Source organism: Actinia tenebrosa, unplaced genomic scaffold (genome assembly GCF_029948245.1).
Source record: "Actinia tenebrosa isolate PJP-AT-01 unplaced genomic scaffold, QUT_ActTen_1.0 PGA_scaffold9__36_contigs__length_13948895, whole genome shotgun sequence".
NCBI lineage: Eukaryota > Metazoa > Cnidaria > Anthozoa > Actiniaria > Actiniidae > Actinia > Actinia tenebrosa.
Window position 1 is genome coordinate 6,355,537 of NW_028292586.1, and position 60,095 is coordinate 6,415,631.

Here is a 60,095-nt window from a genome sequence, read left to right on the forward strand (position 1 = left end):
AATTTGATGTTTCTGTCATTTAATCGACACTTAGTTTTATTATTGCCATAAAACGACTAGAAGGGTAGAAAATGCAGTAGAATTTCATTTCCAGAAACGATAATTTAGTGAGTTCTATTTGATGATTTTCATTTACATTTCAACTTTTCAAAGCTCTTCAATGGGGCGGGGCAAATTAAATTAAAACTGACGAATGTGTCTAGCCTCCTCTAGTCACAAGAATGTCTGCTACACAGTCAGAACTATAGAGCTCAAAGATTTTCGTTAAAAATAATAAAAGGAAGCTAGTGAGCATGACGCATGAAACATAATTTGAGCCACGAGACCCACAACCCGCTTGAAAAAAACCTTCCAAACTTTTATGAGGACCATACACGTATGGAACTTCAAAGGGGCAAGTCTTTAAATTTAAAGTGCTACTGGGAAATATATTAAATTTAAAGAATTCCTCGATACGTAATGCGAAAGTATTTTTTATTGCTTTGAAAACGTCAAGATCAATGGTCATGTACGGAAAATTCAAAGGGGCAAGAAAAACCCGAAGCTACCTCGTGACCATATCTATAGGATTAAATACTTGGTTCGTTTATGAAGGGACACAGCAAAAGTTTGGCGTAGTGGCGAGAGTTCTCGCCTCTCAGCCGCAATGTTCCAGGGATCAATCCAGGACAAGGCCCCGTTCAGTGGAGCTAACTGTGTTTATTCTCTCCTTCGAAGGTTTTTCCGGTTTTCCTCCGCAAAAATTCAACCATTATTTCATGTGGGAATAAAAATTTAAATAAAATGAAAATTCGTGAGAAGCATTATCTGGTTAGAGGGTGAAGTCAACTGATGCCCATCAAGCAAACATCTATCCCGTACCCATAGAAACATTTAGAAATATGAGCCCTCGCTAATATTTTCACTACGGGTGTGCTGGTGGTTCCCGTTCATTCACATCTGTAAGTATGACGGGAGGTGCCGTCAACCCCTTACCACACACACAATCATTTCTTCTTTCTTTCTTTATTTCTTCCCGCCCTTCCTTTCTTCTTTCTATATTCTTTCTATTCATTCATTCACTATTTTTTATCTTTATTTTTCGTTCTTTCTTTCTTTCTTTCTTCTTTCTTTCCTTTAGTTCTTTGCTTGTTTGTTTCCCATCTCCATTCATCATTCTTTTTTATTTAGTATTTCTTCATCGGTCACTCTTCTTGCTTCAGGTCTGTCTTTCTTTTTTCTTTCGTTCTTTTTTCTTATCCTCCCCCCTTCTTCTTCCTTTCATTTTTCTTTATTTACATGTTTCTTCCGTTATATTTATCATTCGAACTTTTTAAACTGATTTGATTCAGAATCAAGTCTAGCACTGGGAATTTAAGCCAGTCTCCCTGTAAATATTTCATACATAATGAAAGAACTTCAGAAGAAAAGACACTAAAAACCTTTCAGATCGGGTCAAGAGGAAACGGAGAACATACTTAACCACCTGAGAATCGGAGGACACTACTGGAGCGCAAACTAACTACCATTTTTAATAATCTAAACTGACTGTGACGATATTAAACTTAGATTTTTTTGGTTGAATTATATTACATATTAGTTGTATGTATTCATGAAGGTGAATTTGTTTTCGTCTTCATCAATGATGCCCTTCATTCCTTCAAACTCGCCCGGCACCGATTTTACTTGCTTTGCCATCTAATTGACGCTTTATCTTTGGTTTTCCACATTGATTATTGGTAATGCCTAAACGAAGATCATCTTCTTTTCGTGCTACACATATTGATGTACTATCAAACTATCTACAGGCTACTAGCTTCTTCAAAAACCATTAATGCCATCTTTGAAATGAGAAATGCTCAAGTACATGGACAATTAGTTAACGAGGACTGCTTATCGATAACGCGATTAAAAGATTGGAGTTGAAAAAATTACCAACCATGCTGGGAGGAGGGGGCATGACCCCATTGCCCGGCCACGCCCTTTTTTGTTGTTGTTTTAATCAATCAGTTTTTAGCCTTTTTTCACGTGACGTTATTTCATTATTCGATATCATTCATTTTTCTCTCTGTTTCATTCTTTGCAATTTTTAAATAGATATTTGTTCATTCATATATTTTTTTCTTCCTTCTTCTCCTCCTTCCCTTTTTTCTTTCCTTATACTTGTGAATCTGAAAGCAATTACCATTAAGCTGAAGTATTGTCTAATGTAGTCTTAGAAAGTAAGCTAAGCATTAAGCCTCAGGGTAAATCAATCGAGGAAAGAAAAGATCAGTTTATATTTTCAGTTAGAAAATCAACTGTCTAAAAACTACATCAGTCATGAACTAATGTATCGACAGGTAGACAAGAGGGAAAACAGAACGACATAAAATGACAATCAATATCAATAGGATTACTAACAAAAAATTACTAAATAGGTCGGACGCCTCCAATTGCGATTGATCATACAGAAACCTTGGGATGATTATGATATATATAGATCCGCCTACAAAAAACAAAAGAATACAGGAACAACAAGGAATTGAAGAATGAGATGGGGTTGGTAGGCAGTTGTGAGGGGGGAGAAAATGTGTGGGGAATTTTCAACATTTTACCATTTACTTTCAAGGTAACGAGATCGGGAGGTAGAGAGGATCTTTTAATTTTGCACTAATTCGTTTTTATATAGAAAGGACCCATTCTAAAATTTCATTGATTTTGGGAATTAAAGAAAAAACCTGCCAAAAAACACAACGATACGAAACAACAATAGGAAAAGGTATGTGTGAAGAAAGAAAATGAAAAGGAACAAAGAAAAAGAAAAAGATTAACTTATTGTAAGAAATGAAAATTTTGGTGGGACTTTTTCCTATCGCGAATAATATACATCGACAAAATTCAACGCATTTACTGAACTGCAAGCACTTTCACTTTAAAATTTCCTTTTTCGTATATGTAAACAATGTATAAAAAAATGGTTTTTAAAAATTCTTAGCTTACCTTTTTCATATTTTCCTTGTTTGTTCTCAAACCACATCTTCACTATGACGAATTTCATATGATTCGTAGCTGTTTTAGGAGAGAGAGGCGTCTGAGACAAAAAATCGTTTGTGTTTTTAATTTCACCGACTTCAGGATGACGTTATTTGTCATCTAAATTGCTTTTTACGGAAGAAGAAATTTGTTTTTTCCTCTCGTTATCAGAATCAACTCAATGCCTTGTCGTTGAAATATCCTCATTATCGCCTTATTGAGCCGTAAATTTGTTCTGGTTCGAGTCTGGACTTCAATCATTCGCCCTAACTTTGCTTAAAACCTTTTATACTGATGAGATTAGCAGGTATCAACCCAGAGAGAGAATTATACAGCAAAAAGCATTAAAAGATAAATTCTTTGATGTAGGCTAAAATCGCGACTGATAACACTTATCGTAGAAGTGTGGATTGTTTGTGCTAAGCTAAAATGGGATTTAAAAAAATAAGGGATTAAAAAATAAGGGATTAAAAATCCGATTCAAAAACGTTTTTAAGGCTGTATATTTTTCAACCAATGAAAAAAAAATGCCTTGTTGTCTCCACTTAATGCCAATAGCTCGTGTAATGGCTTTCATTTTCTCTTATATATAAATGATGCATACAACACTTGATTTACATGCACTCAATATTGATCCTTTACCGCTTGTGTTCCTTGATTACAGACTAATTCCCCCCCAGCAGGGTTAGCCTTAATTTAATGTCTTGATATTCACAAATACCAACGGGAAGGCGAAGATGATGCACAGCTTCAACAACAAGACCCTGTTGGCAGGGTACACTGTTATACCTGGAGGATCTGGAGGACCTGGTTTTCAACATGCATGGAGGATTTAGTTGGTTGAGCTTCCAAAAATACTGATAAAGTATTTCGCGGTGACGTCTCGAATTAATGATAAACTAGACCTTGGTTGGGACGGTTTACTAGTATTATAGTCTCTGAGAATCTAAAGGAGAAGTAAAATTAAGTTGCAAAATTTCGAACGACAGTGTTGAAAGCCGTTTGTAGGCAGAGCGTTTATGCCATACTCATCAAACCCATCGAATAACTCAATCTGGAACTCCAATTCCAGTTCCGGGATCCTGATTTTGGAATACGCAATTAGCTTGCTGTGCAACCTGCTTTAAAATCAAAATGCTTCATTTAAAACGTAAATACAGGCTAATATTTGCTCAAAGCCTCTCTCATAATTGCTTTAAATTTTATAATTTATCGATATTTTTTAATGAATCGCCTTTTTTTTGAAGAAAAAATTAAGGAGATCATAACGCTTCGAATTATTTATAGAATCTTAAAATGAATATTGCTATGTACCTCATGTTCCTTGTGAGAAGACTTTGAAGCCAAAAACAGTTCATATATATAAATACATGAATATAGGCTATAAGACTATATATTTTCAAGTTTTATAATATGTTTACATTTTATAGTTTCTTAATCTTCATTATAATCGTAATCTTTCTTTTTTTCTTTTCTACCAGAGATTTCACTGTTATTAGTTAGTGGGGGCTGCCGTATATGAGGATTCAGTTCTTCCCTGACAGCACCCTTTTTGCAACTTTTTTTTCTATTAATTATTATTTGTTGGCAAATAAATAAATAAATAAATTAATTAATTAATAAAGTTCTCCTCATCGATCTTCGCCTGTTCGTGCCGAAAATCATGCACTGCCGGTTCGAGTAGATGAATCATGAATAGTCAACCAAAACAAGCTTTAGCCCATGAAGTTCATTGATATTCATTCATTTGCTTCGAAGTCATTGATATCTTCTCGGCTTGAAATCCTTGTTTACGAAATTGATAGATTAATATTTCTAGTTCGGCTGTCTTGAATTACGGCGGTCAACGAAATAGAGCATGCGTAGACATAAACCTGTGCCACGTGGTCTGCTAGCTCCGCCCTCTCATGATCACTTGACAACATAGTGACATTGATTGACATCTGGTATATGATAATTGATTGGACTTTAGACGGGATCTATATAGCAGATACCCGCAAAGGTCTCTTGGGTAAGTTCCTGAAGACCCCTGGGTACTATTGCTCAACTTTGTCATTTTGTCGAGGAGAAAAAAAAAAACAATAGCATTTTACGACTGTGATACCACAGGTATCCCAGTAATAAAAACACTTTGAAATTCCACGAACCTTGACTGGAAACATAAGTATTCTGCAAATAATAAAAAAATAGAGGCTAACCCTGAGCAACAGATACCTCGAAACTGGAGTTTTGCAAAATTATTGTCGGGTTCAAAATATAGAAACTGCACTGAGACCCAAATGATACATGGGAAGTACGTTTATTAGGTATATCTAGTGATACAACTAGAGGAGTGTTCTTAAACCGTTGCCGTGGCAGAAAGCATGTTTCAGTATCGACTGTCAAATCTTATTTCCCAGCCCCCATTTTGACCAAATCCTATAATCCCAGCCTATGTTTTGTTCAAACACCAATCGAATCCTAATTTCTATTCTTTTTATTTGTAACTCCCATTCCCAGTACATAAAATCCCATTTTCCCAGCCCCCCACCCCGCCCTCCCATCACCACCCCCCCGCCTTCCCATTCCCCCTCCCTCCTGCCCTCCCAATCCACCGCCCTCCCATTTTACCCCTTCATTCTCCTCGAAGGTTCGAGTTATAGGGATTCTACTGTAGATAGATCAAATCATAAATCGGTTATAAAAATTCTACATTTGGCATGAGTGAGACCGAAGTACATGTATTATATAAAACAATAATATCTAAATGACTATATTGTAATGATATGATTTAAAATCACAATATAATAATCTAAAATCCCAATCTAAAATATAAGTTAAAGTGCAAGTGTATTTATATATGTAATATATATGTATTTAAATATATAATATCTATAATAAACTATACGTTAATAGTGAATCTAATGTCTCCTGTCTTCTCTTTCGCAAACTAGTGCGTCGCGATGCAAGGCTTGGACGTTAGTTAACTTTAGTCTAAATAAATGTACAGAATGTTCCGACATAAAAGCCTTGACAGCTTATCGCATGGATATAGAAGATTTCCTGGATCAGTTTTGCTTTTCTTTCGGTAACAAGTAGACTTTTTTCTGCCATCGATTGTAAGCCCATGAAGCACGACGCGATATGGTAAGAGGTTTCAAAGTTTAGACTTTTTGATGTATTGGAATAGCTAGTAAAATATTTAGATGGTTATTGAAAGGAGACAAAAACCCTGGTCAGATATTGACAAAACCTGTAGAACAGGTGTGTGTATTGAAACATCAAGTGTTTTTTATAAAAGATCGAGAATTCTTGGACCACGCCATGAAGTTGTACTAAACTAGAAGATTTGACCTCCTCTTGTACATCAGCATGAAAGAACTCATTCTGTTAGTGATTGTTTGCTGTGCCGTTGGCCACGCACATGCACAAGGTTAGTATGAGAGAATACAAAAATTCTTTATTTATTTCTAAAAACGACTACGATATCTCTTTATTTATTGTATAGAAACATACTTAATAGAGGGGAATGTTTAGGAAACTCTTTTGTTATAGGTCTTTGTTCACTTTTTTCAAGCGTGACCGTGCACAATCCTTTGTTTTACCATTGTTGGCAATGGCTGAGTGAACAGACCAAAATCTTTCTTTTGGCTGCTAGTTCAAAATACTTACAACAATCCCATAGAGAAAATTTATGTTTACTTATTTTGCAATTTCGGATGAGCATAAATCAAACATTGCATGGTCAAGACCGGTTCAACATCACAAGCGAACAAAGACCTGATAACAATAGATTTCATAACCATTCCCCTCTATTAACTATGATAGAAACGAGAAAAAGGGCAGAGAATGAAATCACACGGAATTGTGGCGCCAACATATTAAGCCCGTTGCACTAATAACTCCCAACCTGGGTTGATAAAACAATAAAAAAAACTTTCAGAAAACATCAGAAATATTTCAATCCTCATGCAAGATTTTTCATCATGCCCATACTAATAATAATTGGGGGGAAAACTAAGAATCAATTGCTTACTATCAATCACGTGACTTTTTGGAGTTGACTGGGGGGCAAACAAGCGGTTGACTGGGGGGCAAACAAGCGGTTGACTGGGGGGCAACTAGCGGATGCTAAGTCAAAACATATCAAAATAAGTCCTCAAACTATTGTATTTGACTATTTTCACGACATCAAACCAGAAAACAAGAGATCAAAACAACCTCCAGGATTCTACGAGCCATCAAAAAAGAGCTATTACCGGAAGTGACGTCTATTGATAGCAACCTATAATTCCATTTTAGCTTCTTGTGGAAGAAGACCGTCAGGAGCCCGCGTAGTCGGTGGAGAGGAAGCAGTGCCTCATTCGTGGCCATGGCAACTGTCATTACGTAAATATGGAAGACATACTTGTGGAGCTTCACTCATTACCCCTGGATGGGCTCTTACCGCTGGTCACTGTGTTCGAAGGAGTTTGAACGCTAAGATGTATTCTGTTGTGGCAGGTAAATATATAAAATAGATGTTGACTGACTGACTGACTGACTGACTGACTGACTGACTGACTGCTGACTGACTGACTGACTGACTGACTGACTGACTGACTGAAGGAAGGAAGGAAGGAAGGAAGGAAGGAAGGAAGGAAGGAAGGAAGGAAGGAAGGAAACACTTTCATTGCTCAACAATACATAATTAATTGCCTAATATAATATAGGTTACAGACGAATTTTCAGTGTTCACACGCTCACTCGTTTGCACTTGATTTTGCCAATAGATCTAAACTGACGACAAGATATTGTCCTATTGTTTGCAGGTGCTCATCAACGTGTAGGCGATGGGACGGAATACCACATATCCAAGATTATTTTGCACAAAGATTATTCACATGTTTTCCATGATGTTGCTTTGCTCAAACTGGCAAAGGCTGTGATTCTCAATAAAAATGTTGGGACAATTTGTCTACCGAAGCAGAACGATCGGCTCCCGACTGGGAAAAAATGTTACATGACAGGTACATGTTATTCTTTTGCTTTTGAATGTGATAATCACATATTATTATATAATTACCAATGAAATATCCATTTTTCTCTATTTCGAAAAATTGATATCTTCACACGTGAAAATAACATGTTATTTTCACGTGTGAAAATAACACCATTGCGATGGCTATTCAAAAATACACGGAAAGAATTGCCTGAAAAAGCCAAAACATACTTCTTGATAATTATGTAATAAACAGAATATTACATGGGCGCTTGAAGATACGCAATTTATCTTCTCGTGTTGAAAATCTCACTCGTTCGCTACGCTCACTCGTGAGAGATCTTTTCAACACTCGAAGATAAATTTCGTATCTCCGCGCGCCCATGTAATATCCTCTATATAATTATGCTAGATGTAAAAAAGAATTTAATGCAAGTTAGATAAGGTTGAAAACTCAAAGCTCTACGAGAAAGTGGGATGAATCTTATTGAATTATTGAATCTTGTCGAATCTTATTGACATCCTGAAACAACCTCTGGGCTGATCTAGGTCAAGTCTCTCGGCTAACTCACAGATCGAACCCTCAAACAACCTCCATGGGCAAATCTAAGTCAGGGCACGGCTAACTCACAGATTGAACCCTCGAACAACCCCTGTTGCACATGAGAAAATACACATGAATATGGATACAACTCAAACAAAGAATCTTATTCTCAGAAGAATGACACGTGGTCTGAAATGGGAAAACATTACGCCCGAGCCGAAGAGCGGTCTGTTCTAGTCTAACTTGTAAATCGTTGATTAACAGGGTGGGGTCGATATTCTGGCTCACATAACGCTGGATCACCAAAGCTAAAACAAACATTTGTCCCCATCGCCGAACACCAGAAATGCAGAACCGTGAACGGGGCTTCAGTGAAGGAAGACATGATGGTCTGCGCTGGAGGGACTGGGACTAGCGTGTGCAATGGTGACAGCGGTGGGCCGTTATCCTGTGAAGAGAATGGAAGATGGGTTTTGAGAGGCGCAGCATCATGGGTCACTGATCGTAGTTGTCCCGGTGACACATACTCTGTTTACGCTCGGGTGAGCAGTTATATTGATTGGATTAACAAAAATATGAAAGGTATGTCAAGCTATGATCCGGCTTCTTTCCCATTCAATGCATACAGCTGATACAGCTGTGTTTTATGACCCCAGACTCATTTTTTCAATGTTTAGTCTCGTTGAAGGTGCGAATAGGTGGCAACCAAATAGCGCAACGTTGTTGCATTGCAAGTGGCAGAGCAATTGTTGCTCGTATTAGAAACTAGTTAGCACAAAATAGCACCAATGACAATTGAAAACTAAAGAAATAGATGTGTTTAGTGCTATTTAGTTTTTGTGCTATTTCAATGGATATATGGTTTGCACTCGACCACTCAATGCAACAAATTTGCTTCGTTGCTTGTAGAGAGAGTTTTTACTTCATGGAACAATGAAGTAGAAATTTGTGGAGTGGTAGTACGAGCAACATTTCCTCTGCATAATGCGATGCAACAACGTTGCGCGAAATGTCGCCTCACTCGCTTAACTTCGAGATATTCCGCGTTATAAATTCAAGTTTCTCCACCAATTTCTCCACTTTTTTGCCACATTTTTATCTATAGTTTCCTTTTATTATGATTTTTTTTCCCCCTAATTTTTTTTTTTTCCCACTTTATTTCATTTCGATTTTACCCTTTTACATTTATAATATAGATTCCTGTTTAATTTGGCTGTGAAGTTTGGCGGCGTCGTGTTCATGGGGCGGCGTTTCGACGTTGCTGAAGTATATTATTTACGTTCAGCTGCGTCGCTGCGTCGTCCGCGTGAGCGTGGTGTCGCTGAGCTTCACAGTTAAATTTATATATAGTTCATTTTAATCTTGATGTATTGTTTTATTATACTATAGTTAATTTTTCTTATAAGTTCTTGTTGATAGTTGTTATTACATATATTTTATATTTTTAAATTTGTAAATATTAGTAGTTTTATGTTGAGGGCCACAAGTTTATTAGTGTAGTACACTATTTAGTGCCACCCTCATTAAATAAAGTTGTTAATTTCTGTGTCCCCATCCCACCACCAAGCAGCATAATTTATCGTGTACAAGTTAAGTCATTGGCAAGTGAGCGATACGTACGGAATCGTTCTCTACCATGAAGCTACTTACTAAATATTAACTCATTGATAAACCTTATTTCATACATTACCAAGTGTGCCAAAATATTGGCACCATTCATTCTCTGATATGTCAGCCAAAACACAGCTGGTTACTTCACAGCTAGCTTGCTTAAAGATTTAAATCTGTCCATATGCATTTCCCCCAGATAATGGTGGCAGTGGTAGTGGTGGAAATGGCGGCAATGGCGGGAACGGTGGTACTGGAGGGAACGGCGGCAATGGTGGCAACGGTGGTGGAAGCACAAGTAAGATCACTAGCCCATGATTATTACAATAACTTGCTACATAAATTTAAGCGGGAATTGCCTCACCATGCTAAAGTGCTAAATACAGTCAACCGTCATTTCAGCGGAAATCCTCAGGACCGTCATTTTGCGTCCGTAGTTAATTACGGTCTTTTCTTCATATGTTTTTTTTTCATCGACAGGGATTTTGCTCCTGTCCGCAATAGTGAGATGTCCGTTATATCAGGGTTTCACGAGGCGAGTGTTGACTATACAACAGTATAAGAATATCTTATGATTTCAAAATTAATCTTCAAATTAATAGAATAATCTCCAAATTACTAATAATATCTTTAAAAAAACCTAATTATTGGATAAAGAGCAGAGATGTATCGATTTTAAAGGGTTTGGCGGATTTTCCTTAAACTGTTTTTTCTTTCTTCTAGCATGCAAAGATAATCATCCCAACTGCAAGTCTTTTGTGAGATTCTGTAGCTACAGTCCCAATGTCAAACGACTTTGCCGTAAAACATGTCGACTTTGTTCTTGTAAGTATGTCTATAACACTGTTTTCACTGATTGCTATGCACAACAGTTGCAACATGCAAATCGGGTAATAGACTACAATGGTCTACTATTAATCAATACATTGTTCGGCACTTTTACATCCACTACCTTCCATACATCGTAGTCAAATACAAGAGTCATTCAACCGAGGCTACAAGGTTCAAATTTGAATAATCCTTTGAAACTACCTCGAAGCTCGCCTCAGTGCTTTGTGTTTGACCAATGAAAACAGCTGTGGCAACGTAATATGTGATAGATCCGCGTCCAGAAGCGCTTGAATGCGAGGCCACACGCAGGAAATCTATTGCTTTCAGTCAACATTGCTGCCATGAATGCATAAGAAAAAAGTTATTATCACTATGAAAACCTCATCTTACGACCGTACGTACAATACCGAGCAAAAGAGGCGTGCAAAACTCCAACTTTTCGTTCAAAAAAAGCTGCAGACTCGTGTATATTTACCACAATATTCCGTGTTGCGCTATATCAGGAGCCCATGACCCGTAGCGTACAACTAGTGTGTCTTTCTTAGGAATTATCGTTTTCACATCTATATTTAGAACGGCTTTCATTCCCTCGAGAAATACAGAACAAAGGATTGACACAATTATTTCATTTCTTGCAGAGTTTTCATGAAGAAATCAAGCACGAAACGTCAATGTAATGTAACTTTGCAGATTGTCACATGCAATGCTTATATGCCATCAATAATATAACCAACAATAAAAGTCACGTTATATTTCCTTGAGTAACTTCTCATTTTCTTTGCCTCATGATTTAATGATGGTTTTCAACCATTCCCAAGAGAATTAAATAACAAAAGACACGGTGGCCATGTTAGAGGATATAACAAAAGAATTCATTGACAATTCTTTTGTTAAGTTCCTCCAACATGGCCGCCGTGAAAACCATCAATACAAACTGTCGCTGGTATTTAAAGAAAGAAAGAAAAGGAAGAGTAAAGGAAGAGAGAGAGAGAGAGAGAGATAAAACAAGTAACAACCAGGTGATCTCAGTTCTATCAGGCAGAACGAATTGGTAAATCAGCCAACGCTTTGTTCGTAGTTCAAGATTTCCTATTTCCAAGTTTTCGGTTCGAAAAAAAACCGTCTTAACTCGAAAATAAAGAAAATAAAGCACATCCATGGAAAAATTTACGGAATAACTTTTAAAAGTAGCATATTTTGTTGTCGTTGGTGGAAAATATTTCGTTTTATCAGGAGAACATTTACAATTCCAGCATGCAAGACCAACAGATTTAAGAACACTTTCATAATTGCAGGAGCAAGTAATCACGATAACCTTGATTAATTCCCCCTTTTTTAAAATATTAATATTAATATTAGTATAACAGTATATATGGTTTTTGGATTTTCTTTCTTTCTTTCTTTTTTTTAAATATATAATTCCTTTATTGTATTACTTACTTAATTCAGCCTTTGGCTGCATATGTACTTTACTTAATAAACGATCTAAGTGACTTCAGGAAATCTAAGAGATAATAGAAAACACTTGGAACTCTGTGAAGAACCATGTATTGCGTGCCTATGTTTCAAATCACCTGGAAGTAAATCACTCATAATATATCAAGAGCGAGAATAGCTACAACTACAACAGAACCCTTATTCACCCAGCACTTTCTTCTGACACCCATCTTGTAACAACTTGTTCTTTATATGGTTTGCATTAAATATATACACTCTCCTAAGCATGTCTTTTTTCTTCTAGTTATTTCCATCTCACTTCTTTTCTTTTTGTTTCATTTCACATATTTCCCCCTCTTTTTATTTTACTTTTATTTTTTATTCCTTCTATTTTATTCTTTTATTCTCCCCTATATAAGGTTGAAACACTGAACAATTGTTTGTAAACTAACCATATTCTTTTTGGGCGTTTTTAGTGATGTAGTTTATTGCAACAGATGTATCACGACTGAATAAACATTTAGAAAATAACTGAGTTCTATCATCGCGCGTTCTGATTGGTCTAAATACCGTCGTGCAACATGCGGGGTGCGTGCAGAGCGAACACTCGAGAAGCTGGAAACCACTTTGTGTATTTCTTAATTAATGTGCTAAAGAAAGCAAGAAAATAACAAATACCTAAAGAAAAATGCTAGAATATGGGAAAACAAACATTGAAAAGAAACATGGAACAAGAATTTTAGACCATTTCCGTATCTCTTCGTAAAAGGTTTTAGTCGTTCATATTACTTTCGTAAAATTCATTGGCTTAAAGAGTTAAAAAAGTGAAAAATGAGGATAGAATAGAGAAAAAAGGAATAGAAAAAGAAATTTAAAAAAGGAAAAAGAAAATAGGGACTGCAAGATATCAAAACAAAGCAAAACAACCAACCAAATGTATAGTATTGTTGGATTTCAATCATTCCCAATAAAGTGAAACAACAAAGACACGGCGGCCATGTTGGATGATATAACAAAAACGTTCATTGACAATTCATTGACAGTTCATTGTGAAATTCAATCAAGATGGCGGCCATGATGTCATGTGCAAATGTAGCATTGTTGCATAAGCTGATTCAACTTGAACGTATTTGTTTGTAGGATGTTTTAGTCAATGTTTCAAGCTTCCCAAACACGCGATCCTTCCTGTTTACCAAACCTGTCCTCATAGGAACACAGCTGAACATGTCTGTACACATTCGTAGTATAAAGGTCAGGGTATTAGTTTATTGCTTGCTTTGCTCTGCCTTTTTTATAATAGCTAGCAGTCAATTCAAGTATGAAGTCTTTGCTACTTCCATTACTTTGTCTCTTAGTTCCTGCTTTAGTGAAAGGTATGTTATGGTTATGATTGCATTGCTGCTTAGCATAGCATTTTTTTCTTCTTTTTTTTCATTTTTTTTTCATTTTTTTTTTCTTTTCATTTTCTTTATGTTTTATGTTTAATGTTTTATTTTGTTTTTAATTTTATCTCTTTGAAATGATATAAATGTTAATGACTGATATTACAGTGCAAGAGGCGATATAAGAGTAGTGTCATACACTGTACATGTATGTATTAAATTGTTTTTGGTTCTTATCCGGGGGAAAATATGTAACGACATGGTTGTCGTTACATATTTTCACTTGTTAAGATATCTATAAAACAATCAAATAATAATACATATAATGCATGGTCTTTCATGGTCCACACGAAATTATCACAATATTTATAAATATTCATATACGCGGTGCCGTTGTTAAGTGTGCAGCTGCTGTGGGCTTGTCACACGTAGCCACTTTTAGCATGCAACAAAAAGCCGGGCACATATAACAGATAAGAGGCTAGGATTCTGGCTTGAAAGACAATCGCGTTTCATTGGCTGGAAACAGCTAGCATTCCATTATTGACGTATTCGTACGATGCAAAAGAAGACACACAATTGCTATTCTTAGTGTGTACCCTAGGCTTTAATTTGCAAAATAAAATATATAATTGGGATCAAGAAAAAAATAAAAAATAGAAAAAAATAAAGATAAAAAATAAAAAAAGCAAGGAAATCTGAGAGATCGATTTTAGCTTTTTTTCCTGTTTCAGCTACTTGTGGGAGAAGACCTGCAGGAACTCGCATAGTAGGTGGCGAAGTTGCTGTACCCAACTCATGGCCATGGCAACTGTCGTTAAGGCGCTATGCGAGTCATGTATGTGGTGCTTCACTTATTTCACCTGAATGGGCAGTCACCGCTGGACACTGTGTAAGCAGGACCCAAGACCCAAAGCAATACTCCATCATTGCAGGTACATTGGAAAAAATTGCCCATACATTTGGAATATTTGCTCTTTTCGGTCCTTTTCCCCTCTTTCCAAAGCAAAAGGTTGTTCTTAAAAGTAAAGTTATATAGTACTAGTAAACTGCGTGACACAACATCCTAAATGACCTGTAAATCTTCGGTTCTTTCGCTAACTACCGTAGTTAGCGTGTTTTCGAGGTTACGAAACCTAAGAAACTGCCATAAGAGACAAATGCCTAGATAGTCATTATTTTGAGAAAAGATCCAAAAACCGTGTTTTTGAGACATAATTTGTATGGGATCACATGAGGGGGCGTGAGCTTGAAATCGTAGCTGACCAAATGTTAACAGATTTTTTCTGATGAAAACGACTACTCCCTGGCTGGGAAGGCACAAGTGAAAAACGTCTGCCCATGCTCTGAAACCGTATGCAAATTACTCAAAACATATGTAAATTTGACTTTCAAACATGCTTGATAAATTGGACTTCACATAATGCCAAAACTTAGTGCCCATGCTTGAAATTTAAGGCTAATTCTTTCATATTGTGTTTGGTAATACAGTATCTTGGTCTGACAAAAGTATACGCTCAAACTTTTTTGTATACTTGGAGAAAACTAACATTTATTTTCTCACTCAAACTCTTCAAAATTTTTAGAAAACGTGTGTAAACGTTTTTCTCTAGTGTCGCCTGGGTATTCTTGTGGTGCATGTTATAGCCGCCATGCCTTGATTGTTTCTTATATCTCAAGGGATTTTTCGGTCACATGGTCGCACTCCAAGAATAGGGTATATTTGTTTGGCGATTTTATGGTTTTTTTATTGACATAACAAGGAAAACATTTTCTCAACATTTTTTGTCCAATGTCACCGGTATTTTTGTAGCTCGATATTTTTTGAATATTTTCGTATATATTGTTTTGTGTTTAATGATACTGGGTTTCTGTCGAATCTATCCAAACGTTATGATATTCAAGACCTCCACGTTTCAAAAAAAAAAAAAGAAAAACTTCGGAAATGCTGAAAGGTTTTTGAATTGAAACATTACAATGATATTGATTCTTTCACTTGTATTCAGCAACTATAATATTCTTAAAATGTTTTCGGTGTTAAGGTGTCGGACGTCAGTGTTTTTTGCACGTATTTAGGAAATTTAGGAAGTTTATTGTCAGTCATAACGGCGTGACTTTCAAGACGAAATATCCGTACTTATTTTGCGCGATAATTACAACCTACCAAGTAACTTCAAATAGAATATTGCTAAGTTAACAGATCAAACTTAAAAGAAAAAAAAAAAAAAAAAAAAAAAAAAAAAAAGTAAAATGTCCAGGTCTCAAGACATTTGCTTAAAGAAATGATAATATTATTTTTTGATAACACAATCAACCGCTTTTGTTGATATCTCATAAAGTTTCACATTTTATGTTTGATTATTTATTCAAAAGATGTTGAGGATGAACAAACTTCAGTTAATCCAATAATCAAATAGTCTTTTAATTTTATCAAATCTTCAAGTGTTATCTATACTCTAAAACGATTACTGGGTTGATGTAAGTCAGGGCACGGCTAACTCTGCCGCTAATAAAAGTCGTTTACTACAACTACGTAACAAAATTCTTGCTACTTTCATTTTTTTCAGTTAATTAGCACCAACTATATATATCTTATACGATTTTCATAAGGCGATGAGCATTTGAATAAGAAAGAACATTCTGGCATCATTGGTACTTAAAATGTGGCCATTATATATTTCTGGGTCGCAAGCATTCCCAAGAGATACAAAAGATAAAAACATGGCGGCCATCTTGGTGCGATTAATAATGGATGCTGATGAGAAATCGTTTGTTAAATTGTCACCAACATGGTCGCGACGACGCAGTTAAAGAATAAATTGAATGGTCTATTCAGATACAGTCACCAAAACCGCGGTATTAATTTATCTATAATCATTTCAGGAGCTCATCACCGAGAAACAAGTGGAAAAATCTACCGAATTTCCAAGATTATCCTTCACGAAGACTACTCTCATGTACAGAATGATGTGGCTCTTTTAAGGCTTGCTGTGAAAGCGACATTGGATGACAAAGTGGGAACAATTTGTCTGCCAAAGCAAGGTGATAGAATTCCAAATGGAAAAAATTGCTTCATGACAGGTAAGTTGACTGTTTGCTTCCTCTTGCCGGGAGCCAATAGTTTTATTTTTTTAATGTCATTTTCGTTTCTAATCAGTAAGACAAGACATAATTGAAGTAAAGGGGAACAAAGAAATGGAATGGAAAACTATTTAGAGCTCAGCTCGATATTCATATCTTTGGATAAGCACTGAGTACGTCTCATTTACTTAACCCGTGAAATAGATATTAGACTAATAAACATTAGTAGATCCTGATTTCATTTGTCTTAGTCTTTTGTTTCTATCTGACTAGAGTGATTTTATTTATTTCGCGAAAGAAAAATAACTATTTAGTCAGTACGTATATTAGTTAATAAAAGACAAAAGAAAACAATGGGTTCAGAGTCTACCTATAACTGTAATGCGTACTTTTTTTTCACACGGGTCAAAGAAAATCACTCTGTTACATGTTAACAATGGGTAGTATTTTTCATTTCAAGGGTTAAATGCTTTCACTCTACTAGCTCACTTTGTACTAGTTAACTAGACCCATACACCGTACAAAATAATAACATATACTCTCGTTAAACAATAATTCAATTTACAGGTTGGGGCCGTTTCTCTGGCAGTCACCCTGCTGGATCTAAACTCCTCAAACAAACCAACGCCCCAATAGCTGATTACCAAACGTGCAGGAAAGTCAATGGCGGGTCGGTGACGGACAAAACCATGGTGTGTGCAGGAGGAAAAGGCAGTAGTGTTTGCATGGGAGACAGTGGAGGACCACTGTCCTGTGAAGAAAATGGAAGATGGGTGCTACGTGGGGCAGCATCCTGGGTGACTGACGTCCAATGCCCTGTCAATACATACTCAGTCTATGCCCGTATAAGTAATTTCGTGGATTGGATCAATAACAAAATAGCAGGTGAGTGTTTCAATTGTATAGAGCGTTTCAGGTGACGTCACAGCGGCCACGTTGATGTACCAAAGCGATACAGTTTCTATTTTCCGGGAATTGAATTCTATATTTATGCAAATTGATGGTTTTCACAGCCGCCATGATGGATTCGTCATTAGTCTCTTTTGTTATATCATCCAACATGGCCGCCGTGTCTTTTGTTATTTTATTTTCTTGGGAATGATTGAGAACTATCAGTACAGCGCAGAAAGTTTCTATTGTTTGCTACACCAATATGGCTCACGTGAGTGAAAACGCTCTATTGCCAACTAAAGTCAATGCTTCTGCATCGAGGGCTTCAGTTTTCTCCGGGTCTCCAGTTTTCCTCCCTTCGCAAAAATCAACTCCTAAATTCCAATTCTATCACGGAATGAGGGCCACAGGTTTGTTAGCCACTGGCTATTAAGTGCTACCCTCGTAAAATAAGGACGGTCAATAATAAGAGAAATGCAAATTTAAGAAAATTTCGAGAAAAGAACGACGTTCTGTCTCAAAAAATAAACGATCGAAAAATTAGTGTTTTTTTTATTTCTTTCGTAATTTTATATTTAAAATGTTATTTGTTTATTAATTATTCGTTATTTAAGAGTGTTCGTGAATTGAGTATAATTTTCTTTGTACTTCATCTATATCCTTTTCTATTTTTCTCCTTCATCTATATCCTTTTCTATTCCTATCCCTTTCACTTCATCGTTTTCCTCCCATTTTCTTTCAACTTCCGGCTCATATTTATTCCATGTTCAGTACTTCAGCTTTGTGTTTTAACAAATCTTCTTAATAATTTATAGACTGATTCCATAAGTCGTAGTTTTCGCTCCTTCAGTGGGTTGTGATCGCTCATCTAGCGTGTGTGAGCAATATCCAGAATCGACAGAAGAGCGAAAACACCGAATTATGGAATCAGTCTAAATAATCTATTTTAGGTGAAGGCGGAAGTGGTAGTGGCGGCAATGGTGGCAACGGTGGAAATAGTAAGTAATATTTACCAACTGTCAACATTTATTTACTTTCTTTTATAACGGGCCAAGAATGAATGATACCAGTAAAATATATTTTTGACAACGAAGGATTTACAGCAGTAAGTAAGAGGGTTTGAAACAGTAGAAAGTGCAGGAAACTGATAGGTAAAGTTAACCTGTAAACAACACGTTAATTTATATGTGTATGCTACACATTAATTGTTAACGGTTGGAGTGTCTTCACTGAATATTTTTCAACAACTTTCTTCAGCTAACAAATTAATGATCGTTGGCAATCAGCATTGAAGTTTGCCTTTTTTCTTGTTTTCGATAACTTAAGAGTGACTGGTTTCTCATGATATGGCCTTTGTTTAGCAAATATTTACATTTGAGTTGAATCAAATTTAATTGAAATTTTAACACACGACACCAAAAATGTCACTTTTTACTTGAGCTGATTCTAATTCTTGTTCCAAGTATTGAAGTATTGAAAAATTAATTAATATAAGTCATGATTGCTAACCAATTCTTAATAATTTAGGTTGCAAGCCTAAGTTTCCATAATCATTATCCATTGATAATACCTTTTCGCATATCACATTTTCAGTACAACTAGTTTTCACAGTAGATTTAAATCCTTGTCCCACAAACTACTACATAGTACCTGTTTCAAAGAGTACATAGCGAGGCTATTTTATTTTATTTTCACAGGACCAAAAAACAACAAAAACAATTTATAATCAATTTTCTTGAGTCTTGAACTCTGAGATGTTCTAACTAATTTGATGAGCTTGAGTGGGACATAGCAACGGCAACTAAGGGGATTCGGAACTACAAATAAAACACTTATTCAAGTTATTCTTGTGTTTTTCAGCGTGTCAAGATAACAATGAAAACTGCAAGCTGTTTTCTTTCCAATGCAAATTCAATCCAAGGATTAAACGAATCTGCCCCAAAACCTGCAAACTCTGCAAATCAACTTGAGCTGAAGGTGGGTATTGTGACACTAGTTTTCACTGGAAATTATATCCATTTATTCAGATCTTTTCATTCTAAACATTTAGTAGATTTAACTTAGCTTTTGTATTAAGAAAATAGAAAAAAATTAGAAATAAAAAATAATAAAGAGAAAGAGAGAGAGAGAAGAAAAAAAGAAAAGAAAAATGCCTAACATTTATCTATTTTTATTTTATTTGCAATGATATTCATCATTATCAGGTGCTTCTTCACTATAAGTGATTTTCAAGAACTGTCCTGTAAAAACGGATGTAAAAGAAATTGATCTTTAAATATTGTTTCATTCTTTAATGGCTTCATATGATAGCCTGTCTTTTTCCCCAATTCGTTTTTTAACTTTGGGCAAATAAAACTCACTCATCCCATGTCTCGCTTTTTCTTTGAAACATTCTCATTTAGTTTGGTCAACCTCTCGACTTATAGTGTTCAAGTAGCTTTCACTTTCCTTGCACCAATCCCAAAGGCAACGAATACGCCTAATTATCCAACCATAGCGCTCCATTTTGACGATGAAAAGAGAGCGAAACAAGCTATACGTATTTCCGATCGCCACGTATTATAGTATTTCTATACAAAGCATTTTTATCTTTTCTACAGAAAAATTCTCTCCTAGTGGATAGACTGAATTTGCATTGATTGCACTATTTTTTTACACCAGAATTCGTATAATAAGAGCAGGTCGAATCAATGACATTTTTTGAGTTCACAACCATTGAATAAAAACATAACTAAACCGGAGCTAGACATATATAGATTGGTTTAATAACGTTTACGTAGTCTTTTATCTATATTATAAAAGTTTCGTTATTTTAACTTTTACTGAAGAAGGCTAAAAAAGTAGTCCAATATATATGATGATTTTCAATTTTAATTCAGAGACGAAATATTTAGTAAAATATGGCTCAATGGGTCCTGCTGTTATGGGATGGACCGCTCTCGGTAGAGCTACGGAATCTTTATTCTACTTTCTCTTCACTCTGACTAAAACTAATTACATGAGCTCTATTTATAATAACTTCATGACAGGTGTCATTCTACAATCAATATGATATTATCGCTGAGTCTTGATTGGCTAATGGAAATAGTAAATTCCTAAGTGTGATATCTTATTTAAGAGTAATACGAGTGAAAATCTTAGAACTAAACATAACTTAAACTAAAGATAATATGTGAATATATGGTAAATGTATAGAAAGGTCTACGAGGAATATATATATCATAAGATTTAAAAGAATAGTGCTAAAATAACTAAGCAAAGGGGTAAAGAGTGTTTAGGGTGTAACCATAGGTGTACATGCTAATGGGAGGAGCTAAGTGGTTTACTTGTAAATTCAAAGCATACCATTATCTAAACTTGTGCGTGATGGCAGCCTTACTGAAATCTTATATCGATATTTTCAATAACTAATTGATCGTTCTTTATCTTGTTTTCATACGATAAGAAATAGTAATTAGAAAACTGATGTCTAGCTTAGTCTGTAAAAGCATTAATTTTCTCTCTCATAACACTGCTGCAAACTATCAATTTTCGAATGCATTGTTAACCCTTTCTCTGGGAATATCTTAAACAGAATCTTTAAAACAAGTGCATTGTTCATGGCTTTTTAAAATCCCGTCTGGTTTTTGAGTACTCTGTTTAACTAAACTAAATTATTAAAGAAGAGGTAACTAGCTAAAAACCTGTGAGCTGCGTCGGTGTTTCTAATGAAACAGTAATAAAAGGATAAATTATACACCGTGAAAAGATGAAAAAACTTTCTGACGTTTCGGACTCTAGTCCTACTTTTACTCCGAAGAAGGACTAGCGTCCGAAACGTAAGAAAGTTTTTTCATCTTTTCACGGTGTAAAATTTACCCTCTTCTCATTACTGTTAAATTATTAAAGAACTTTTCTTCCCTTTTTCTCTCAACAGAAATGAAAAGCCGGACTCTTCGTTGAAGCCAAATAAAGAAACCATAATCATTCCTAGTCTTATTTTCTTGCTTCTGAATTTATTCATTGCTTTTCACTGCAACTCTCTATATAGCTGAGTTTTTATCATTTAAAGCATAGTTAATGGAGCGGAGTGTTTGAGAAACCTATTATTCTAGGTTTTTGTTCGACTTTATCCATTGTTATCATGAAGTTGACAGTGCACAGAGAAGGGAAATTTGCCCCATTTGTTCACAGTATTCGGGAATATAGAAGTTTTTCCCCCCTAAAAATTCGTTATTTTTTGTTGATTATTATAGTTATTCTTTGTTAAGTAATCCTATGTCATTAATTGTTTTTCTTATATATCATCTAGTAACTTAACTGTATCTGCGCGGAAATATTTATCCGCATGGTTTTTGGTCATCGAATAATATAAAAGTTTTCGCTTTCAAAATGTTCATACATGAAAATAATAAGGAAATGAGTATTTTCAGCCATACTTGCTTTGGTTTGTGCACGGTCAGTATCACGTGATGGTACGATTCAACCTCAAACGTAAAACAATAGCTTTGTATCAACCCATTCCGCCATCTTTGTTTTTCCATTTCAGTGTTGAAATAAAGCAGGTGACAGCTAATGAACGTTCTTGACACATCTTTAGACACATCTTGATTAATGCAATATTTTTCTGTTTACGATTTCTTTTTTAAAGTCATTTTTTAAAAGCTTTTCTGGTATTTTCTCTCCTCAAATTAAATTCACGGTTTAAAATTAATTTGTCATACCCTGCCGAACCTCATATCACACACAGGTTGTAATTTCAACTTTAAAACATATTAGAAAACAGGTATCAAATTCGGCGTTTTCTTGATAGGAAAAATTATCTAAGGCAATATATCTTAGTGGGAATAACCTTTCATCACAAGGAAACAGTTTGATTACAAACCGGCAAGGATAACTTTCTGCTAAATCAAGTAAACAATAAAGAAAATCTGTTTGCTCATAACATAAATATACCTTTTTTCTATAAGCCGACGGAGCCGCGAAGCCGCCCTAATAATTCAAAAGCAATATGCAGAGTACTTTAAATAGTTCAGCATTTTCCCCCCAAGAACTTTTTTATATATTATTTCGTAAGCGGAAGGTTAAAGTAAGTCTAGCAGCATTTAGCACCACTTGAAAACATTTCAAAGTCTTCGACAGTTAAATGAAATGCCACATCACCGGCCCATTTAATGAATTTTTACTCAAAAGAGAAAATGAGGATTTGTTATTTATCCAAGCTATGTAGAAGATGAGTGAGTTGACAAAGTTTGACAACATTTGATGTAGTCGTTGACTTGTACCGGCCGTGTTGTTTAAAAGTACCGTTTAAAAGTACCGACGATCCAACTAGTCAAATACTGTAAAACAATATTACACATTTTCTGCCATGTATATTGTAGTCATACATTTTATTGAATATTATTTTCCTTGGCAGAGTGAAAAATACTCGAATTTTAACTGTATTCAACAGAGTGATTTGTAATTCCCTAGCAGCGCCTTGGCCAGGCAGTAATCGTTTATTTTTTTGAGGGGGGTTTCAGTTGAATGAGTTATGTTTTATAGTGATCGATGGAAATTGAATGAAATTAATCTAAAAAATTCACAAAGGCGTCAAAGGTTTGTCTTATAAACTAACAGCTGGATATTTCATAATTAACAATAATCATTCCAAAATATAAATGCTGAAATAACTTTGGGCTGAAAGTAAAACGAAAAATAATTTAAATGGATATTTTTCCTTGTTAACTCTATATTTTTTCTTCAGCTTGTTTTTGACTTTAATTTTTCTAAAAATAACGCTATTCATTTAATCCATTTGATTGGAATTTCTCGTTTAGTTGTCAAAAAAATGTAATGAAAATATTGCCACAATGTTACCTTTTTTTTGTCAACTAATGACTAGTCCAATTACAAATGCCGTATATACAAGCTAACTTACACATATACAAAGAACATTGTACTTAACGCTCAGACTCTTCGATTCTTAAGCCATAGATGGACTTAAGGTCGGGTAATCAGCTTGAGACGATAAATTGGCCTGAAGGTTGTCTAACAGTTTCCAGTTGAATGAAGCTCTTTAAGTAGCACATGAGACCATAGCGGAAGCTTAGTGGATTCTGAGTCCTTTCTAATTTCGCTGCTTCTGTTAAGTGGACACTTATATTTGGTGTTTGGCAAAGAGATAAGAACAACTGAATATGACAGCCACCACACCACTGGGAATAACTCTTAGCATCACCAACTCTATCTTGGCTGTTTTTGGATCAGCCGTCAATCTTCTAGTGTGCATTGTGATATACAAAAACGAGGAACTCCAAAATGGGCTAGACCTTCTTATAGCCAATCTGTGTTTTGCGGACTTATCGGTGTGTTTCATCGCTCAGCCGATGTATGTAGCCTATCTGAATGGAAAACTTAGTGCAGAAACTGAGAACGCTTTTTCTTATATCAGCTTGATCGCCTTACATGCCGTGGCTCTAAATCTCCTAGCGATTGCAGTGAATCGGATGATCGCCATAGCTCACCCATTTACAAACACGTTCATGTTCTCCAAGTTCAAAGTCCTGATGGTGATATGTGCAATTTGGGTTTCAGCAATTGTTGCTGCTGTATTTTTGTTTACAAAACCGGGAAAACTGTTCTCTCCTTATTCTCATATCATGATTATCCTAACGTTCCTATGCTGTTATGCGAGGATTTTTTTTATCGCAAGGAAACAACGTAGGCAAATTAATATACAGATGCAATCAGTCAGTCACAACCATCAAACCGTACGACTTCAAAAAGCAAACAGAGCGAACATAACATCGGCTCTTATTGTCCTATCTCTAATGGCCTGCTTTTTTCCTGATACAGTCTATGACTTTCTACCGATAGAAATCATGGAAGTCAGAAAAAAATGGCTTTTTACTCTGCTTTTTCTAAGTTGTTCAGTCAATCCTTGTATTTACATGTGGAGAACCGAGGTTTTCAAAGTTGCTATGAAAAGAACTCTACGAATCTCGCAATAAAACTCAAATTAAGCATAAACATTCATTCCTAAATGGTGGTAATATTTCGGTATAAAAAAGGCTCCGGACATAAAGTGTCATTCTTTGTTGATATTTTAAATGGAGTTAGAATCAAGGAAACCTGCATGGACATTCGTCTCTTAAATTCGTAGGATAAACGTTCAAGTGACAATGCTCTAGCTCTGGATTAAGAGAGAAATAATTAGAAGAAGAAAAAGAATACTGATGTATGAAAAGAAAAGTCAACAAGAGAAATAAGAACCGATGCAACATGTAGCAGGTTCAATTTAATTTTTCACTGTGAAAATAAAGATTGAAGAATTTTAAAGTCCATAGGCAAATTCTTTATTTACCTTTCTTTTATTAAAATCTTAGATCCACTAAGCATTTTGATATTTATCTTCACTTTACCTCAAACAGGAATTAACTCGTATAACAGCTGAGTTTTGAATCCAACAAGCGAACCATTTTTTATTTATTTCTTATTTTCTATTTTATTTAATTGTTTATATATTTTTTGTAACTTAGTAATTCGGTTGTCATACATAATGCTGTCAAGAGATCCATTGGTTGAATGGAGAAGTTATACTGTAATCAAAGAAGTTCGTTTAGTTTTTAAACTGAACTCAGCAAAACTTTTAATCATTAAGTTAGGTAGAATAATACAAAAAGTCCAGGACGGAAATAGAAATTAGGCCATTGTTTACAAACAACATCAGAGCCGAATTGAAATGAATATGCTATGAGATTATTCCATAAAGCAACTGTGTAAACAAGGAACAATATTGGAAACACGACTGCTTGGATATCATGAAAATAAACAAATACAGCTGAACTGCACTTGATTGAACAATCCCTTGAATTGTACTGTTCTTCAGTTATTTCTGTTAAGAATTTTTTTCTTGCAACCCATTTTTTTCACTGAATTGAACACTGAATAGTGGATGTGATATGTAGCAAGTAAATGGTTTTGACTGAAAACTCAGTGATATGCATGTGAACTGCTTCCTTTTCGTTGAGCTGTATTTGAATCGTATTTTATTATTGAAAATCTGTTAAGCCAAAGACTTCAGTCTCATCTTCAGATGCGTGGTTATATCGGCTTGCTGTACCAAAAAGATTTACGAACATGAATGTCTATTTTATCTTCCGGGAGATCTTTTCGCAAAGTTGGACTTTGAAAAAAAGGGGTGACAACGGAAGGTGAAAACATCGGGGTCAGATTGCCGAAGAACGTCCAACCAGAATACGTACGATCAAACATTGAGTGTCGTATTTCGATCCGGTGTCGATCTTTAAGAAAAAGGAATAGGGAAGAGCTTTGCAGCCATTTGACGAGAACCTCTTTTTCTCTTTCCTCCAAAACTTCCTCGATTTTCCAAAGTTTTTCTTTTTTTACTTGTCTTTTTTTATTTTATTTTTTTCTTCAAAAATGTTTATGTCGAATTCGCAGTTTTAAAACGACGGCCTTTTTGTTTGCCGCTTTTCCGCCACAATCCAAATATGGAATCGATCATACCATATATGGAGTGAGCTTTCTCTACTCCAACTTCGACGCTAACATATAGAGTAAAGCTGGATATGCAAATTAAACAGATATGTCATTCCCAACGAATAATTCTAAAGTCAATATAATGACTAAACTTGCTCTTTCTTCATGAAACCTGCTAACTTCGTTGTAGTAATGAAATAAGGAGAGTTTTTAGATTCGCCTCGTATTTCCGAGTTGAGGACTGGGCCTGAAATGCGATCGCAAAGCATGTATGGATTGTTTTGATCGGACTGGGCGGCCATTGTGAAACCACAAGTACCCACTTGAAAAATGCCTTGAGATATACATAATAATGAAACAGCCGCCATCTTGGTTGATCTAACAAGAGAAGTTCAATCAGGAATGCTTTGTATAGTTAACCAGCATGGCGGCTATGACGTAACATGCTCTAATACTAGGTTTAGTAGCCACTCTTGGTTTCTTTCTACCCAAACAATCTATCGGCATGCGTATACATTGCTTTATTGCATTGCCATTTTTCGAGCCGCTTCCTCTGTTCGGCGTTTTTTACCTTCGGCGAAGTTAGAAACTTGAATTTTTGATACAATCTATTGTAGCTCTTCTGTTTTGGATCAATGCATGAGGATTCAGTTCTTTTCTACTGACTTCTCTACCCATTTTGTAAATTTTGACTCCGCCCGGCATATATCAAAAACTTTATCCAGTCTTTCTGTGTGGCCATCAAATCTATATCCATATCTAGCGAGCTTACCTTAACCGGAAGTGAACACAGATTTCTTTCTGGTGATTTGTTTTGCCATTTAAAGCTTTAAAATGTCAAAATATTAACCAAACTTGCAGATATTCTAGCGAAGAAACATCTGGATTTGTCTTCCATCTTGAATTTAACTTAGAAACCTGGCCTTTAACAAAGTATTCTGTTTAATTAAAACCACAGGGATCCCACACAAACAACAAAATAAGTCCCACGTGACAAACGAAGTATCTAAAAGTATCTAAAAGAGAGGCTAAAAGAGGCCTCGGTCTTGATAATTTACGATATTGTGCGATAACCGAATTCAATAATTGCTTTATTATACATTTTGTAAACTGGAAAAAAATTAACATGAACTTTAAATTATAGAGACAAGAATTATGAACGCCATGATGTTGCGTGAAAAATGCAAAATTCTCAATTCAGAAATATTTCGAGAATTCTACATAAAATATATGAAAATAAGTTATGTTTACGTGACCAGAACGAGTCAAAACGTCCCCATATAGCCCCCGTCGGTGCAAAGTTTTTACCATCACAAGAGTGATCGCGGGCTCACGCTTTCATACACACCGCCATTTTGAAAATCTTTGTTAAAAACGATCACCAAAATTACACCATAAAAAATAATTGTTTTTAAGACCTTGGAAGCTCAAGCCTACCAGACATTAAATGTGATGGAATGATAAGCCCTTAAGGGGGTTATAGAGGATTTTGTATGGAATACTGAGCTTAAAAACCAAAATGAATGAACGGAAGATCGAGGAAGAAGATCGCCATTGAACGATACGACGTCAAAACCTCACAACTTGAATTTCATTTGAGGGGTCAGATTTCTTTAACAGGTGCTATAGTGGATAGTTTGACCGTGGGCCTCGTACAGATAGATCCATTCTCCCTCCACTTGGGGGATCTTTCTTTTTGTTGGATTTTTTTTTGGTTGAATCAAAGCAGGAAGCTGATATGTCTTGTCCTCATCAAGTTTTTATGAAAAAGATTAATCCAGCAGACTTGAAGATGATGAGAACACAGGTCAGTTAATAATTCCCTGTTGGTAATAATTCCCCTGTTAAGAAAAAGCGTAAGAATTATCCTGTCTCTAGAATTAATTAAGCTTATGGTATTCTATAATTATTGTAAATGTAATAATAGATCCATAAACAACCCTACAGTTGTTAGAAATTATAAGCTAAATTATATCGTTAAGCCTAGACAAGTTGTTTTGTGATCTTGAATCAATCCAATACACGTTTTAAGATCAATATTAAACTGTACTGTGAATTTCTAAAATATATACTTTTTTTAACTAAACAATGCATGTAAAACATTTATTTAGCTTTATCATTAAAATTAAGCAAAGTTAGGATTTATGTTTAAATGAAATTAATATACTGTAAGTAATATATTTGTTGAAAATGTAAAATGTTTAGATATAACTTGACATCTGATTGGTTGGCTAGCATGTCTCTGTTAGTGGTCAGAGAGCTGCATTGGCAAAAAATACTCACATTTTAAAAATAAAAGCAAATATGATGTATGATAAAAGTTCTGCAGGTAGTTGTAGAGCATTCAGAACCAAGGCATTGTCCCCTCTCATGCTCTACAGGTTGACCCCTGCATATTTATTCCACAAAGTATAAGGATCAAGTGTGTGCACAATAAAGCACACACCCCAGCCAATCAGATATTAGTAAGTTTCATATCAGTTATTCTATCTATATTTTGTTTGTCTCATTTTATGATCTGTACTTTTTAGGGATCTTGTAATAAATGTGACAAAAAAGGAAATGATCTGTGGGCATGTCTACAGGTAAGAGGGAAGGACTTGAGCTCCAGGGCCCAGCTCTCGTACGAAGCCTGGATAGCAGATAAATACTTATCCAGTGAATAGAGTAAGTCGATGCTGTTTTCCAATACATTTATCTGCTGGATAAGATTTATCGTTGGATAGCACTATCCAGGCTTCGTACAACCAGGCCTAGATAAGTCAATATTACTATAACAATGTTGCACTGTGTGTCCGTAGCTTTACTGTATTAATTTAAAAAAAACTTACCCTGAATATCCCAGGACCTGATTACAGTCTCTTATAAATTTATAAATTTAATTCAACCATTGCAATGTTTATGATGAAGCACCAGGAAGTTACTGTACATGTAGGTGTCATGGTTTGAAAATGTGTTTAATCAAGAGAGTAATAGGATTTAAGAATTATGAGTAACTGTTTGATTTTGCAGGACTGTTGTTTATATATTGGATGTGGGAAGTGTAACAGAAATCATATAGAGCTTCATAATCAGGTAGATTTTATATTATCATATGATTAAAAGGAAGAAAGGAGGAAAAGAAGAAAGAAAGAAAGAATGAAAAGAAAAAAGAAAGGAAAAAGAAAAAAGGAAAGAAAGAAAAAATATTAAGAAAGAAAGGAAGTAAGAAAGAAAGAAAGGATGAATTAATGAATAAAGAAAGAAAGAAAGATGTCTCTATTCATCAATCGATATCCAACTATCATAAAACTAGCATAAGAATAAGGAGATGTGTGTGGTTGCTGGAATACATATTTAAAATATAAAGTTTTGAGCCAGTAACCTGACACTATGATATATGTATTGTAATAAGGGACGGACCATTAGATTATTGAGGGAGGGGGGGGGGGTTGGGCAATTTATTTTGTGCAGGATTTTTTTACGCCTTGTGGCTGTGCAGGAATTTTATTTTTTTGGACATACTACGGATTTCATCGAAGTGTGGCATGCATTAAAAAATTCGTCTGCGGATTTGCCTATGAGACGCTGTGACTCCGCCCACTTGGAGGTGTGATTTTGTCTGCATTCCTTTCTCGCGAAATGCACAATAAACATAAGCGAACTTGGTTGTGTTTACAGTAGGGGAAAGAGCATAAGTAGTGATTTGAGATCTCTCGTTATATATGAGATTGTTGAAAGTGGTGGGGATATCATAACAGGATTTTCTCCTGGAAAATTTGTAGAAATTGATCGAAAAATGTCCCCCGCCTCCATACTCAACTTTGAACTTGTACCTTCTACTCGCCGCCATAATTTTGAATTGAACGTTGCACGGGAATAGCCGAGAAAGGAATGCAGACAAAATCACACCTCCAAGTGGGAGAAGTCACAAGCATCTTGTAGGCAAATTCGCAGACAAATTTTTTAATGCGTGCCACACTTCGATGAAATCCGTAGTAATTTGGAAATTTTTTCTGGCACTTTTCTTATGCATGAATTTTTTTTCACTCTTTAAAGCTGTGCTTCATTTTTTTTGGGTTTTTGCCCAAGCACCCATCAAAGATCTAATGGTCCGTCCCTAAATAACTTGTTTTCAGGAAACTGACCATCATCTGTGCATAAATCTGGATGATTACAAAGTCTGGTGTTTTAGTTGTCAATCCAGTGTAGATTCCAGTAGTTCGGGCAGTGGCACACCCAGTCCCGAGGAAATGGAAGTAGCAGATGGAAGAGAAAAGACAACCAATTACAAACACAGGGTGAGGACTTGAAAGTTTTACTACATAAAAAAATTTCCCCAAGAAAATTCCCCCCGAAAAATGACATATATTATTGCTATTTTCAAACGAAAGCTCATTGAATAAAGAAAATGAGTCGGTCATATACTGTTAAAGGTTCCTACACTAGTCAAAGTGGCGCTAGACCAAGAGGAACGATGAGTAATGATGACATGTTGTAGCAAGAAAGGGCAGAATTTTCTGGTGACCAACAAGAAGAGTCTACTCATGAAGCACAAGCAAATCCACCAGCAAATGAAAGATATCACTATCAGATAGAGAAATTCTTATCCAGTCAATAAAGTGATGCTGTTATCCAATGAATACTGGATAAGATTTATCCGTCTGATAGAACTATCCTCTTTTCGTACAACCAGGTCCTTTTAGTCCTGTCTAGTTTAATTCCATAGGGATTTCATTAGAAGCGAACAACTTCTGCAACTACTTTCCATATATGAGTTCTTTACTTTTGTATTTCACATCCCAGTTTTATGAACTTCATTGATACCACCTCCTAATTAAGTTAACCATCATGTACAGTACTTAAATTAACAAATAGACATCAGTTTTTTATGTGTCTGTCCTCTTATTGATGATAAATTGTTTCATCACATTGTCAAAGTAGTGTGGATCCACAAGGCGTAGCCGAAAACTGATGTCTATTTGTTTTTTATGATAGAGTACAAACACTATAAGCGTGCAACATAAATACCACTAAATACTGCTAAATTATGCTAATTCTATTGCTTATTCTATTCTATTAATTAGCACTATTTACTACTTCTTTGCTTGCTATATTGGCACCCTTCCTTCTAGATGTACATTTGTATGTGCTTATATAATGATGTTAAAGCATTCAAAACCATTTAGGACTGACTTAAAGAAATGGATCTTTAATTCTCTTTGCACAGAATCATGATATTCTTGATGATGATGATTTTTTGGACTTAGAGCAAGGCCTTAAGCCAAGAGGTGAGGTTGGCATGACTGTTTACACTGTAGATGTATTAGTGTGATCATAATGCCTTATGCCATAATAGTTAGAGTAATGTTCAGGGCTTAAAACAATGGCCTGTTATCTGACAATATTCTGCCAGAATTGGAACTTGTCTGGTCAAATCTTTTTGTCTTGCTGGTTATTTTGACCAGTAGCTTTTAACCAGAAACAAGGTATATATGACTGGTGACTGATTGGCCATTATTTTAAGTGCTGAATTAAACTTGTCTCACAAAAAAAAAAAAAAAATGTAGTACTTAGTAGACACATTTCATTGTTTGCTTTTGCTTTTGACTATTGCTCACTTATTGTACTCTACGATTTTGTTTCACCACAGGTAACCCAAGCTAGTTTTTTTTCACTGGCAAAGTAAAATCTCTATAGTAACATTTCTGTTTGATCTCTAGGATTATGTGGGCTAATGAATATTGGCAATACTTGCTACATGAATGCTGCTCTTCAAGCATTATCCAATTGGTATGTACATGTAATATACATGTGTGTTTTCCCCCAGTTTTACCTAGTACTTATTGATTTGCTTGATTTTCTCTTTCTGGGCTTGCTCGATAAAAATCAAAAAATCATGTTTAAAAAATAAATAAGATAATATTCATAATAATAATGATAATGATAATAATAATATATTTTTTGACATCCTAATATGGAGAGTTGTTGCTGAGTCTTCATCACTCATTACGCTCATTACTCATGATCAGTACTATCTCTACGTCTAATATTATAAGCACGCAACTTGGAACTTACCTGTTGATTTTTATAGATCAAGGATGGGAAACTGTACCCAGAGAAAAAACAAACTTTCAAACAAACCTTTTTTCTTGTGGTATAGGTTTTTATATTTTTCTTTTCAGTTGAAAAAAATTGGGATAGCTTTGGTCGAAATTTCTGTGACTGCCAAGATATTTTTCAACCAAAATTTCCTCTTAGAGTACACCCATATGACAGTCACTGTATGTATTATTCTTTTATCTTACATTTCAGCCCGCCACTGACCCAGTTTTTTTTGGAGTGCAATGGTATGATCAATGAAAACATTAAACATCCAGGTTTATCAAGAAACTTCTACAGTTTAATAAATGAATTGTGGTCTAGAAAGAGGTACTGACAATGCATGAATTAGAGCATGGCGGATGTAGAGGTCATTTAACTATTAATATATCAATAAATATATTTTCCTATTTATTTATGTGTTCATCCATCTATTCATTTGTTTCATCATTATTTTTTTTACATTTTGCATTTCTCCCATTTCTCATTTGTCTTTTTTCTTTCCAGACCCAAATATATCGTCCCATCACAGTTTCTTCGCAGTGTACGGATAGTTAACTCCCAGTTCAGGGGGTATGGACAACAGGTAAGCCATTCACTTTTTTGTTACAAAGAACAAGTATTTTCTATGTGTGGAATGGTGTTAATTATAAGGCCACGCTCTCCCCCAGTTAATTGACAACTACTATACGACAACATTTTTTAACATAAGCATTTTTTAAATCTTTCATTAAGGATGCACAAGAATTCCTGCGATGTATTATGGATCGATTACATGAGGAACTCAAGCAGCCAATCATGAGCTATTCTAGGGTGTCATGTGACACATCTGATGAAAGTGATGAGCCAAACCACCAGGCTAAACGACTGTTGGGCGGGACTTCTGTTCTGGCATGCCGCAGACATGGTAAGCGCTATGGGTTACCTGTGGTTTTTCACAGATTCTTACGTATGGGTTAGGTTGTGGGATAGAAGGGATCTACAAGAGAGTTAGAGAGAGCGATCTGTAACACATATTTTCTCTCTTCTCATTAACCAAGAGGATGTCACATGTCAACATCACATTTATTTACTGGTGAATAACAAAACCGGAAGTATTTCACCGGAAATGTACGCTTTCCTATGTTTTTAGAAAATCTGCAAATAATCAAAAAATAAAATTATGTTTTGTGTTCTTTGATAACTTGTTACATTGTATATACCAGAAAACCTATTGACTGTAACCACTAGAAAGCAGTGTGTTTGTGGTCCCTCGACTAAGATGTTCGCACTGTTTCCCTCGGTCCCAGTAAATACGTTTTAAGTGTTCCATAACCTTAAAATTGTAGGTCAAGACATTGAAATGTTATGCGAAAGCAGTGACGATGGCGACGACTCCAGAGACAAGGACTCCGAAATGCCTCTAGACAAACGAAGGTCAAGTGCTGTTCTGGACACCTCTGATGTCCAAATAGACATTGAAATGGAAGAAGAACAGACAGAAACAGAAAAATCGAAGCACTCAGAAAAATTAATAGCTAATTCATACAGCAATGGAAAATGTGTTCAGGGTACGAAACTTGCAGAGGAAGAGGTCAATAATAAGCCGAGTTTTAGCGATAAGAAACCAGAAAGTGCTGCACTTACGTCTGAAGGCCAAAAAACCAAAGAGAATAAACACATTTATCATGAGGATCATTCAGCAGGTATAGTATCACGTGGCTGGTTTGAAGCTTTGAGAAAAAAGCTACAATCTCCTGCACAATAGAATGTACCACCTAGTATTCTGGAGGACCATCCCCCCTCTCCCCTCTCCCCTCTCCCCCCGTAACAATGTCGTCTTGCATGCATTTTACCATCCAATGGCTTCACAGGCTAGAAAACACCTTAGACCAACATTGCTAGAGGGGAAAGGGGGAAAGTTGCACATTATTTATGCAGAAGATTGTAGGCTTTCTTTTTTGCAATCGGAGACGCGATCACGGTTAACTGCACATCAATCGCGGCCCGATCGCGGTCATGTGACGTGACGTGATACTTTATATTGTGTTGTTGTTTGTACCTGAGCTAGACCAAAATGCACCTTGTTTCATGAAATCAACCTGCTAACAAGAAATGAAATAGCTAACATTTATTTCCTGGTTTTTTTTAACATGTCTTTCAGAAGTCATAAAGAAGACTTCAACATATCGCAGTATCATAATAGACTTGTTCGATGGCAAAGTCCAAAGTTCTGTACAGTGTTTGACTTGTAACAGGGTATGTGTATTCTTGTCCTTTGTATCCCTTTTCATAAAAAAAAGGTCCGCCATGTTGGTTGACATGTCATCCAATATGGCGGTACTGACGTCACACGCAACCCAAGACTCACTTTCCTGTATATTTTTCTACCACGCGCACAGAGGATACAGGATGAAATGCTGCATATTAATCTTCGAAAAAATTATTTGATCATGTGAACAACGTTAATTTTTTAAATTCAAATTTGTTTCAATTCACTTTTAGATTTCTTCGAAAATCGAGACATTCCAAGACCTTTCATTGCCCATTCCAGGTACGTAGATATTGATAGCTCTTTTTACTGTGAAATGCCTTTTTACTGATACGGCCGAGGAGGCAAACACGTAGAAAATTTATAAAACATAATGTGGCGAAGTTATGTTTTCGAATAAATATATTCGCATATTGTTCCATTTACCAGCAAATTCAATTGCTTTTTAGATGTGCTTCCCATCGAGAAGCGTAAAGTTATATAAAAAGACACGCTGACAGCTGTGCAGTCTATACCTTTTCCAATAGTTACCCCCTCGGTATCCCATAATGTTTTGATTAAAACGATAGAATTCAAGATGGCGGCCTTATCCGGGTAAGGAGGCCTATTTGTCGGGGTATGTTTGATTGTTTGCTGGAAGGCATCAAGTAATCGTACGAGCAGTCTTGGGAGTAGCGATTATGCGATTCATTTTAAACGTTTTAATATGAATTCAATATCAATATGAAAACCTTTTTCGGAAAGAAGGACTAAGGAAATCTTTTAATTTTTAAAATTTTCTTTGTTTTTTCTTTTTTTTTTTTTGGTCTTGTTTGTTGTCTCATGATTGAAAAATGGAATTCTATCATCTCGTAGTAGTTCGCATTCTGATAATATTTTGTTGAATGTTAGGCAAAGATGAATTGAATGTGATCCATGCTGCACAATGTTCACCGCTTGCATCTTGTGCGAGAAGAGATGATCTATCTAATGACGAGAAGAGTTGGATGATGTCGATTCTGGATTGGGTTAAACGGTACGAAATATTTCGTAGATACTATAGTAAATTTTTAAGGTATACAAAGATATATATAGATAAAAAGATGAAGGAAGGAAGGAAGGAAGGAAGGAAGGAAGGAAGGAAGGAAGGAAGGAAGGAAGGAATAACTTGCCATTTTTTGTGTCTCTTCAGATGGTTTTATGGCCCACAAGTCACGTTACAGGATTGCCTCTCAGCTTTCTTCTCGGCCGATGAACTTAAAGGTTAGTCAGGTTGTGTGTCATCTTTACCTCTATCTCTATCTTTACCAACACCTCTGCAAGGGCTATCACTATACTCAGGTTGTGTGTCATCTTTACCTCTATCTCTATCTTTACCAACACCTCTGCAAGGGCTATCACTATACTCAGGTTGTGTGTCATCTTTACCTCTATCTCTGTCTTTACCAACACCTCTGCAAGGGCTATCACTATACTCAGGTTGTGTGTCATCTCTACCTCTATCTCTGTCTTTACCAACACCTCTGCAAGGGCTATCTCTATACTCAGGTTGTGTGTCATCTCTACCTCTATCTCTGTCTTTACCAACACCTCTGCAAGGGCTATCACTATACTCAGGTTGTGTGTCATCTTTACCTCTATCTCTGTCTTTACCAACACCTCTGCAAGGGCTATCTCTATACTCAGGTTGTGTGTCATCTCTACCTCTATCTCTATCTTTACCAACACCTCTGCAAGGGCTATCACTATACTCAGGTTGTGTGTCATCTCTACCTCTATCTCTGTCTTTACCAACACCTCTGCAAGGGCTATCTCTATACTCAGGTTGTGTGTCATCTCTACCTCTATCTCTGTCTTTACCAACACCTCTGCAAGGGCTATCTCTATACTAAACTGATGCTTTTGAATTGATTGAGTTTCTTAACATTAAAGTGCTTGTGTGATGCTTTGTTTTATTGCAGGCGATAACATGTACAGTTGTGAAAAATGTAAAAAGTAAGTAATCGTTGTACGAGACATCTTTGCAATGCTCTATCTCGCTGTGAACAAAACCGCGGAATAAGTAAAAGAGACTAAGGAAGGGTCTAGAGGAAATCTGCTTGCGAAATATAAAGAGCAAGGAATGATAAAGGGTTCAATAAAGAGTGGATTAGAATGACAGAAAATATAAAGAAATAGAACAAATGGGAAGACAGGATAAGGGAAATCGAGTGACTTTAACCAGTGGGAGTAAAAGGGAAAAGGGAATATGAGTGGGAAGAGGTACCAGGAAGAATAGACTACAGAGCAGCAAGAAATATTGTGGACGCATTTTAACTAGGAGAGATGCAAGTGATGCAAGTAGATGAAGGCAAATAATGACAGGAGGAAAGAAGCTGAATTTTATGCAGTTTTTCTCATTAGTTGTTGTATCTCAATCAAGGCGTTTCCATGCACCTTCAAAAGTCTTTCTTTTTCTCTTATTATTTTTAATGACATGTTGAGAAATGGTATCAAACTTCCCAAAGTTCTTAAACTTCCCGTTGCCATTCGCATTCAAAAGTCTTTCTTTTTCTTTCTTTTTCTCTCTTTTATTTTTAATAATAGGTTGAGAAATGGTATCAAACTTTGCAAAGTTCTTAAACTTCCCGAGGTAAGTACTGCTATTCACAGATGGTGCTAAATATTTTTTAGGGAAAGATGAGAAGATTGCGTTTCCTAGATTCGAGTCCGTTCAGCTTGTGTGAACAAAAGACTTCAAATTGGAACTGGTACCCAACACCCTCTGGAAGTGAAATCCTTAATTTAGTCCTCAAATATCTTCAAGACTTAGATTCAAATGTCCTGTCTATTTGCATGTACAACTATTTCACATTCCCAGACCACGCGTCATTCATTTCCTAGGGTATAGAGGCTTTGCACCATCATGTCATGGCAGCCAGCCATGACAAGAGTCAGGAAAAATTGAACCGATGAAAGTGATTTACAGGGGAAAGAAATCAGTTTCCCAGGGGAAAAAGTCTAGTATCGTGCCTCCTGTCATGGCTGCCATCACGTGATGGTGCAAAGCCTCTCTATTGGGTAACATTCCTTTTTTTAACGGCTATACATGAAAAGACACATGAATATGGATACCACTCAAATAAAAAATCTTATTCTCAAGAAAATGACACATGATCTGGAATGGGAAAACATTTCTCCCAAGGCAAATTGATGTGTTATTTGCTAATATGCAATCATTTCCCCGTAGATTCTCTGCGTACACCTCAAGAGATTCAAACACGAAATGTACTTCTCATCCAAGATCAGCCATTTTATTTCATTTCCAACGACATCTCTCGACATGAAACATTTTCTCGCCAAAGGTTAGTGTCTGTAAAAATGTACGGTCCACAATCCATAAACACAACGACATCTCTCGACAACGACATCTCTCGACATGAAACATTTTCTCGCCAAAGGTTAGTGCCTGTAAAACATATACGGTCCATAATCCATAGGCACAACGACACATCTCGACAACGACATCTCTCGACATGAAACATTTTCTCGCCAAAGTTTAGTGGCTGTAAAAAATGTACGGTCCACAATCCATAGACACAACGACATCTCTCGACAACGATATCTCTCGACATGAAACATTTTCTCGCCAAAGGTTAGTGCCTGTAAAAATGTACGGTCCACAATCCATAAACACAACGACACATCTCGACAACGACATCTCTCGACATGAAACATTTTCTCGCCAAAGTTTAGTGGCTGTAAAAAATGTACGGTCCACAATCCATAGACACAACGACATCTCTCGACAACGATATCTCTCGACATGAAACATTTTCTCGCCAAAGGTTAGTGCCTGTAAAAATGTACGGTCCACAATCCATAAACACAACGACACATCTCGACAACGACATCTCTCGACATGAAACATTTTCTCGCCAAAGGTTAGTGCCTGTAAAACATATACGGTCCACAATCCATAGACACGACGACACATCTCGACAACGACATCTCTCGACATGAAACATTTTCTCGCCAAAGGTTAGTGCCTGTAAAAATGTACGGTCCACAATCCATAAACACAACGACACATCTCGACAACGACATCTCTCGACATGAAACATTTTCTCGCCAAAGGTTAGTGCCTGTAAAACATATACGGTCCACAATCCATAGACACAACGACATCTCTCGACAACGACATCTCTCGACATGAAACATTTTCTCGCCAAAGTTTAGTGCCTGTAAAAATGTGCGGTCCACAATGCATAAACAAGCTTGTTCTTATTTTTGTAAAAGGCTTAAATTCGGGGACGGGGGCTTACTTTCAGAGGTTCGGAGGTGTAAGGTATTTTTTTCTAAGTATGACAGACGAAACCAAGCAAATAAATAACTTCCCCTTGGAACCACTGATGGATTGTCGGTTCGCATTTATCAGTAACTTATTTCTATTTATTACTATTTACGCCATGTTTAGACTACAGATCCAGTATGTCTCATAAACCTTCCACTACATACGACTTAGTCGCTGTCATATCACACCATGGTAGCGTTGGAGGTAAGGCCTTGTAATAGAGTTCGTATGTGCTTGTAAGAAAAAACAGCTTGGAGAAAGTAGAAGAGGCCTTTTGCAACAACAGGTCATGTGACCCTATCGCCCGTAAAAGGAGACGTTGTGTCAAAATGAACACCAGAAATGGAAACAGCACCTCAATATTAGTAAGAATCCAAAGTTTTAGCTTTTAATGTTGACTATGGGAGAAATGGCATTGAATATAAATCGCATATTTTATAAGGATTGCATGGGAAAATGTGCTCGATGGTAAAGCTTGCTATCCAACACATTTCCCCGATACAAATCCTTATTATTAAAATATTCCATTTTGTATTTAAATGTTACATGTTATGACCTAAGACTTTGCCTTCTTACTAATGTCGAGATGCTTTTTCCATTTCTGGTGTACATTTTGACACAACGTTTCTTTTTATGGGGATTAGGGCCACGTGACCTGTTGTTGCAATAGACCTATTAGTTAGGTCTCTCTTTTCATTCGAGTGTTTTTCTCCGGGTTCTGAGTTTCAACACGCTATATAATTCTAAATCTGTGATTTAGCAGTGCATTGCCTTATATCAGCCCAAAGGCTGCTTCAGAGTTCAAGAAAATGAATGATATATGTAAGGCTTAGGTCAGCTCGAACTTCACTAGAGCTGAACCTAATTGAAACAATGGATGACAAGGTGGTCTTCTTTGATGTCATTAGGTTCGGCTCATGTAAATGATATGTGTAATGCTCAGGTCAAACGTCGAACTTCACAAGAGCAGAACCTAATTGAAACAATGGATGACAAGGCGGTCTTCTTTGATGTCATTAGATTCGGCTCATGTTAATGATATATGTAAGGCTCAGGTCAAACGTTGAACTTCACAAGAGCTGAACCTAATTGAAACAATGGATGAGAAGGTGGTCTTCTTTGATATCATTAGGTTCGGCTCGTGAAGTTCGACGTTTTATAAGCTTAGTCTAAGAGAATATTGAAGTTAGGTTATTATAATAGAAATCAATTTATTTTAGCCGGTCATTATATCGCGTTTGCCAAGAACTACATCAGTAACAAATGGTACGAGTTCAATGACTCCTGGGTCAGTGAAGGTGAGATATGATTTAACTTTCTAAAACTCATAAATATTTGATGAGGAGAAAACGAAGCAAATCACTACTGTGCCGGTGGTTTGGAAATGTGTTCTTAATTTGCATTGAATTTCGTAAACTTTTTATTTTATTTTCTCCGAAAAATATTCATGAGTTTAAGAAGTAATTTGAAACACTTGAGAGAATTCTTCCTCCGATTTCCAAACACCTCAAGGTCAGTTAAAAAAACTCGGCTGCGCCTCGTTTTTTCAAATCACGTTTCGGTGTTTGGAAATCGGAGAACTCTCTCGGCTGTTTGAAATATTACTTATCAGTAGCTTTTACTGGTCGTCACCAATGCCTTCTTGTGGTTCTTCTACGTGCGTCTTACAGGGATATAAAAGGGACTTTAAGATTAGCAAATTCTACGACTGCTATGTAAACTGAAAGTATAAATAACTTCACTTTAAGGTCTGGCGTCTTTAAAGGCTGTCTTTCCTGTCGATGAGTTGGCTTTACTGACAATGTTTTGAATGAAATCTTCAATGAAAACTCTATAGAAAAGTTACTTACACTTCCGGTTGACGTCACCATCGTAGATTTTGCAAATCTTAAAGTCCCTAGTAAAGACGGACGGGGCCTACGGTCTTAAGTCATTGTTCAAGAGGACTTCAAGGTCTAACAATTAGTAGATGTACCTTGTCATTTATTTTAAGGGCCGCTATGTAAGCTACTTTCTGCCCTACCTTTTGTACTGACATTTTCGTTTATCTGTCTGTTCCATATGAATGTTCCTTGTGACTGACGTCTTTGTATCTTGTTTATCACATACAGTGTCTGAATCCTATGTATCGGAAGTGGAGGCTTACGTCCTGTTTTACAGGTATGATAATACACCTCCTCGGCTTGGGCGTAATGTTTTCCCATTTCAGACCATGTGTCATAGTCCATTGAATAGTTTATTTATTATTATTTTTTTGGTAGGCTTGATGGGGCAGGAAAATTGATGGGGTAGTTGGCTGATTGATTGATTGATATCCATTCATGATTGATTGAATAATTGATCCATCATTTATAGGAAAACAAGTGAGATGGCATCCAAAGAAAGGCAGTGGTTATTTAATATGATAAGAAACCCTCAAGTAAGCCTTAGACAAATCTTCATAGACCACTCGTTCTGTTTACGCTTGATTGCTTCCTTGCTTCCTTCTCTTCCCTCCCTTCCTTTCATTCTTTTCCTCTGTCTGTTTAATATTCTTTTATTTGTTTATCTGTATGTTTGTTTGTTCGGTTTTGCAACTGCACATTATTCAGCCTTCTTGGGTGACTTCTTGGCTTCGCTTCGGGGAACGTCGCCGTCTCGGGACCACAAAACACACTTTCCTTTGAATTTAATTCACGTTTTCAAGGGCACTTGAAAAGCTCTTGAATTTTATGATTTTAGCGAAACTCCTTGAAAACTCCTTGAATTTTTGCTTTGATAATTACTTGCATTGTTCTAAAATAGATCTAGTCAGAAAGATCGGAAAATCTGAAAGTCGGTCTTGTGCAACCACCGTGTAAAACCTTGGCATAGTTAGCTGAACATACTTCCATAAATTTCATTTTTGGTTCTTGTATACTTGAATAGTCCTTGAATTTTAAGTGGTTACCTCAGCACGAACCCTGATAACAACTGTCAAAGAACACAAATCAATTGTTTAATCATTTGATTGCCCGTTGAGAGCCGCTGAGAGGCGGGAACATCGAAACTTGTTAACGTTTACGTGATACCCTCTCGCCCACTCAGAGTACCAGAAAAATTGACTTTGACAGCTGGTATAAATAACAATTATTTTACTGGTTGATATTACGCATTTTCAATTACTTGATTATTAATGAAATTATTATTTCCTTCCTTCCTTCATTTAGTCGAGCGTGCAGTGCTTTTATGTATCTAAGTTCTGGTTTACAAAGTTCCAGACATGCGCAGAACCAGGTAAACCAATAGCAGACTTGCAGACCGACTGAGCGGAAGTCAATCTGACTTGAAGCCCATGTTGGGATAGACTCGGTAGTTTTAGTATAAACAAACTAGTTCAAAATCTTAGCAGAACTCGGCAACAATGAATACAAGCCAGAAATAATTTTGAGTTTGTGTCCTTTTAGAAGATGAACATCTGTTCTAATGCGAATAAAAGGACAAAAGACGTAGCCGCCATGTTGGTTGACATCGCAAAAGACACCAAGACCAAATTTCTTTGTCAAACAAAATCAAACAAAATGGCGGCTATGACGTCACATGCACCCGAAGATTGGGTTGTCACTGGTGGACCTATCTTAGCGTAGACCTCTTTACCTTGGCCGTAATGTTTTCTCATTTAAGACCACGTGTCGCTCTCCTTAGAATAAGACTCTCTGTTTGAGTTTTATGCATATTATGATTCTTCTAATGCACAAGCTTTAAATAAAGAAATCATACTTTAGGGAATGACACGTGTTCTAAAATGGGAAAACATGATAAAGAGGTATGTTACAAACTAGCGTTTATGATGACAACTGGTCACGAGCCTCACTTTCAAGCACTTCGAGATGAGTTTGTACCCGCAGAAACAAAGACTGTAATAGACCAGTTTCGAGTTTCAAATTACCGCTGTGTTTCTTGATTACAGACTCATTTACGCAGGTTTAGCCTCGATTTTGTGCAGAATATTCACGTGTTCCAGTCAAGGTCCGTCGAGTTTCAAAGTGTTAATATTGTTGAAGTCCTGCATTCTTTACTTTGCCGTTTATATTTATGAATATTTAAACACTGATACGAGGCTAATCCTTTTTAAATCTGTCTGTAATCAAGGAACACAGCGGTAATTTGGGATTCAAAACTGGTCTTTTCTAGTGAGCATAAACATGGCCGCTGTGTTACAAAAGTCATTTGTCTGATTCGTGCGACATTAGTTACCATACCCTTGCGCACTGCCTCTTGTGTCTCTTATGATTGAGGGAATCCAAAACTATTTTCTTGTTCGTGGAATTTTTTCTATGGGCTGAAACAAGAGAGTATAAATAAGAGAGGGAAACTTCTTAATATCGTGCGCGCAAGACTTGGTTTTAGTGATCAAAATAACAAACGGAGGGAATGCGCGTGCGCAAGTTGATGACGGTTGTAGGGTAAGGCGGAATTTAAACTGCATCCAGTTACTAAGAATAGCCCAACCGGGTATTAACATGGCGCGCGCGATATTAAGAAGTTTCCCTCTCTTATTTATGCTTTCTTGGCTGAAACTAAAACGAAATTCTTTGATTTTCAGGAACCATTACCAATACTGATTTCATTTGTGAACATGGAGGTTAGTGTGCATTGATTTAACAAATTCCGATATTTTTTGTGGCATGTCCTCTCATTAACGATATGACGTCAGCAGTTGGTCAGAATGTTAAGTACTCATAAATGAGTAACAAATTTTGACCAACGTTTGAAGTCATATCGTGGTAAAAAAAATGGACATAGCACAAAGAAGCTGGCTCGGTTCGCGAGTGAATCGTAATTTGTTGGTATGTCTTCTTGTTTACCACGACTCTTGACCAATCAGAAAGCTAGAAAATTTACTTTTCTTGGTATGTCCTCTTATTTACCATGACTCTCGACCAATCAGAAAATGTGAAAATTTAAATTTGTGGTATAAACGGTTATTGTTGCTGCTTTTGAGATTTCCTCCTTTTTGTTCTTTCGTTCATTTCCGCTATCCCAATTCTCTGCTTCCCTTCCTTCCATACTTCCTCTCCTCCACTCTTTCCTTTTTCGTTATTCCTACTTTCGTTATGTTTACTTTTATTGAACCAAAAGAAATCAATCCAAAGAATCATTGTCGAATCAAGGATCTTGTCACTGCTGTTCCAGAAGTCGTATGGACACACATCTATAATCGGTCAGTCAACATCATTGCTTTATTAAACAATTATTCACCGAAGGCGAAGTGAATATCGGGGAATAATATGCGAAACGAAGTTGAGTGTAAATACACAGGTGATTCTTCCAAAAAAAAAAAAAAAGAAAAGAAAAGAAAAGAAAAGAAGATAAAAGACACATTTTTTCCCGGTAACAGCAACAAAGTGGCTGGCCGCCATTTTGGATTATCGCTGAAGGTGATTATCGTGTGATATAGTTTTTCGACCAATCAGCGCGCGAGATATTCAATAATTACCTGTGTATTTATACTAATACCAATATAATATGTTTTACGTCAATCATGCATGAAGTGATTCCTCAGTCTCCCGACTCTTGAGGCTCATGTTTTAGTGTTCAACGGCAGATCTAATAGACCTAATTCTTATTTATGCAATGTTCACCCATTTCAGACCATGTGTCATTCTCTTCAGAATAAGATTTTCATTGTTTGAGTTTTACCCTTATGTATTTGTCTTGTCGTGCGCAAACAATAACCAAAGAAATGATTCTCTTGGGAATGACACGGGGTCCTAAATGAGTAAAAATTGCACCAAGACAAATAAGGTCTAGGAAATTAGACGATTTTTTTACGGAGGGAGTAAAAACGGAGAACCCGGTAAAAACCTTCGGAGCACAGGAGAAAACCAACAAGCAACTCTACTCACATACAAGAGCTAGTTTGGGAATCGAACGAGGTTCGTATTGGTGAAAGATGAGCGCTCTTACCCTGCGCCACCTGAATTCACTTAGGCATGAACCAAACAAAGACGCGTGAAGGTCTCTGCAATATCCACTATTTTGTACAAAATAGCAGCAACTGAAAAGCTGTAATTAGACAATACATCTTTGGTTTTGTTTCATATATATATGGCTTGCACTCTTTGCCAGGATCCGTGTCATCATAGGATTTATTGTTGCATTAGTCTTTTAACAAGGGTTCGACAGAAAAATTACTATTTCTCGTTCCTCAGATACGGCGGAGGCCCCGTGGTGACGCGTTTGGATATCTGCGAACAATGTGAGGTAAGTACGTAATAACCATAATGATCGCTAATCAAGTTTAACCGTATCAGATGTTCATACTGAATTCTATTGTGTTTTGTTCGTAGATACTGATAGAGGAATTAGATAGAAGACGTGACGAAGAAGTTGAGAATTTTAAAAAGGTGTGGCTACTTGTTTTATTCCGTGCCGTCTCTTTGCCTCCTACTCGTCTCATCCCTTCCCTCTCCTTCCTCTCTTCCCTTCCTCCTCAAACCCCCCGCCCCAACAACTTTTTTCGTCTTTCTTTCCCCCTCCTCTCACACACTCATACTCACATTCATCCAATGCTCGTGTTTAGATAACTCGACTTAATGATTCTGACATAACGAGATCTCATTCCTCCATTCACGTACGATTCTTCGACGGAACGTTACGTCATCGCCGCTATGTTGGTTAACGGCACCACAATGGCCGCCACGTTCTTGTCTTTTGACTCTATTGGAAATGCTTGCAACCCATCAATAGCATACTTACCTACATATTCTTCCCTCTTATTCAATAACACGCATAAAGAGATTTTATTATAATGAAAATTCGTAATAAAGAAAAGAGATTTTGACAAGCTGTACCTGTGTGTGTGGATGGGAGGATGGGGCCGGGGGAGGGAGAGAGGTGGCCGCGTGAGGGAGAGAGGTGGCCGAGTGAGAGAGAGAGGGGGCCGCCGTAGGGGTAAAGGGGCCCGGGGTTGGGGAAAAGGGGGCCGTAAGAGAGGGGGCCGGCGTGTTGGTTTGGAGCCTATTTTTTGTCATATGAATAACCATTCTAGTTATTGAGTTTATATTTCAGTTGTTACATCATTGTCTACTTCTAGTTAAACCAACAGTTCCCGGCCGCTGAGAACGTGGATGTGTACTGTATCAGTATGAAGTGGTATAGACAGTGGGAAGCGTTCGTCAAGGGACAGGAGGAAGGTAAATAGCCAAATACAACCTAATATTCTGCATATAAGGAGCTTTCCTATTAGTGAAGCGGTTGTGGAGTATTTGCATTTGACTGACAGCTTGAAAACATCAAAAAGAGTTCTCTCGAAGCCCAAGCAACTGTCCTCATATGGGATAGTTAGTAATATACCCCATACATTGATTTCCTAGAGGAAGTTTTCTGGGGACAAAACATTATAAGCGCACAATGACCTCCCGAGCATCCCGTTAAAATAGTCAAAGCTCACGAAATAACAGCATAATCAATAAGAACGCTTAAACATAGAGCAGTTTCCATATGACTGTGAAGAGGTCGGTACCTTATGCGTGGCGTACCGTGATGTTTTTTAGAATTCTAACTGGCGGATTTTTTTTCTTGCGCAATGTGATTGGGCTGGCGGTGCCATGACCTTGGTCTGGCAAATGCCTTGCCGTGTCACGACCGTGTTCGTGCGGAGAGCTTTTCACAGTCATACGAAATCTGCCTCATTGCAAATTATAATCGTATAATTATTGACGATTAAAGTCAACTCAAATTGAATTATTTTTACAGATCCTCCTGGTCCTATCGATAATCGTAACATAATTACAGTCAGAGATAATACTAGAATATTAAAATCAAGTAAGTAATACATTTTTGTATATCAAAAACATATTTAGCTAGTCCAACCTAGCAACAGTAACTAGGGAGGGCGTATTCGGAGTATTCATTTACCATTTCCCATACATTGGTTCACTGGTCAAATACAAAGCGCTCAAGCGAGGCGCCAAGGTACTTTCAAAGGATTATTCAAATTTGTACCTTGCAACCTCGACTGAATGCTTTGTGTTTGACCAGTGAAGCGATGTATAGAAAATGGTGGACAGTTCCGATTCAGACAAGAGCGAACCAATCACCGTTGCAGCAGTTTTCCCAGTGGAATAAAAATACTGTTCCACAAACAACTACACAGCATCTGTTTTGAAGAGTACTACTAGAATTACGAGGCAATTTTTTTTTTTCGTGCATAACAGTACACTATTGAAACAATTTATAATAAATTTTCCACGATCAGAGTTTTAAATTCTGAGATATTCTAGATAATTTGTTAAGCTTGTGGGACATAGCAACGGTAACTAAGGGGAGTCGGAACCACGAATCACAGCAAAGCCGTTTATTGGTTTAAAGTGAAGTTCAGGTGAAGTTCTTCAATGTGGTATCATTTGTAGATGCAGATTATGGTCAGGTATCGTTGGAGACATGGAACTATCTCAATGGTATCTATGCTGGTGGACCACCATTCGTCCTTGAAGCCGAGACTGAAGAACAAGAAGTATGATAATGCACCAGGACTCCGTCCATTGACCGGGTACGGAAAGTTATCAATAATAGTGTATACACAAATTTCAAAAAAGGTTGTCCGAGCCAAAGTAGATAGGCGATAGGTCATTCCAATACCCATATATACCTGTTTAAGGCGGACGTAAAAGACCCACTGAAGAGGCTGGTGACGACCATCTTCGGTGCCCGTGCTAAACACTACAGGGCACACTGTGATTGGCAAAATGCTGTCGTGGTGTCCTGCCCTCATTGGAAAAGCTAATAAATACAAAAAGACGGAAAGGAAATATGGGCATACAATTACAACTAAACACGAATAATTGAAGCTTTTGAAATGGTTTCCCCGACTGCAAACGACACTGAATATCTCAACCGTATTCTCTGTGTTCTTGAAGAGAATAATAATGAAAAACACCAGTCATTCCAGCTATTCTTGGATCTTTGAATGACCGAAGCTTGTGAAAAGTTACAAGCAAAAAATAAAAACCAGTCCCCAATTGGAATATAAATATAAAACGCGTTAGTTATTGTGTTGCTGGTTGTCGACCTCTTACTAGCAATGTTTTTTTTTATTTGGTGGACTGGAAATCCACAATTTCAAGAGGAAAAGAGACACCTATTTGCAAATTGTCTTGATTTTGATTGGCTAACATTTTCTCTCAGACCAGCTGGCAGTCCAGACAAAAGCTATACATTTGCATTTGTCCTTTACTTTGCCATTGTTCTAAAACATCTCTGTATTTTTCTTTACACAGGTTTTTATCTGTCTAGATCTTGGTCGCGCCCAATCGTCACTCCTTTCACCCCTACTATTTTATCCTTTAGCCACGCATTGAATCCTGTACTCACACTCAATCAACATAAAATGCAATTAATCCGACGTCTACAAACACTCTTAATATTCGTATTAGAATGGCATTCTCATAAAATAATGGTAAATTACAAAATTATTTAAAAACAAATCCCATCAGTGACATTAAATTGCAGTGGACCGACCCTCTCACTTTGGTCGTCCGGTTGAAAACACATGTCAAACCTCTTGGCAATAAGAGAATGTTATATCCTTAAATGCTCCCCATAAAATGCTACCCGGAAGCGGTAACATTGCACTAAACGTTAAGCTATGAAACCAACGCATGTATCTTCCAGGAATTCAGAGGTTTTTGCGCTCCTAATGGTTCTCAGTCGGGCGATCTGCCTTCGATCCCATTCGCTGCTCGAACTCTGCATTGGAGGTTACCTCGGCTCGCCAAATTCCGTGTACAATGAAATCCAGAATATAACGATGATGTCACAGATCTCTCAGTCAAAATAGAACAATATACATGTATATTGCTCAGAGACTAATTTTATAAATTCTCTTTGAATTGCTGATGCACGCCACATCTCTTCTCGCACTCCAAACGCAATCCTAGGTTTGGTGTACTGTGGCGCTGTGGTACTTTCTGTAGGCGAGAAAAAATTGCAGCTCTTATCGAGCAAATTGCTCGTAAATCAGTCATTTGAAAAGGGCAATTTCTTTTTTCAGACTAAATTCAAGAAATTAAAAATCAAACTATTTAAAAGAACGCTTTCGACTAAACGATTAAATGTGTACATTTAACTTACTGATAAAAAGTGTACATTGTTATATATCGATTTGAGTAGTGCTTTAGTTGGTCATGGCCTCCCACGTACAAAATCATGTCGAACTGTTATTAATCCTCGAATAATTTAAGCCAAAAATATCCCGCTATAGGGGACACCTCGAAAAACTCTGCGTCCATTTTCTACGCGTCTTTTGTGTACGTAATCAAAGTGGCAAAACCTTGCAATACAGGCCTAAAACGACACATAGTAAGGAAACTAAACATAGTTTTAAAAAATCGATTTCAAAATAATCGCTACTAAATAAACCTGTCAAAAAATATAATAGTCACGTGATACTTTTTGATCAATTAAAACTTGAAAAGAATAAGAGCAAGTACGTCCGTGTACACATCACAGGGCTCCCAGTCAAATAAAAAAAAATCCCAAATGTACATAAAGATAGCTTTAGCCAGGAAATATTCAGGCCAAGAACAACAGGAATAAACATTCTTATTTAGCTAAAGATGGATCAAGAAGTGATCTTCAAGAACCCGTGTGTTTTTCTTAGCAAACAATTGTATCTTTTACCGTTTTAAGAAAAATTGTGTTCGCCTCTGAAAGTTTCTAGAACAAAACTAGCCCCTGGGTGGCTGGCTGTGCGTTGTATACATTAGCCTGCGTGGCGGCTCTAGGAGATTGGGGATGAGGAAAAAGGGAATATCGAATATCAGAAAGATATTTCAGTGAGTGTGAATATTAATGTATCAAAGATTATTTCAGCAAAGTTCCAGCTCGAATGAAAGTGTTTTAATTTTGGATCGATTTTCGTCCAAGTCAGTGCAACTAAGTATTTACTATTCAACTTGTTTTGCAATTTTTTAAAATTTTTTTGCTGTTTAGCAATTGGTTTTCCTAGGATCACACATAGTGAATATCGTTTCCTGCGCAGCCAATTTTTTCATCCTGTCCCGGAAAACTGAATATTTACAAGTAATGGCTTAATCTATGGCTGCTACCTCGTCATGAGCAACAGCCTTATGATGCTCTAGCAACTACAGAGCACGTTTACCAACTTCTTATTTAACTACAATCGTTAGGCAAGCTGACAAGTAATGGCTTAATCCATGACTGTGACCTTGTCATGAGCAACAGCTTTATGATACTCTGTCAACATACAAAGCATTTTTACTCACTTCTTATTAAACTACATTTGTTAGGGCAAGCTGACAAGTAATGTCTTAATCTATGGCAGTGACCTTGTCATGAGCAACAGCCTCATGATACTCTGGCAACATACAGAGCACGTTTATCAACTTCTTATTAAACTACAATTGTTAGGCAAGCTGACAAGTAATATCTTAATCTATGGCTGTGACCTTGTCATGAGCAACAAACTCGTGATACTCTGACAACGTACAGAGCACGTTTATCAACTTATTAAACTACAATTGTTAGGCAAGCTGACAAGTAATGTCTTAATCTATGGCTGTGACGTTGTCATGAGCAACAGCCTCATGATACTCTGGCAAAGTACAGTTTTTAGGTAAGTACAAGAAGTAATGCATTAACCATCTATGATGGATGTGACTTCGTCATGAGCACCGAACAGCCTCATAGGAACAGAGGGAACAGTGGGCACCAGAGTGGGTACAGAGCTATTGTACCCACTTCTTACGTCAATCTACAAGTTTAGGTAATAAATGGTTTAACCATTTATGGCTGTGACCTCGTCATGAGCAACAGCCTCATGATACTCTTCTTTTCGTCGTCATCAACCTTCACCAATAACTGACGCTCGGCTATTACTAGCATTTGTTGTTCATCAGATGACGGGGCTTTGTCTGGTTCATATATCTTGGCTTCACTTTGTAGCTGAAGAAAGAGATGATTTTTTAAAGAAAATAAGCATTTATTAAAGACTGCATTTTTTGGAACATGGAATGATTTTGGGTGGACTCTGGACTCAGGGGACTGACTATAACACAGAAAAACCAACAAGTACAACGACAAAAACAGAAACGAAATATGGCAGCCAATTTGAATAACTATTGCTTGCACTGACTAGCGGCCTCTCATACATGTGAAAGCGCTGTTGTGTTTCCACGTGAACACGAGACTTGTCCGCGCAAAACAATAGTTATTGAAATTGGTTTCCATATTTCGATTCGGTGTTTAGCAACATCAATAAAACAAAACCATTTTTGATACGCCATATATGATTTTAAAAAACGTTTTTGTACTCACTCCAGCAGCTTCGTCGTTCGTTCTTAGAAGAGTTAATGCAGTCGTTACTGCTGAACTGCTTGGTTCGGACTTTCTTCTCCTGAATAAATATTTTCCTTCCAAGCGAATACTCCCTTCAAAAGAAAAGGCAAAAGCTGATGATTTATAAATCTCGGGTCAAACTCTTGTACGGAATGCATAACAAGCAACACCAAATTCGCCTTAGATAACGCGAACCAAAAATAATATAGCTACATCTTATTTTAAACAATGCGCTCGTGCATTCGTGTTCCGTTACATTTGATGTACGCACGCGATGTTTGGTCACCTTTACTTGCTCGGTCTGTGCTTAACGTTTTCGATTATGGCGGCAGAGAGAGCGCTTGGTTTTCAGTATCAAATATATTAGTACAGAGTCTTACTAACTAACCATCTCCGGGAGAATATATATATATTGTATTATACACACATTACCCCCATTACCTCCCGACCATTTAGCTGTAGATTTAATACCTTTATCTTTCAACCACTTTCGTCTGAGTGACCTAATGTTGTTGATCGTTTGCGAGGAAGAGAAGGTGTACAGTACTGGATTGATGGCTGAGTTGACGGGAAGTACGAATACTCCTACCCAGATATACACAGAAAGGTCATTGAATTTACCCATCAAAGAGAGCACGCCAAGAACCATGATTGGCATCCAACAGCAGAAATCGGTCAGAGTCACAAAGAAAACCCGCTTCCCCAATGAGGATTCCGCGTTATTTGATGATTTACGCACTTTTCGACCAGACTTGCGAACTTTGACGAAAATCGCGATGTATCCAACAAGAATGAAGACAAAAACTGCGCCATTGAAGCCAATGAAAACAGCAACTGAGTACTCCCAACCAGCAGGGCGATCGGTGGACAACTGTAGCGGCAGACAGACAGTGGAACGGCCGTAAAAACTGAAGCCCGATATCTTGTCGTTGAAGTAGCTTGGAACAAGAAGGGGAGTGAAAGACATGATGAATCCAATGACCCAGATAAACAGACAGAGAACATGAGCCAGTTTAAAATTGATGCGTCTGGCTGAGAAGTTAAAGAGAATTGTGTTCATCCTATCTGCTGTTATGGCAGCCAGAAGCATGACTGAGACTTCGCTGGACAAAGTAGCAATGACGCCTGCTATTTTACACTTGACACCGGCTCTCCACTCCACGTCGTGCAGAAAGTATTCTCCCTTCCATATTTCATTGTAAGTTCCAATGAGCAGAAGATATACTCCCATGAGAAGATCAGAAAACGCGAGATGGCAAAACAACAAAGATTGGACTCTGTTTATCTTTCTTCGTGATTTTCTTTGTTTTTTGAAAAGCAATGTCCACCATATTATGACAGCCAGATTCCCTAAGGCAGCGAAAACACCTTCGATCCACATGCAGATTTGTACGTAAATGCTTTTGAGCATGTCATTACAACTGGAGAACTCGTTGCCAGGGGATTCGCATTGAATGTTTGGGATGGAATGGGTTGCATAGCAACATATGATGAAACTATCTGTTGACCTGGGAAAAAAAACAAAACAAAACAGAACAGAAAATTACCGACCTAATTCATCTAGTAAATATTAAAACTTGCAGCATGATTTAGTCAAAAAAATAAAAAAATAAATAAATTAAATAAATAAAACACTGGAAAATACAACTCACAGGTATTCTAGATTGCGCAGATCATCGAAGACATCTTTTGACACGGTTTGTTCATTGACTGAATTGTTCCTTAATGTCCTAGAGATAAATAATGTGAAGAAATTATCTTAAAAGAGTATTCATTTATGCGTTCTTCTAAAAAAAAATCTTACGTCATCATGGATTTTCGTGGGATGTCAGGTCATTAGTGGGGAGTAAGCATTACGCGCATTCTAGAGACATTCTAGCTATATATTTTTCCTTGAAAATGACTTACAGTTTTCGTAGTTTCCCAAGGCCTTCAAAAGATGACTTGTCGATATGTTCAATTTTGTTTTCATGAAGAAACCTAAGGTATAAATTAAGGAAGAATCAACTTAAAGTAACGAAGAAGGTTGACTTTTTCAAGATTACAAAAGCGGATTCAGGGGTGGTGAAGGGGTTGGGTAGCCACCACTTTCCCTATTGCTCCCATTTCTCAGTATTATCCTCGATAGGTGACCTCCCTTTTTCCTTTCATTCCTGGTAAAACCTTAGTAATAGTCACCCCTCTTGTAAGATTCCTGGATCAGCCACTCGATTATAATTCTTTAGTTCAGCAACTAATCACATGATAAAAGAAGAGTTGTTACTTACAAAACATTAAGATATTTTTGCTGATGGAAAAGACCATAAGGGATCTTCTTGATGACGTTATCTTGAAGGTAGCTGATGAAAGTAATGAATTAGAAAGCATGCAGTAACTTCCTTCTGCAATTTCACTCTACCTTCCCTCCGTCTCTCCATCCCTCCGTCCCTCCATCCCTTCATACCTCCATCCCTCCGTCCCTCCTTCCCTCCATCCCTCCGTCCCTCCTTCCCTCCATCCCTCCATCCCTCCATCCCTCCATCCCTCATACTCTCTATTTCTCCGTCCCTCCGTCCCTCCGACCCTCCGACCCTCACGTTCTCGATCACTCGAGACCCAAGAGGTCGTCATCACTTAATCACTTATACTTACAGATATCTTAAGTTTGTGTTGTTTTGGAAGGTGAGTTTATGCAGTCCCTTTATTTTGTTACTGCGAAGGCTCCTTAAACATATCAAGCGACATTATTAACATTGTACATACTGCCTACTGTTTTAACTATTGATAATCAGTTGCGATTCTGCCGTTTACAGTCAAAACCTCTGAACTAGCTGAATACTTACAAAGCACGGAGAGCTGGAAAACCGGAAAAGGTATCCATTTCAATGCTTGAAATCAAATTTTGTCCCAAATCTCTGAAATGTTGTTAACAAAGCATCACCGTAAGGAGTGTTCTTTTTGTGCCATTATACATTCTTTTAAAGTGCACATGAACCCTTCGACAATACTTTCAGTACTGATTCTACACGAAGTAAATAGTTGAATGGTAAAATATTTCTTGATTTGAGTGATGCGTTTCTAAGTTATGAAGGTTTATACTTCCAATATGCTAATGAGTGTGACGTCTATTAAGGCTTAATCAAATATACAAAATCGAACTGGTTCATAGAAACAGTATTTAAAAAGCATCATTATTTTACTCATGGTTTACATGAAAGCTATTTACAATTTTTATTTTCAAAATGGCCAGCATTTAGTATTACTAGTTACAACAAAAACACTCAAATACCTTACCTGACGTCATCATCATTAACATATTGGAAGTATAAACCTTCATAACTTAAAGACGCATCACTCAAATCAAGAAATATTTTACCAATCAACTATTTACTTTATGCAGAATCAGTACTGAAAGTATTGTCGAAGGGTTCATGTGCACTTTAATGCTTTTTTTCATACTTACATTACTTCAAGTCCCCCGACACCACTGAACTTGTTTTTCTGCACTTCTTTGATGAAATTCCTATTAAGTCGTCTACAAGTGAAATAGGAGCTCAGAAAGAGGATTATTTAAAAAAAATTATTACCATACCAAAAATCAAGACGTTTTGAAATAAATGATCTGACTTAGATAAAAACGGTAACGGAAGTAAACCAAAAAGGGACTGGCAACAAAGGTGTCTAGACTAAGGGACACAAGGCGGCTCAGTTCTTTTCTTATCTCCCTTACCTCAACCGGCAAGCTCCACAGGTGGAAATTAGAGTTCATTAGTTCTTTACACTTTAGAAAAAACTAGAAATTTAGTATTGACTTACAAGGTCTTTAACGATGGTAGGTTTACAAAAGACATTTCTTCAATCAAAAATATTCGATTATAGCTCAAGTCGCTGAAACAGAAAAAAATCAAAACAGATATGAATAATTAGATGGACAGAGATGAATAAATAGTGCATAGAGTGGCGGATCCAGGATGATTTCATAGCGGTTGGCTGTTAACCAAGAAGCAGGTACAGTTCACTGTAATTAAAGCGGACACCCTCGGGACCGTCAATGGCTGTCCGTAAAAGCAAGGAAGTTAATTAGGGTCTTTTCTTTGTCATTACGTTTCGCCCGGAATTTTTTCCACCTCCCGTAATAGCGAGGTGCTCGTTATATCGGGGCGTCCACAAGACGAAATTACTGCATATACCAGTTCCTCTCTAGATTTTATAGTATTCTTTATTTTCATTTGAAACGTCCAAAGTTGGTGATTGTTCCCAACCACCTAATCCACCCATTAGCCCTTGTGTAATCATATACTCACATCAAAGAAAGATAACTTTGTTTTACGAATGCATTGCTTTCCACTTGGTAAATCTTATTCCCTCGAAATAATCTAGAAATGAAGAAAATAAAGCAATACTTATAATCGTGAAGAACAATGATGTATGCGCTTTCGTATGGACATAGGTAGAAGAACAAGAGTTTAAAATGATCCATGTACGAAAATGAAACGAATTCGGTGCGACTTTCTTAGGTAGACACCCTTCACTGCACCTCGATCTAATTTTTACAATTGTCTTTAAACTTCAAAGGTTTTCTCATTTGATTTTTTAAAAATCATTTGAAATGATAGTACAAAAGGTCTATGTAAAGACTTGATACTTACATAGCATTTGTTTTCTTGGGCAGACGCTTGGGAATAGACTGTAGTTTATGTGAAGTCATGATGATTCCGCCATCTGCTAGTCTCCGGCAGTTACTTGAAGAGGGGCAGTCTGAGGGGAGAAATATTGGTCAAAAATCCATTCTTCTATCCCATCTTCTTACAAACAATTAAGAAAATATGATGTTTAACCACAACGCGAAAGTGAACGCGCTGCAGCATACCTTGAATACAGCTGTCATCTTTTGCACCTGGAGAAAAAAAAAAAAAAAAAAAAAAAAAAAAAACCATATTAAAATTTTGTCCTACTGTTAAGTTATTTCTTCTCACAACCTCTCTCTTGATCTCGACGTATCTCTGGTGTCCTTTTACCTTCTATGATCTGATAGTAAATCTTGAATCCTGGTGCCACAACTTTTTCGTTTGAATGAAATACTATTCTGATCGTGTTTGATTGAGATAGGATCATTTGTGGATATCTGCAAGTAAGTAGAACACAATAATCATGCATAACAATCATTATTTCGTGACAGTTTTAACTCTTGATCATAAAGACCATAAGTAAGACCAGAGTAACAATGTCCAAAGAATATTTCTGCATATAAATCGTTGGAAGTCATACAAGGATAAATTTAGTATGATAACTTTGATTCTTATTATAAACAGCTGTAAATACATTTCGATATATACGATATACGATATACGATCAAGTATATCTAGATATCCATATATAAACTAATTTCCAGATTTCCAGATTTTTTAATTATAACGATTTTTAACCAAACGTTAGCCAAATATCTAGTATTAATGCTCACAATGTACACTATGATTATATTTCACCGAAAACATTGTATTTAACCTTCAATAAAACGTTTTTTAAATTGAAAACTACCCATAATGCACCCGATATATCGATATTCATTTTATTTACAGAATTTTTGCAAAGCGCTGTGTGTGTGTGTATATATATATATATATATATATATATATATATATATATATATATATATATATATATATATATATATATATATATGTATGTTATTTACCGGCCAGGAGGTCCGGATAGGGAAAAACTGTGCCCGAGGTCTTGAATATACGGACCGAGGCCGTTCAAAATACCGCCCGCTCAAACAGCCAATCAGAACGCACGATTTTTTAGGAAACCGGACCGGAAAAAAATAAATATATATACTCGATTGCAGGAAAGTTGTAGTATATATTTATTCTTATAGACAAATACCTGATTAAGTGCAAAAAATTGAATGAAATGAATAACTCTTTACCCGGTCTTTTATAAAAAATATATTTTTATTTCGACATGTTGTTTCCGTGAAGAATATAAGATAAAAATATTATTTGAGCGCAATGAGATAGTATTAAATATATATTAGAGAATTTCTAGGCTAAAAAGGCGAAAATATATAAATAAATATACTTAATTAATATCCGATACTGACATTGAGTTCATCGTGTGTGCATAGGACATAGATTATAGTGGTAGTATGTGTGTGTGAGTTAAAAGTGTCCCGAATAAGTGCGAAGCGCTGTAACGACTCGATATATTTAGATAATTTTTCTTTACAAATAGGATACCTCCTTCCACAGTAGCGACCAATGCGAGAACTCGATAGGGCTTCGTCTCCATCATACACTTCTACGTAGTCAGCTGAACACCTTGGGCTTAACTCCAATCCAAATACTTTAAATTCTAAACGAATCACTTGACCTTTTCTGGCTTTGATTATCCAGGAACAGTTATCATTAATGTCATAGAAATCAGGATAAAGTGTTGACATAATGTAGCCTGTTCTGTCGGTCAGAATCTCGTTATGAGCTGTGATAACAAATAAAAATATAACTGGATATCAAATTTTGCGGTGGTAGTGACCTGTCGAAATGGAAAATAATTTTTTAAGTGTTACCGAACATTTGCCTCTGTTTAAGCAGTTATTATATTATAAGCAAATTCTTTGATCTAGTCATAACTTTGAAACGCTCAGTGCAGTTCTTTCCGATTGTTTTAAATTTCCTAAACGCTATTATGCAGTTCTTGCTTGTTCATTCGAAGTGAAGTTTAGTTAAAACATTGATTGAATTGAATTTCCGAAACGCTATTGAATAGTTAACTAACCTTCTCTCGCTGATAGTGGACGAACGTTGCAATAACTCTCAATACTGTATAAAGCCCCTATAGACAGTAATCCTGGTCTATTTGTCATTTCTCCCTCGATAACAAGCTTCAAAACAATGTTATAAAAGAACTGTTATAAGGCGCATGCTTTATTATGACACACCGCACCCGCACTTGCGTCAAGAAACTATTTTAGTTGCACATTTTATATTAGTAATTTTCATAAGAAACAAAACTATAAATTCTTTGTCATCAGCTCTCTACGAATAGTTCCTGAGAATAATTATCCAACCTTATATGCCGATACTGCTACTATTAGTACTTGTCCATCCCTCCATCTACTGTCTTCGCTGTCTTGACTGTCTTGACTGTCTTGACTGTTTTTGACCATCCATATAGATCTTTTAGCATATTCTATGCTATCCAGTTCTTGATATATCTTCAACGATCTCGCTCCAGATCCCCAAATCTTATATTTAAACTTTAAGCATCTAATAGAGAAACTAGATGATCTCTCGTATCGCGGGCTTTCTATCGTTGCCAAGCTTGGTGTCTCAGGAAGCAATGGACTAATTACGCTTTGAACAGATCCTGAAATTATTATCATTTGCCGATTTATATCATAGTTCAGTATCAAGCTTAGTTACGATGTACAAATAATCAATACATACCTTCCTTTCCTCGACAAGTTGATTTGTAAATCTGAATGTCACTAGATTCACGACGCATATAATTATTCAAGAAGTCGTTCCATCGTAAGAGGTCTCCAGTCTCTGTTCCACATTCGTACGACATATAGAGTATACGTTGCTCGGACAATACATTACTCCATATGTTGAGTCGACTGTACTTCACCTCGGTTTTCTGACCTTCAGAATCAAAAGTGACCGATATTCTGTTACCACCTACAGATAAGTTAAAAACATAGAATAAGTATTTGGGTTCCCTTGGGCTTGGCCTTTATTTGTTTGAGTTTGTTGTTGTTGTTTTTAGTTTTTGCCATATATATTCAAGAAGATTAATAGCTATTTAAAACATCATTACAGGAACGCTTTAGGCTTAACTTATTATACAGTTCTTCTTTGTCCAACACTCCCGTTCCATGATGCATTGCAGCACCGTCGATGTACGTCTGCCACGCCCCAAAAATGGACATCCAAGTGACTCAAACGTGACTCCATTTATTCTTTCCATTTCTAAAACAATATGGAAGGAAAAGAAATAAAAATGAAAGGCTTCTTCAAAAAACAAAAAGAAACAAAAAAAAAAAAAACAACAAACAAACAAACAAAAAAAAAGAAGAAACAAACAAAAACAAAAAAACAAAAAAACAAACAAGCAAAACAAAACAAACAAAAAAAAAACGACAAAAAAACAAACAAACAAACAAAAAAACAACAAACAAACAAACAAAAAAAACAACAAACAAATAACCCCCCCCAAAAAAAAAACAACAACAAAAAACAAACAAAAAAAACAGCTATTAGTTCTTATGCATGGATAAGATATTTATAGCACATCTGTCACTTTGTAAGATAATTGTTTATGTGAATGTTTTTTACCTTGTAACAGCATCAATCTTGACAAACGCAATATTAATGCCAACATCCTTCGTTTTCTCGACTTTCATATAATCGACATTAAGTTTGATCGGTGATGAGATAATGATTTTGATTGACATCCAAAGACACAAGGTCAATTCGTGCAGCGTCCTGCTTATATTGATATTGATAGAGTAGTTTTTATGGCCAAGCGAGAAACCAATGTCTGACTCAAAATCCTGTGTTAAACTGCCACCTGAATAAAAACACCATGGAATGGTTTGAGATATATGTTACATGCAATCCCTTTGTGTGTGTTGAAGAGATACTTCTAGGGATCCAGAAGTTTTGCCCTATATTCCAGAAAATATAAACCTCTTAGTGGTTTTGGGTACAAAAGAGGAGCCAATTACCATGAATTACCTTTTGATTTTCTCGACGATTTTATGGCATTTGCAACCTTTTCATAAGAACTTTCATCAAGTACTTTCCACTGCACTTTCTCATCACGTCTTTTCATCCATCCTTTCCATTCGTTTTTAATAATGCTTTCTGAAAAACAAATGTGTTGTTAAAGTCAGTGGTCAAAATACACAGTAATTTTAGAACAATAATATGAACTGCCATGAATGGCGC

At 36.5% G+C, this 60,095-nt stretch overlaps 4 protein-coding genes across 4 annotated transcripts; 3 read left to right on the forward strand and 1 right to left on the reverse strand.

The window, feature by feature from the left end:
• Positions 1–6,288: 6,288 nt before the first annotated feature.
• Positions 6,289–21,696, forward strand: LOC116308151 (transmembrane protease serine 9). Its single transcript, XM_089025030.1, has 13 exons — positions 6,289–6,406; positions 7,276–7,476; positions 7,785–7,982; positions 8,763–9,080; positions 10,306–10,404; positions 10,830–10,931; positions 13,730–13,747; positions 14,491–14,691; positions 16,640–16,837; positions 17,405–17,722; positions 18,679–18,726; positions 19,589–19,705; positions 21,645–21,696. Exons 1-12 carry the CDS (start codon positions 6,346–6,348, stop codon positions 19,696–19,698), a joined length of 1,872 nt encoding a protein of 623 aa, XP_088881156.1. The 5' UTR covers positions 6,289–6,345; the 3' UTR covers positions 19,699–19,705; positions 21,645–21,696.
• Positions 21,697–23,635: 1,939 nt separating this feature from the next.
• LOC116308152 (G protein-coupled receptor 83-like) lies at positions 23,636–25,012 on the forward strand. Its single transcript, XM_031718537.2, has one exon. It carries the CDS (start codon positions 23,890–23,892, stop codon positions 24,700–24,702), a length of 813 nt encoding a protein of 270 aa, XP_031574397.1. The 5' UTR covers positions 23,636–23,889; the 3' UTR covers positions 24,703–25,012.
• Positions 25,013–27,540: 2,528 nt separating this feature from the next.
• On the forward strand, positions 27,541–49,417 carry LOC116308135 (ubiquitin carboxyl-terminal hydrolase 20). The gene is made up of 30 exons (XM_031718510.2): positions 27,541–28,001; positions 28,726–28,779; positions 29,207–29,269; positions 30,313–30,474; positions 31,404–31,464; positions 31,897–31,966; positions 32,489–32,605; positions 32,783–32,861; positions 33,011–33,182; positions 33,604–33,960; positions 34,419–34,513; positions 34,760–34,808; positions 35,418–35,541; positions 35,698–35,768; positions 36,467–36,500; positions 37,092–37,137; positions 37,735–37,849; positions 38,962–39,042; positions 40,059–40,136; positions 40,950–40,998; positions 41,194–41,257; positions 42,027–42,093; positions 43,403–43,441; positions 43,939–44,020; positions 45,012–45,063; positions 45,150–45,206; positions 45,896–45,995; positions 46,558–46,626; positions 47,214–47,353; positions 48,081–49,417. The coding sequence occupies exons 1-29, from the start codon at positions 27,933–27,935 to the stop codon at positions 47,321–47,323; spliced, it is 2,586 nt and encodes an 861-aa protein (XP_031574370.2). The 5' UTR covers positions 27,541–27,932; the 3' UTR covers positions 47,324–47,353; positions 48,081–49,417.
• Positions 49,418–49,727: 310 nt separating this feature from the next.
• LOC116308136 (uncharacterized) lies at positions 49,728–58,814 on the reverse strand. The gene is made up of 19 exons (XM_089024780.1): positions 58,590–58,814; positions 58,211–58,509; positions 57,919–58,024; positions 57,381–57,621; positions 56,157–56,263; positions 56,009–56,035; positions 55,788–55,896; positions 55,443–55,514; positions 54,955–55,026; positions 54,602–54,673; positions 53,982–54,053; positions 53,791–53,862; positions 53,427–53,498; positions 53,068–53,139; positions 52,812–52,889; positions 51,631–52,667; positions 51,139–51,251; positions 50,621–50,766; positions 49,728–50,270 (listed from the first exon to the last, which is right to left on the reverse strand). The coding sequence occupies exons 1-19, from the start codon at positions 58,711–58,713 to the stop codon at positions 50,258–50,260; spliced, it is 2,904 nt and encodes a 967-aa protein (XP_088880906.1). The 5' UTR covers positions 58,714–58,814; the 3' UTR covers positions 49,728–50,257.
• Positions 58,815–60,095: the final 1,281 nt, after the last annotated feature.

Bases quoted from the DNA above. Each gene is read 5' to 3' on its own strand.
- LOC116308151 (XM_089025030.1), top strand. From the start codon at position 6,346: ATGAAAGAACTCATTCTGTTAGTGATTGTTTGCTGTGCCGTTGGCCAC. The intron at 14,692-16,639 runs GTACATTGGAAA...TAATCATTTCAG, and splicing joins GCAATACTCCATCATTGCAG to GAGCTCATCACCGAGAAACA. The intron at 17,723-18,678 runs GTGAGTGTTTCA...AATCTATTTTAG, and splicing joins GATCAATAACAAAATAGCAG to GTGAAGGCGGAAGTGGTAGT.
- LOC116308152 (XM_031718537.2), top strand. From the start codon at position 23,890: ATGACAGCCACCACACCACTGGGAATAACTCTTAGCATCACCAACTCT.
- LOC116308135 (XM_031718510.2), top strand. From the start codon at position 27,933: ATGTCTTGTCCTCATCAAGTTTTTATGAAAAAGATTAATCCAGCAGAC. The intron at 43,442-43,938 runs GTTAGTGTGCAT...TTGAACCAAAAG, and splicing joins TTTCATTTGTGAACATGGAG to AAATCAATCCAAAGAATCAT. The intron at 45,996-46,557 runs GTAAATAGCCAA...TTATTTTTACAG, and splicing joins CGTCAAGGGACAGGAGGAAG to ATCCTCCTGGTCCTATCGAT.
- LOC116308136 (XM_089024780.1), bottom strand. From the start codon at position 58,713: ATGTCGTACGAATGTGGAACAGAGACTGGAGACCTCTTACGATGGAAC. The intron at 56,264-57,380 runs GTATCCTATTTG...ACTTACTTGCAG, and splicing joins GGTCGCTACTGTGGAAGGAG to ATATCCACAAATGATCCTAT. The intron at 52,668-52,811 runs GTGAGTTGTATT...TTTTTTTCCCAG, and splicing joins CTGCGCAATCTAGAATACCT to GTCAACAGATAGTTTCATCA.